We start from the raw sequence: 72,089 nt of genomic DNA on the forward strand, positions 1-72,089 counted from the left end.
GAGACTAGTTAATGTGGGGTCGCTTTCTTAATTGAACGGTAAATTGATTTTGATTTTGATCCAGTCACAGCGCGCCGGCCCTCTCGTCCAATCCTAAATCGCTGTTGCACGCTCCTCTCCCTCTTCTCCATTGCAAAACCACCTCCTCTCCTCTCCATCATCTCCATTCCAAAACCATCGCCTCGCCTCTCCCTCTTCTCCATTGCAAAACCACCTCCTCTCTCCTCGGACGAGGATCCCCTGACGTAGCCCATCCTGCCATTGAGACACTGACACATGGGCCCCACCAAGCGCGGGGCCCACCTGTCAGCGGCCGAAAGGCAGGGAAACCTCTTCTCTCCATCATCTTCATTCCAAAACCACCGTCTCGCCTATCCCTCTTCTCCATTGCAAAACCACCCCCTCTCCTCTCCATCATCTCCATTCCAAAACCACTGTCTCGCCTCTCCCTCTTCTCTATTGCAAGACCACCATCTCTCCTCCCACCTTCCAAAGCTAGCACCAGACCACTCAGAAGGACATCTATGGAGAGGATGCAGCAGCGAATCAGGCAGATCGCCGGCGGCGACCAGGCAAAGTTAGCCAGGCTGAAGGAGATCCTTACTTGGTTTGACAATGAGTGGGAGATTTCGAGGATGGTGAGGGCCATGTGGCAATGTATGCGAAAGAGCGAGACGGTGGCGATGAGGGCGGCGATGTACTCCTCGGCGGCAGTCACGCCACAGTCCTTCGAGGTCATCGAGTATCTCCTCTGTGCGATGGAGCAGACAGATTCGCCCGAGGCGAAAGTCGGACGGAGGTGGTGGGCGTACATGTCGAAGGTCTAGCACCCAGAGGATAATGAATCGATCAAGTACGGTGTGCCGTTCGTGAGGGTGCAGAGCCAGCCGGAGCCACATGAGTATTCGTTCTACCACCACAAGAGGAGGCCGGATGGCACGACATCGCTTCCGCGCCGTTCTCCACGGTTCCCTCGACGCTTCGCACTAACCTAATCTTCCATCTGCTCATGCTTACAATCAGTGTGACAGCTAATAAAAATCATGCTTACAATCAGTCTCCGATTACTATGCCAATCACCCTAAAATAGCTCTAGACCTTTGGGTCAAAGTTGTGACACTGTGTACAAATAAAGAAAAATAGATTGGTGCTTCTTTCAGAAAAGAGTACTCCCTAGAAAACTGCCAATATAAGCTACTAGTATTTTTTTGAAGTCTAAGCTACTAGTATTTGGTTAGAGGATTTGCTGCCGAGAAAGATCTGTCCACAGTGAGCGCCACACATGCCACTGGTTGTTGTGGATGCCAATGCTTAGATGGAGCAGGGTTGGTGTCGGTAATTTTTACTTGGCACCTCGCACTCTGCATATATGCCGGTTCCATTCGTACATTTGTGCAGTTCCACCAAAATGCAGGTGAATAACCCTATTTGCACAGATAATGAAAAAGTGTGATTACATTATAGTGGCACTAGTGGATGAAACATACAATAATAAATAGAAGAAAATATTGCGATAGTATCATAGTATGCCATGCTGCGAGGGCAAGATGGGCCCTTCGACGCCTCATATGGTACGCCTCATACTGGAAATCGAGTAATCGACCCAAGTCCCCGATACACCTTCTGCCAGTGATGAACATCAGTGTATAGCGGTAGTACAAGGAGGGGCCTTGAGACATTCAAATCTCTATTTTTGTGCAGATCAACTAAAATTAAGCACCCCAGTTTGCAAAAACGCTTAAACATTAACAATGGGACTAGTTGATGAAACATATACTAACAAAGAGAAGCACTTCCTTTATCTACATTGGAAATGAAATGATAGGGAGGACACTCTCTCTATTTTAACTGTATTATTACTTCATTTTACCAGTGGCACTAGGGTCGAGTAGGTGGCAAACGAGGTGTACCGTGCGTCGCAAGGATGGAGGCCGGGGGTGCTTAGACTGGGATGCTGAAGCTGGCTCTATCTTCCCTCCTGATGTTTCTGTGGTAGCATTTGGGTTGTAATCCAAACTTGGTCGAGCTGGTGCTGCGTCCCCCTACCTGCCTAGCTTATGTGGCGAACTTGTCTCCTGCTAGTACTCAGTCCGGTCTAATAGTAGTTGCATAACTTCCCGTTTACACTGAGATGTTGTCGGATAATGGTTCTCTATGGTAGGGTTTCTTTAATGAAATCCGAGGAAACCCCCTCTTTCAATTATAAAAAAATCTGTGGCACTAGCGGTGCCAAAACATTGCCTCAAATTAATAGTGCCACTAGATTAAGGTGCAAAATAATAACATTACTGCTTTATCATGGCAGTGCCAAAACAGTAGCACAAGAGCAGACTCAACATGCAGGATCTTTGGCAAACGAGCAGACCAAAACTCCACATACCTCGTGATGGGAACCATATCTGCATTCAACGCCATCGTAGAAGGGATGACACCAGTCACCAACATGGATGATTCAATTCATGGGACCTTTTGGTGCAGTTCACCTAAAATGAAGCAATGTCCCATGAGCTAGCAGCTTCTTCTTCATTTTTTTTAAGAAAAGGGCTTCAGCCCCAGTTCCATTTCCATCAGAAAACGAAACCCACAGAGCATCATCTTCATTAGTTGCAATAAAATTGAGCAACATCAAGGTTGGTTGTGAAGCTCCTGGAATGTTCAACTATAATTTGGATATCATTTGTGCAGTTCAACTAAGATCAAGCATGAAATGTATGTCTCTGTTTGCACAAAAAGGTGGAAAGGAGGGTGGAAAACAAGTGATGAAACATACATCAAATGAAAAGAAGCATGTTACTTATCTGAATGGCAATCCTACAAGGACATTAGCAATTTAAAAGCAGCAACATTGCTAGACATTAGTGTGGGCATTAGGATTAACTATGACAACCGTTAAATACGACATTACTTTAATGGTGCCATTGCTTCATTTTACCAGCAACATTACATTAACAACTGCTACAGAGTTGGTATTTGGGCACGGGAGAGTAGGCAGACCAGGACAGTTGCATTTCTAATGAAAAAAGCAACTTATCTTAATGGGAAATTTAGCAGGACATGAAAAAAAGTGCCATTGATTCATATTACTCGAGGCATTACATTGAAAACAACATTGGTTTCACGTGTCCTTACTTTTAACAGTGCGACTGCTACATTTTACCAGTGGCATACATAAGAGTGGCTCGGGGCAACAAACATCAGAACATGATATCTTTCCTTTTTCAACCAATAGATCGGGTTTATATTGAGTTTTGTACTGCGTTTCCCTTTATTTCCATATTAGACCAACAGACTAGTTGGATAGCCAGTCTCTGCTACTTTTCGCCCCCATTATTTCCCCTTTCGACCAAGTCCTAGGTTCAGGTAACAGATCTTCCCCCACCCCCACCCCCTTTCTTCCTTGTTTGAACCAAGTAGTACTAGATTCGAGTGCATGAACTACTTTTACCTCTTAACAGTCAAAATTTAGGTGGCTTTCGAATAGCCGATCGATCCTATCTACGAGGGGGCTGGGAAATAGTAAAAGATACAAATGCAGCGACGTCAGGAGCTCAGGAAGTAGAGCAAGGCCGGTTTCGAAGGAAGTTATACCCGAGGGTCGCCGGGATGTCGATAGGTGGGCGGCGGGAGGCCGGATCTGCCCACACTACGGCAGCGAGGAAGAAGGGGTCGGAGGCCCTCCCTAGCCAGCGGTGCTTGGGAGAGAACGGCAAGGCACGCTGATCGGGACACACCGTCAGTGGGTAAGAGCCGTCGCCGAGGACGACCGCGTGAACGTTGCACCTTCTCACCTTCCCCGGCAGAGAGGATCCGGCTGGATCTGTGACCAGCGGTGAGCAGAGAGAGAGAGTGTGGCCACCGCTGTCGTGTTTAGATCTGAAGAGGACAAGACAGTGTGAAGAGAGCAACACTAGCAAGCAAGCGCGGAGGCTCCTGCCTATATAGTGGAGTACTAGTTTTCTTTTGTCTACCGGAGCCGGCTTGACCTCGTCAATGACTGTCGAGAAGTCTTCATGCACGTGCCCCGGAGGCGCAGTTGTCGTCATTTTGCTCTGAAGCACCGGATTATAACATATAACACGAAAAAATGCCACATGACAAGAAACCATAACTCACTGCCCAAAGGAGACAACATGTGTGTGCAAACGCAATATGACCCGCATTCCATTCGGAGAGCGGCGTGCCAGACCGACCGACCGTCTGGGGTGCCACGCGAACGCGACAGGCGTGCTGTATACTCTGTACATGTGTACCGCCATTTTCTTGAGGCTTTGCTCCATGGCGCAATCCATGGATACAATATTAGTATATTGTACTATTTAAAAGTCGAGGGCGGGGCTTTTCCCGCGCAGTAGGCGGGGTAGTTCCGCCTAGTCGGTTCGACAGAGATGCGAGAAGATGAGGGGGTAGGCTACTACAAACGTAGGGCTGTGTGATTTGATAGCGAGTTACTGCTGGACAGGTGGGGCCCCGTGATTTGACTTACCATTTTATCATTTTAACTGCGGCGCTACGACCGGCGTGAGTCTCCCGATTCCTGACCACCTCCATGGTATACAAGTGCCTCTCCCAATGCTCCACCATGTAGAGGCTGGCTCTTGCATGAGAGCCCACTCCTCCACTTTTTCCTTGCCTCTTTCCTCCACATATGCAAAAATGCCATGTAAGCGGGCTTATACCCCACTATTGTACTTGCTCGTACAGGTGCTTTTGATGTGGCAAGTTAATTACTCCCACCATCTAGGTCTGCAAATCATCTTACGAAAACCAAATAATCCCAAAACACTTAGGCGCGGTGCATACATCGTTTCTTGTTTCTTGACATATCAACCAATAAGAGATGTGGGGTGTGCATGCTTTTAATGACTTGAGACTACCATTTCATTGTAAGAGGTCACTCCTTGGCAAATGCAATAAATACTACGAAGAAAGAGATAGAGAGAAGTAAAAAAACACTCTTATAGCTAACCTTGTTGTATAAGTGATGACTATGTATGACATGCCAACATCAGATAGCCTAACGCACCGTGTTAAATCTCCAAGGGCGCGAGCGAGGCGACGGTTGTGGTAGGCGCCACCATGATACGGGCTGCTGGCAGCCCTTGGATCTGAGATCGAACGGTCGCATGCTAAGTTGCTGAAAATTTGCAGAATAACCCTCCAGGATAGGATATTCACCCATAGGTCTAGAATCACTCCATGCAACCGTTTCATCTCAGATCCAAGGGCTCTCGGAAGCCCGTATTGTGGGAGAATGGAAACCTTCGTATCACCTGTAATTTTCACGACGCTTGACATGGCATTGAAAGCCATTTAATTGGGCGTCGAGTAGACATGACATCTAATTGGGCCCCCATAGTACTGTGCATGAATCCATTTATCCCCCAGGCAAGCCACTACCCTGCCGTTCGCACGCCCCACTCAGCAATTTTACAAAAACCGCTGGCAGCTCTAACTCGTACTCGACCCCGGACGTCCTTTAACATTACGGCAGTTCGCTCCTAGTCGTCTCGTCCTTTCACATTACGGCAGTTCCACTAATCCTAACCCTCCTCCCAAATCCATGGCGTCCCAAATCTCCATGATCGGCGGTGAGTACAAGGTTAGACCATCACCGGCGATTAGTTCGACGTCATCTACACCCATTCTTCTGCAATGGTGAAATGATGCCTTGCTCGCTTCAGACGCATGTTCGAAAACTCAAAGGATGAGTGGGTCGCTGGGCTAGATGTTGAGTACACCACGGTCCTGCAAAGCAAGAAGACTCTAAAGGAGGCACAGAAGAAGAAGCCCACCGTGATCCAGGTTTGCGTGCATGACTTGTGCTTGGTCTACCACATATGCCATGCTGACGTTGAGTGCCAGGATTTTAAGAACTTCCTCAAGGACGACCGAGTCAAATTCGTTACAGTAGACTTTAGGAATGACGGGGATGTCCTGGATCGGATAGGCCTCGTTGTAGGCAACCCCTTTGATCTCCAGAAGAAAGGGCTGGTGCCCTCTCGTCATCAGCCTTCAATGCTGACCCTGGCAGGAGCCATGGTCCATCCTTCATACGGTACACTGAAGAAACCTCTGTTCAAGTTTCATCATGCATGGGAGTGGAATGTACTAGATATAGACCACATCCACTACACTACAATGGATGTCTACCTTTGTTTCAATATCTACAAGGGTTGGATGAAGAGCAAGAGCCAAGTGTGCGGTTCAAGCAATGAAGTATCGCCCAAGAGGAAGAGGGACAAGGACGAAGTCGAGCACGTGGACGAGGAGTCCGAGTAAGGTGGCATTGTTGTTGCTCATGATGGTTCTAATGCAGTGTCTACCGGATTAGTTGCTTAGTTTAATTTTAGGTGTGCTTAGTTGAATTCTAGGTGTGCTTAGTTTTATTTGAGGGGTGTGTTGTGCTGAGCCCCCAGCAGAACTTGTTATGTTCCTTCTCGTTACTTTAACTCTTCAGTGCGTACATACTAGTATTTCTTACAGTTCATCTTTTAGTTGGTATAGTACTACCACTCGTTTCTTCACATTATATACGTACAATATATATGGCCAACATCATATAGCCAGCAATTTAGTTGTCAAAGAATTTCAGGGTGCTTAGTTTTATTTGAGGGGTGTGTTGTGCTGGACACCATTATTGTGACTCAAATCTCTTTGGCCATTTTATAATGACATAAATACCGATGGACCAACATGCCAGCTCACCCTCTATCTCACTATAGTAAAATAAAGTGTGGGGCCTACTTGATCCCAACAGCGTTCTTATTTTCCTGTAAAATTATTCGCTTGGTTAGTCCTGACAAGCAGGGCCACACTTATCATTGTGAGAATCGGCTTATTTTTGTCATATAACATGGTCAACGGGTTTGATGTGAAAATAACAATGTCTAATGGCATTTTTGAGCAAACATCTAACTTAACGATGGCATTTTTGAGATATCTAATTGCATTTTTGAGCAGGCATCTCACGAATCGATGGCATTTTTTAGTAGTTCTAACTTCTAATGGCAAAACTGAGTAGTGATACACAGCTAGTGGCATAAATAATAAGAACCCAAGAATTAAATAGGTATGCTAATTTCTTTAATATAATTTAGCACCGCATTTAAGCACATACTAGATTTTTTTAATAGTACTATATGCATAATTTGGCGACGAGCGCTCTCTATATGTACCACCTTTTTTCTTTAATTTCATCTTGTTAGTTTTGCTCCATGGCGCAATCCGTCGATACAACTACTGTACAAAAGTATACATTTTTTAAAAGGCTAGAGGGCGGGGCAATCTAGCTTGGTCGGTTTCAAGAGAGGCGAGGGCCTTTGTGATTTGACGGCTCATTACTGCTGGAAGGCGGGGCCTTGTGATTTGACTGCTTGTATAATTGTGCCGACGACCTGAGGAGGAGCAAAGAACCGTGCGGTATACTCAAGTTTCCACTGGAGTAGTACGACGGAGGAGCACGAAACACGGCAGCCCAGTGCCATATGGCGATAAAAAATGATCTAATTTGCTAGTCATCTCATTGTTAGCATTGTTCTATTCATGTCTCGCAAAGAACGTGACACGTGCGGTGAAACACCCGGAGCAAAAGAAGAAACACAGGAGCAAAAGAAGAAGGAAGATTATCACCCCCAAAAAAGAAGGAAGACGCACACACAAGTCTAGGGCGCTGCTCTCTCCTACATGAAGGGTTGCTGACCGTGGAGTCGTAACTGCTTCTTCATCGCCTCCACGACCTCCATCTCCTTGCGCGTCTCCTCCGCCATCTTCTTGTTGGGGAACGTAGTAATTTCAAAAAAATTCCTACGCACACGCAAGATCATGGTGATGCATAGCAACGAGAGGGGAGAGTGTTGTCCACGTACCCTCGTAGACCGACAGCGGAAGCGTTATCACAACGCGGTTGATGTAGTCGTACGTCTTCACGATCCGACCGATCAAGTACCGAACGCACGGCACCTCCAAGTTCTGCACACGTTCAGCTCGATGACGTCCCTCGAACTCCGATCCAGCCGAGTGTTGAGGGAGAGTTTCGTCAGCACGACGGCGTGGTGACGATGATGATGTTCTACCGACGCAGGGCTTCGCCTAAGCTCCGCAACGATATTATCGAGGTGTAATTTGGTGGAGGGGGGCACCGCACACGGCTAAGAGATCAATAGATCAATTGTTGTGTCTATGGGGTGCCCCCTTGCCCCCGTATATAAAGGAGCAAGGGGGAGGCAGCCGGCCAAGGGGAGAGGCGCGCCAAAGGGGGGAGTCCTACTCCCACCGGGAGTAGGACTCCTCCTTTCCTTGTGGGAGTAGGAGAAGGGAAGGGGGAAGGAGAAAGAAGGAAGGGGGCGCCCCCTCCCTAGTCCAATTCGGACTAGCCCATGGGGAGGGGTGCGGCCACCCTTTGGGGTCTTTCTCTCCTTTCCCGTATGGCCCATTAAGGCCCAATACGAATTCCCGTAACTCTCCGGTACTCCGAAAAATACCCGAATTACTCGGAACCTTTCCGAAGTCCGAATATAGTCGTCCAATATATCGATCTTTACATCTCGACCATTTCGAGACTCCTCGTCATGTCCCCGATCTCATCCGGGACTCCGAACTCCTTCGGTACATCAAAACTCAATAAAACTGTCATCGTAACGTTAAGCGTGCAGACCCTTCGGGTTCGAGAACTATGTAGACATGACCGAGACACCTCTCCAGTCAATAACCAATAGCGGGACCTGGATGCCCATATTGGCTCCCACATATTCTACGAAGATCTTTATCGGTCAGACCGCATAACAACATACGTTGTTCCCTTTGTCATCGGTATGTTACTTGCCCGAGATTCGATCGTCGGTATCTCGATACCTAGTTCAATCTCGTTACCGGCAAGTCTCTTTACTCGTTCCGTAATACATCATCCCGCAACTAACTCATTAGTCACAATGCTTGCAAGGCTTATAGTGATGTGCATTACCGAGTGGGCCCAGAGATACCTCTCCGACAATCGGAGTGACAAATCCTAATCTCGAAATACGCCAACCCAACAAGTACCTTTGGAGACACCTGTAGAGCACCTTTATAATCACCCATTTACGTTGTGACGTTTGGTAGCACACAAAGTGTTCTTCCGGTAAACGGGAGTTGCATAATCTCATAGTCAGAGGAACATGTATAAGTCATGAAGAAAGCAATAGCAACATACTAAACGATCGGGTGCTAAGCTAACGGAATGGATCAAGTCAATCACGTCATTCTCCTAATGAGGTGATCTCGTTAATCAAATGACAACTCATGTCTATGGCTAGGAAACATAACCATCTTTGATTAACGAGCTAGTCAAGTAGAGGCATACTAGTGACACTCTGTTTGTCTATGTATTCACACATGTATTATGTTTCCAGTTAATACAATTCTAGCATGAATAATAAACATTTATCATGATATAAGGAAATATATAATACTTTATTATTGCCTCTAGGGCATATTTCCTTCAGTCTCCCACTTGCACTAGAGTCAATAATCTAGTTCACATCGCCATGTGATTTAACATCAATAATTCACATCACCATGTGATTAACACCCATAGTTCACATCACTATGTGACCAACACTCAAAGGGTTTACTAGAGTCAATAATCTAGTTCACATCGCTATGTGATTAACACCCAAAGAGTACTAAGGTGTGATCATGTTTTGATTGTGAGATAATTTTAGTCAACGGGTCTGTCACATTCAGATCCGTAAGGATTTTGCAAATTTCTACGTCTACAATGCTCTGCACGGAGCTACTCTAGCTAATTGCTCCCACTTTCAATATGTATCTAGACCGAGACTTAGAGTCATCTAGATTTAGTGTCAAAACTTGCATCGACGTAACCCTTTACGACGAACCTTTTGTCACTTCCATAATCGAGAAACATATCCTTATTCCACTAAGGATAATTTTGACCGCTGTCCAGTGATCTACTCCTAGATCACTATTGTACTCCCTTGCCAAAATCAGTGTAGGGTATACAATAGATCTGGTACACAGCATGGTATACTTTATAGAACCTATGGCCAAGGCATAGGGAATGACTTTCATTCTCTTTCTATCTTTTGCCGTGGTCGGGCTTTGAGTCTTCACTCAATTTCACACCTTGTAACACAGGCAAGAACTCTTTCTTTGACTGTTCTATTTTCAACTACTTCAAAATCTTGTTAAGGTATGTACTCATTGAAAAAACTTATCAAGCGTCTTGATCTATCTCTATAGATCTTGATGCTCAATATGTAAGCAGCTTCACCGAGGTCTTTCTTTTGAAAAACTCCTTTCATACACTCCTTTATGCTTTGCAGAATAATTCTACATTATTTCCGATCAACAATATGTCATTCACATATACTTATCAGAAATGCTGTAGTGCTCCCACTCACTTTCTTGTAGATACAGGCTTCACCGCAAGTCTGTATAACACTATATCCTTTGATCAACTTATCAAAGTGTATATTCCAACTCCGAGATGCTTGCACCAGTCCATAGATGGATCGCTGGAGCTTGCATATTTTGTTAGCACCTTTAGGATTGACAAAACCTTCTGGTTGCATCATATACAACTCTTCCTTAATAAATCCATTAAGGAATGCAGTTTTGTTTATCCATTTGCCAGATTTCATAAAGTGCGGCAATTGCTAACATGATTCGGACAGACTTAAACATAGATAGGAGTGAGAAACTCTCATCGTAGTCAACATTTTGAACTTGTCGAAAACCTTTTTCCGACAATTCTAGCTTTGTAGATAGTAACACTACTATCAGCGTCCGTCTTCCTCTTGAAGATCCATTTAATCTCAATGGCTCGCCTATCATTGGGCAAGTCAATCAAAGTCCATACTTTGTTCTCATACATGGATCTCATCTCAGATTTCATGGCCTCAAGCCATTTTGCGGAATCTGGGCTCATCATCGCTTCCTCATAGTTCGTAGGTTCGTCATGGTCAAATAACATGACCTCCAGAATAGGATTACCGTACCACTCTGGTGTGGATCTCACTCTGGTTTACCTACGAGGTTTGGTAGTAACTTGATCTGAAGTTACATGATCATCATCATTAACTTCCTCACTAATTGGTGTAGGAGTCACAGGAACAGATTTCTGTGATGAACTACTTTCCAATAAGGGAGCAGGTACAGTTACCTCATCAAGTTCTACTTTCCTCCCACTCACTTCTTTCGAGAGAAACTCCTTCTGTAGAAAGGATTCATACTTAGCAACGAATGTCTTGCCTTCGGATCTGTGATAGAAGGTGTACCCAACTGTCTCCCCTGGGTATCCTATGAAGACACATTTCTCCGATTTGGGTTTGAGCTTATCAGGATGAAACTTTTTCACATAAGCATCGCAACCCCAAACTTTAAGAAACGACAACTTTGGTTTCTTGCTAAACCACAGTTCATAAGGCGTCGTCTCAACGGATTTTGATGGTGCCCTATTTAACGTGAATGTAGCTGTCTCTAATGCATAACCCCAAAACGATAGTGGTAAATTGGTAAGAGACATCATAGATTGCACTATATCCAATAAAGTACGGTTATGACGTTCGGACACACCATTACACCGTGGTGTTCCAGGTGGCGTGAGTAGTGAAACTATTTCACATTGTTTTAACTGAAGGCCAAACTCGTAACTCAAATACTCTTCTCTACGATCAGATCGTAGAAACTTTATTTTTCTTGTTACGATGATTTTCCACTTCACTCTGAAATTATATGAACTTTTCAAATGTTTCAGACTTATGTTTCATTAAGTAGAGGCGGCTTAGAATCGGGACTTCAAAGACGTTTTAAACGTCATGGACCATATGAGATGATCCCAGAGCAATGGATCCCCTCTAAAACACATGTGGTTTCGCTCAAAGGCGGCAGTGCTGCGGGTCGCAGCAAGAGGGCAGCCCACGGGATCCTGGGATCTAAGGGATTATCCATGGCGGGATCCGGTGGGCGAGGCGGGGAGGCGAGCCTAGGCGCTGGGAGAGCCCTACGAGGCTAAGATAAAGATAGTACTACTCCACTCCATCCATATTTAAATACGAAGGCCACCAACAGTAGCCCTGGCAAAAATTGATCATGCTGCCTACGTCCTGGTTTATTGGCCCCCTTTTTTTGTGCCACTTTTTATGACATGCATAAATATTATGTTAGAGCATGGTTAATAGTATAGCCAACCACTTGCTATAAGCCAGTGCCATATCATCTACAACCCATCTTATAGTCAACATGTACAATAGTAGATCAAAAGAGTGTACTACTTTTTTATTATGTGGTCCACCTTTCATTCTCACAAAGTGCCTAGGAGCACGTGCTAGAGCTGGCTCTTCACGAAGAGCCCGCTTACCTTCTCTCTCCTCTTCTCTTTCCTCCAACTAAGCAGAAATATACTAGTTTATTCCTTATAGCCCACTGACTCAACTCTATTGTACTTGCTCTTACTTACAAATATGGTCAAAAATTGGCACAAAATACGAAGGAGACCAATCGAAGTACTAGCAACCCATGATTTAACTACTCGCATGCGCGTAGTGTGGTAGTAATGTCTTTCTTCCGCCCTCACGTCCACTCAATTTGCATGCGCTGTATTAATTGACCATCAATAAAGTGAAGGACTTTACACGCGTCAAATTATCACATGGGGTGGATCTTCGTACAAAAATGCGTCCCCTCATGTACCCGCGTGTGCGTGTGTGGCATGCGTGCACATCTTCGCTTCGTGCATGTACCACCAGTGTGGCTCAGAGAGGACGAGTACATTCTTCTGGAACAAGCAGCATGTCACTGTGATCAATCCACACAAGGAGGTCGCGACAACGACTCCACATGTGCCACGTGGCTTCATGAACCGTAAGAGAGACACTATGTAGCGTGCCATTGGAATCCTAATTTACGTGTTTTGCACATACTCGAAGTACTAGTAAGGTACACGTGCACGCACTAGATTTGGCAACCAAATTATGAATAAATACCACACTATAGCATGTAAGCTCTGAGTCATATATGCCTGATGTAGACCTTTGTTTAATTCTTATAGTTCATCTCATTCAAATAAATTAGTTTTTCTAAAAAAGCTAGGGCCTCTTTGATTTGTAGGATTTCCAAAACGCGGGAATAGGAAAAACATGGGATTAGAGTGGAGTGTCATCTTGAATCCTACATGATTGTACGAGTGTTTGATTGTGCATAGAAAAAACGCAGGATTCTTTCAAAGAGGTTTGAGTGGATGGGATGTTTCCTATGAAATCTAGTGCAAATGATTCCTATGAAAAAATTCCTATGGTTTACAATCCTACGAATCAAACAACCAAGATAGGAAAAATTCCTAAGGATTAGAATCCTCCAAAATTCCTTTGAGAATCCTTTGAATCAAAGAAGCCCTTAATCTATTTTATGATTCGTGGAATTGTGCATTGTAAAGCATAAAGTAAAAACAAATAATGGAAATTCAACTAGAAAAAAAGTTTGGGCAGTTATGACACGGAAGATTCTAGAACAAAGGAGAAGCACTTGTGTTTTGAGGTTTGTGCATTATGCTTAAGTTCAACCATGGAGTCTGCTAGATTGTACATGTGACAAAATCCGGTGGGGGGCTAGTAGATGGTGTGAGGGGCCAAGTGGAGGGAGACTATGAAGGAGTGCACAAGTGCGAGATCGATATTTAAAGAGAGGGGGCGAGAACGTGCGTCGTTGCCCGCAGTGGCGGAGCCATGAAAAATAAATGAGCTAGGGGGCCAAGCATTGCTAATCCTTTACGAGGAGGGCCAATTCATCAACTTAAACCATTTTACCAGCAATTGTCTAATGATCACATTCATATTAGCCTCGATATATAGTGATGTTAGGGGGGGCAGGGCCCTTGCTGCCCCTTGTCTTCGCCACTGTGCGCGCGTCTGAGAGATGAAGCGGAAGGCATGGACGGTGAGAGGGGGACGTTGGATATATAATTAATGTGTGTGTATTAGCTATGTAATCCTATATAGAGAGGTATAGATTGATCGATGTGGACGTGGGAAAGAGGGTGAGACCTCACTAGATATATAGATTGATCGGTTTGTGTGGGAAACTGTGAAAGACCTAGCTATATATACACACACATAGAGGAACATCGATCATTGCGCATGCACGTGAGAGATAAAGAATGTCCAATATGATGGAGAGGGGGAGGTGTGTGTGTGTGCATGCACGGGAGACCGACCGGAAGAAAAAGATTGCATGTGTGCGATGGATAATGCCGACTCGTACTGTGTGTGCATGCATGCACAGGAGAAAGTTAGTGGTACAATTATAAAAGAGAAGACAACTATGTGGGTGTAAAAGACTAGGTGAGGTCATAATCAATGTAAAGTTGAATTCAAATATTTGAATAAGAGATCATGATGTTTGAAACCCATGCATACATGAATATAACTGAGATATGCACGGTGTGGTTTGGAAACGAGCATGTTGTACTGTGTACACATTGAACAAGGTCAGACTAATTTGAATTTTAGATATCGATGGCAGACATCGTTTGGCCACATTGCATCTGTGCATGGACACACTATTCTAATTGGAGATGACGGGTGGCTTTCGCATCACATATCTATATCTATACCCCTATATATATTATATATTATATTTTTATATAGTGTGCGGATAACTTTAACTTTGAAAGATGGTCGGTGGATGAGGTCAATCCGATGGTGCATAGATGGAAAATTTGAGCACTACTGGCCGTTGGATATCATCTAGATTCCACCAGATTTTGCCACATGTACAATCTAGAAGACTCCATGGTTGAACTTAAGCATAATGCACAAACCTCAAAACACAAGCACTTCTTCTTTGTTCTAGAATCTTCCGTATCATAATTGCCCAAATGTTTTTCTACATGAGTTGCCATTATTTGTTTTTACTTTATGCCTTACAACGCACAATTCCATGAATCTTAAAATAGATTAGTTTTCTTATAAAAACTAGATGATTTTGAATGAAATGAACTATAAGAATTAAACGAACATCTACATCATGCATATATGACTCAAAGCTTACATGCTATAATGTCGTATTTATTCATAATTTGGTTGCCAAATCTCATGCGTGCAATGCACGTGTACCTTACTAGTCTAAATGGTGTTTGTGTGTGTGTTGTGCTTGTTAAACACATTGTACGTAGTATATCATCCATGGTTTAGATTCCGAACATCTAGCTAGAGCATACATGTACTATGATTTGAATTCAACATAAAATGGATACATATATTTGAATTTGAGATCGTATGTACATGTAGTTCGTATTTATATAGGAATTTACTTCTCCTATATTCATGTCTTGTGTTGTGAAGATAATATTTAGATGGTTGTATAACTAACCCGAGTACAATCCCATTCAAACAGGGAAAATGTACTCAAATTTAGTCCATATGCTAGACAACACACATTGTTTTTTTATTGTTGAGGGAAGTGCAAATTGTTTTGGTACTATACACGTTATGTTTGTTGTCCCGATTTTTTTAGTTTTTTTGTTGTATTTGAATGCATTTCTAGTAATATAGTAAACGGGACATGACTCTCTCTAGTGATGAGGTGCGAATTGTCTTCTTTTTTTGTACACGTTAAGCTTGTTCTCCCGAAATTTCAAGCCGCGCCTTGTTATGCCAAAATTTCAAGCTAGCGTCTCTGTCTATCGTGCTGCGAAACTCCCGCATCTTCAACCCGCGCCTTGTTACCCCGAAATATTTAAGATATATCTTTGTCTCGTTGTGCTCCGACAACTCCCTCCATCTCAACCCGCGGCTTGCTATTCCAAAATTACAACGCGCGCGAAAACTCCCACCTCCTGTGAAATCCCGACACGCGAAATGCCCGTGATACCCCTGAACCGAAAGAACCTCCTAGCTCAAATCGGTGGGGGTACTTTCGTAACTTACCCCACATTTCGGACAAGCGCGTCCCTAAGCCATGGTTCCCCACTCCCATCCCATCCGCCCACACATTCGTACACCGAGGCCGCGAAAACCCGCGAAGCCCCACACCCTCCTTCGTCCGCCACCCAGCCAGAGCCTCTTCCCCGACAACGTCGTCCACAGCAACACCTCGACGTCCCTCATCCACCGTACCGGATGAGGATCCGTCGTCGATCTCGTCGTCCCGCCGGTTCAGCCACCCCGTCCTCCATCTCCAAGGAGCTGCCCCGACGTTCCCCTCGTCTTTCGTGCCACCTCCATTCCCACACCGCCATCTTCACCTGCACCACCGGAAGAGCATCATCATCATCATTTCCTCGGATGAAGCTGAGGCCTAATCGGCGCCACCAAAGAGGTTGTACACTAATCACCACATTTTCTTCTTGATTCGATCTCACGGTGCTGCCGGCGCTCGGTCCCGAGCCGACACGGCGCGGCTCCATCCACGGCGGCGTCGCCAGCCACTTCCTTCACGGCGTCGCTCCCTCGGCGGCGACGTCCACATCAGTAGGAGTTGCTGCTGCTTTAGCTCTCGCTCGCGCTGCTGCTCTGCTCTTGCTCTTGGTCCCCTACTTGGTCTGCTCTTGCTATTGCTCTTGCTCTTGCTCCTGCTCGCGATGCTGCTCTCGCTCTTGCTCTTGCTTGCGATGCTGCTCCGATTTAGCTACACTTTAGTCGACTGAATCGACTTTCGGGGCAGTCAATTTTCAGGGGGGGCTCGCCGGAGTTAAGGAAGAACCAGCCGCAGCGGGGAGGGGGGCTCACCGGAGAGGTACCCCACTATCTTTCCTAGGGTTTAGGGTGGGGCGGTGGTCGCTAGCGGTGGTGGGGCGGTGGCGTGGGGATCGTAGGAGAAAAAACTCGGCACGGGGGGACCTAGAGGGATGGTCGGGGCGGCGGCGGACCGGCGGTGGGGAGTGGTTTCGGGGCGGGCGGGGCGGCGCACCGCCCGCCGCGGGCGGCGGGGGGCGGCTGTTTGGCCGGTGGTGGCTGGCAGCTCAGGGTAGCCTCATCTGATGCTGCTACACGACCAGTTGCCCCGGCTCTCGCACGCGCTACTGCTGCTGCTACTGCTTTTCTGCTACTAGTGCGTTCAGTTTCGACAGTAAAATTCAGTTTCGACAGTTAAGTTCAGTTTTGATAGTTAAATTTAGTTTCGACAGTTAAGTTCAGAGATGAGCAGCTGATGTATTTTACATCTAGCACTTTGTGGTTATGTATTTTATGTCATCTATTAGAGATGCTATTAGAATTCCACTCAGTTTAACGTTGTCTCTCTTGTCCTGCTTCAACCTCGGCGTCGTACAACTCACTAGGAAATTCTTTATCATGGGGTTGTCTACGAAATTTAAAGAAATTAAAATCATGAGACATATCCCCTAAACCGACAGTAGCAATATCTTTCTCGCAGTCCATCTTAGCATTAACAGTATTCAAGAAAGGTCTACCAAAGATAATGGGACAAAAGTCATCTTGTGGGGAAGCAAGAACAAGAAAATCAGTAGGGTATTTTATTTTCCCACACAAGACTTCAACATCTCTAACAATCCCAATTGGTGATATAGTATCTGTATGGCAAGCTTAATAGTGACGTCAATATCTTCTATCTCAGCAGGTGCAACACCATTCATAATTTCTTTATATAAGGGAAAAGGAATTGCACTCACACTAGCACCCACATCACATAAGCCATGATAACAATGATCTCCTATTTTAACAGAAACAACATGCATTCCAACAACAGGTCTATGTTTATCTTTAATATCGGGTTTAGCAATCCTAGCAGCTTCATCAAAGAAATAAATAACATGTCCATCAATATTATCAACCAAGAGATCTTTAACCATAGAAATACTAGGTTCAACTTTAATTTGTTCAGGGGGTGTAGGTGTTCTAGTATAACTCTTACGAACCACAGTTGAAGCTTTAGAATAATCCTTTATTATAATAGGAAAAGGTGGTTTCTCAATATAAGCAGCAGGAACAATAGGATCAACATTATAAGTAATAGTTTCTTATTCAACTTTAATAGTTTCTACTAGTTTAACTTCAATGGGAGGATGATATTTAAACCACTTCTCCTTAGGGAGATCAACATGAGTAGAAAATGATTCACAAAAAGAAGCTACTATCTCAGAGTCAAGTCCATATTTAGTGCTAAAATCATGAAAAGCATCGGTATCCATAAAAGATTTAACACAATCAAACTTAAGGTTTATACCTGACTCATTACCTTCGTCGAGTCCCCAATCTTCAGAGTTGCATTTAATTCTTTCCAATAAATCCCACTTGAATTCAATTGTCTTCTTCATAAAAGAACCAGTACAAGAAGTATCGAGCATGGATCGATCATTATAAGAAAGCAGAGCATAAAAATTCTGAATAATAATTTCTCTTGAGAGCTCATGATTGGGGCATGAATATAACATTGACTTAAGCCTCCCCCAAGCTTGAGCAATAATTTCTCCTTCCCGAGGCCAAAAATTATATATATAATTCCGATCACGATGAACCAAGTGCATAGGATAAAACTTTTGATGAAATTCCAATTTCAATCGGTTTTAGTTCCATGATCTAATATCATCATGTAGCCTATACCATGTCAATGCCTTTCTCTTCAAAGATAAAGGGATGACCTTCTTCTTGACCACATCCTCGGGCAAACCTGCAAGGTTAAATAATCCACAAACTTCATCCACATAGATTAGGTGCATATCAGGATGTAATGTTCCATCTCCTCCATAAGGATTAGCTAGCAGTTTCTCTATCATACCCGAGGGGATTCGAAAATAAATATTTTCAGTAGGTGCAGTAGGTTGAGGAGCAACTTCTTGCTCTACCGGTCAAGGTGAAGATACCCCGAACAAGCCCCTCAAAGGATTATTTTCCATAGTAACAAGTGACAGTAAATTTCAGCACACTATATAAATGTTTCCTTACCAAATTCCACTTAACAAAGGCGCCCTACTCCTGGCAACGGCGCCAAAAAAGAGTCTTGATGACCCACAAGCATAGGGGATCTATCGTAGTCCTTTCGATAAGTGAGAGTGTCGAACCCAACGAGGAGCAGAAGGAAATGACAAGCGGTTTTCAGCAAGGTATTCTCTGCAGGCACTGAAATTATCGGTGACACATAGTTGTGTGATAAGATAATTCATAACGAGTAACAAAAGTAACTAAGGTGCGGCAAGGTGGCCCAATCCTTTTTGTAGCAAACGACAAGCCTGGACAAACTCTTATAAAGCAAAGCGCTCCCGAAGACACATGGGAATTACTGTCAAGTTACTTTTCATCATGCTCATATGATTCACGTTCGTTACTTTGATAATTTGATATGTGGGTGGACCGGTTCTTGGGTTCCGCCCTTCCTTGGACAAGCCTCCCACTTATGATTAACCCCTCTCGCAAGCATCAGCAACTACGAAAGAAGAATTAAGATAAATCTACCCATAGCATGAAACATATGGATCCAAGTCAGCCCCTTACGAAGCAACGCATAAACTAGGGTTTAAGCTTCTGTCACTCTAGCAACCCATCATCTACTTATTACTTCCCAATGCCTTCCCCTAGGCCCAAATCATGCTGAAGTGTCATGTAGTCGACGTCACATAACACCACTAGAGGAAAGACAACATACATCTCATCAAAATATCGAACGAATACCAAATTCACACGATTACTTATAACAAGACTTCTCCCATGTCCTCAGGAACAAATGTAACTACTCACAAAGCATATTCATGTTCATAATCAGAGGAGTATTAATTATCATTAAGGATCTGAACATATGATCTTCCACCGAATAAACCAACTAGCATCAACTACAAGGACTAATCAACACTACTAGCAACCCACAAGTACCTATCTAAGGTTTTGAGACAAAGATCGGATACACGAGATGAACTAGGGTTTGAGAGGAGGTAGTGCTGGTGAAGATGTTGATGGAGATTCACCCCCTCTCGATGAGAGGATCGTTCGTGATGACAATGGCTTCGATTTCCCCTCCTGGAGGGAAGTTTCCCTGGCAGAACAGCTCCGCGGGAGCCCTAGATTGGTTCTACCTAGGTTCCGCCTCGAGACAGCGGCGCTTCGTCCCGAAAGCTTTCCTTCTGATTTTTCCAGGTCAAAACACACCATATAGCAGAAGCTGGGCATCGGGGGCCTGCCAGGTGGCCCACAAGGCAGGGGGGGCGCCGAGGGGGTAGGGCGCGCCCTCCACCCTTGTGGATGGCAGGTGGCCCCCCTCTGGTGCTTTCTTCGCCCAATATTTTTTATATATTCCAAAACAATTCTTCGTAAAGTTTCAGGACTTTTGGATTTGTGCAGAATAGGTCTCTAATATTTGCTGGAGTTGTGCAAAACAATTCTTCATGTAAACCTTGTAAAATGAGAGAGAAAAGGCATAAGTATTGTGATATAATGTGTAATAAGAGCCCATAATGCAATAAATATTAATATATAAGCATGATGCAAAATGGACGTATCACAAGGCCAGAAACTGAGCCACGTCTCGTGGAGATTTGACCATTGCTGCGGTGTCACCATCGAGGACCCCCCCTCTTTCTATGGATACCATGAAAATCGTTTTTTGGAATGTCCGCGGCCTTAATAGTCGCGCGAAGCGTACGGCCGTCTGAAGTGCGCTCTCCGCTTCCCCACCTTGTATCGTCTGTTTAGAGGAAACTAAACTGTCTTTGGTCTCGTTGGATCTCGTGCTTGAGACGTTAGACCCCCGCTTCCAGTATTTCTATTTCCTCCCCGCGGACGGCACCTGCGGTGGCATCCTCATTGCATGGCAGCGTGCCCTTGCCACCCTCTCCAACCCCTCCATTGGCGACCACCACGTCACGCTTCTAGTGTCCCCGCTCACTGGCGATCAACACTGGTGGCTAACGGGAGTTTATGTCCCGCAAGGCGACACCGAGAAAATTGACTTCCTCAATGAGCTGTAAGATCTTTGTGACACTATCGCCGGCCCTTGGCTGCTTGGGGGAGATTTCAATATGATCCTTAGCGTTGATGACAAGAATAACAATCGGCTCAATCGTCGCACCATGAATCAATTCCGGTACTTTGGCGGACATGGAGCTTCATGACTTGTACCTACATGGCCGGCGATATACCTGGTCGAACGAGCAAGACACCCCGACACTGGTGCGTAACGACCGCATGCTTTGCACCCCATCCTGGGAGACGGCGCACTCCGCATGCTCGCTGCATTGCTTGGCCCCCACGATATCTGAGCATTGCCCCTGGTCATGGACTGCACCCCACGCTCACGGGCCCCCAGGCGCTTTTACTTCGAACGCTTCTGGCCCAAACTCGTGGGTTTCCAATCCGTGGTGACGGAAGCTTGGGGCTCGGTGCCCCCAGACTCGGACCCGTTCCGGCGCATCTACGCTCGCCTCAAAGCCATGGTCAAGCATCTTCAAAGTTTGAGCGCTAAAAAACTGGGCCACATATCGCTCCAGTTGTTGGTCGCACGCGAGCTCATCGCGCGCCTGGATGCCGCGCAGGACCTCCGATCCCTATCCCCGGCGGAAACATGGCTTCGAACGGAGCTCAAGCGAGCTCACTTGGGTCTTGAATCCCTAGAGTGATCAATCCAGTGCCAGCGCACCAGATTCGCTTGGCTTCGAGATGGAGAGACGAACTCTGCCTTCCACAAGATCCATGCCTCGCACAGGCAGCAGAAGAACTTCATCGATGAGCTGCGTGTTGGCGACGAAGCGATCCGCAACAAGGAGGGCCTTGCCCGCATGGCCTTCGAGTACTTCTCGGCCATCCTTGGCGCAACCGATGAGCGCCCCTTCACTCTAAACCTCAGCCACATTGATAGCCGCAGCTTCAACCTCTCTGAGCTAGAGAGACCTTTCTCCAAGGAAGAGCTCCGGAACGCCATTAAGCAACTCCGCACGGGCAAATCGCCAGGCCCGGAGGGATTCTCATCGGAGTTCTTACGCTCGTGTTGGACGATCATCAAAGATGACTTCTGCGAGGCCTTCGACAAGCTGTTTATTGGCAACGGGCGCGGCTTCCAGAAGGTCAACGAAGCCCTCATAGTTCTTCTGCCCAAGAAGGCTGACGCCTCTACGTTCTTTGACTACCGGCCAATCAGCCTCATTCACCTCGTCGCCAAGCTGTTTGCCAAGGTGCTTTCGCTATGCCTCGCATCTAGGCTTGCGAGCTTGTCTCCACGAACCAGAGTGCGTTTGTGGCCGGATGCTCTGTGCACGACAACTTCCTGCTGGTGCAACAGACAGCTCGATACCTCCACCAGATTCGTGCCCCGCGAGCTATGCTCAAGCTGGACATTGCTAGAGCTTTCGAATCCGTCTCTTGGGCCTTCTTGCTCGAGACCCTACAACACCTCGGCTCTGGGCCACGATGGTGTGAGTGGATCTCCATTCTTCTCTCCACGGCCAAGTCTCAGGTCCTCATCAATGGGAGGCCAGGCCCACCAGTCCTCCATGCGAAGGGGCTGCGCCAGGGCGATCCCGTCTCCCCCATGGTGTTCATCCTGGTCATCGATGCGTTGAACACTCTCATGCAGCAGGCGATCAGTGTGGGGGTCCTTTATTGGCTTACCACTAGGCGGATTGCTTTGAGAATTTCCCTATTTGCGAACGACGTCATCATGTTCTGCCACCCGGACGAGGGCGAGCTGACCACCATCAAGGCCATCCTCCACACTTTTGGGGCGGCGTCCAGTCTCCACACCAACTATGCCAAATGCTCGGTCACTCCCATTCAGTGCTCCATCGAGCCAACAGCTATGATGGGTGCAACTCCTTCCCGATCAAATACCTTGGACTGCCGCTCTCGATCCGCAAGATCCATTCTTCGGCCCTCATGCCCTTGCTGGACAACCTAGCAAGGAAACTATCCTCCTGGCGCGCCTCACTTCTCACCCGAGGCGAGAGATTGGCTCTAGTTCGGCACGTCCTCATGGCGATGCCAGTCCACATCATGCTGGCCATGGCGCTCTGCCCCACCATCTTGAAGCTGGCGAACCGCCTCATTTGGGACTTTCTATGGCATGGTAACAAAGATGCGAAGTCGGGTAGAAGCCCCGTCAACTGGCAAAGGGTCTGCCGTCCGCGGCACCTTGGGGGCCTTGGCATCCGCGACTTGCAGTGTGCCGGCATCACTCTGCGTGCACGCTGGCTATGGCTTCAGGCCACCGATCCGACGAGGCCCTAGAGTCATCTTCACCTGCCCGCTGCCTCTGATGTGCGACAGATCTTCCGCGCCTCGACCTCCTGGACACTCGGAGATGGTAACAAGTGTCATTTTTGGACTGACCCTTGGCTTGACGGCTCCTCCATCGCCGAGATTGCTCCCGCCCTCGTCGCCCTCGTTCCTAAACGTCGCCGTAGTCGCATGCTTGTCTCAGAGGCCATCCCAGGTAGGGCCTGGATCGGAAACATCCAGGGGGGCCTGGGGGTCGATTCCACCATCCAATATGTGGATGTGTAACGGCGCCTTCGTGGCATCTCGCTTCAGAGCTCACCGGACACCATCCGCTGGAGGTGGACCGAGAGCGGCACCTACTTCGCCAAGTCATGCTATCTCGCGCTCTTCCATGGATCCATAGCTTCCCCAACCTGGAGCCTCACTTGGAAGCCTTGGGCACCAGAGGGGATCAAGATCTTCGTCTGGCTTGCCGGTCTTGATCGTTGCTGGACCTCTGCACGTCTTGCCCGCCACGGCCTACCGCACACCGCCACTTGTGCCCTCTGCGACTAGGAAGAGGAGACGAAGCACCACCTGCTCATGGGATGTGTCGTGACCCGCACCGTGTGGTACGATATCCTATCCTGGTGCCGCCTCACTACGCCTCCACCGGACGACACCATGGACTTCTACGACTGGTGGGCTACGGCCCTCCACGACTCCTCGGCGGGCCAGCGCAAAGGCCTTGCCTCTCTTGTTGCGTTGACTGCGTGGACCATATGGAGGCATCGCAACGCTTGTATCTTCGACGGCGCAACTCCTTCCACCACCCTCCTGATTCATGACATCAAGGAGGAAGCTCGCACGTGGGTCAACGCTGCTGCTTGAGGGCTTAGTTCGATCATTGGTGTAATCTGACTTTGTTTCCCCTTCCTCTGCTCAATGCGACCTCATAAGCGCCTACCAGTGTACGTTTCATGAGGTCCGCCACTGTTTGTTCTCTCCTTCTATCAATGAAATGATATGCTCCGCGCGTATTCGCGAAAAAAAATAACTAGACCGTCTGCCCGAGCGTTTGAGCCTGGTTTAGGACGCCCGGCCGTAGATGCTTTTATATTCCTACTGTATCGACCACATGTAGCTCCCCGTTAACAAAAACAACCTGCCCTGATACTATATATAACTCGCTAGCCCGCGTTTGCTCTAAACATTCAATACCTCCAAATCAAAGCTAAATTCACCCCGCATACCTAAATGGCACTGCTCGGAAATCTAACAGCAAGCCCCACGGCCGCCATCATTCGTAAGATGCGGCAGGCGCAGCGCGCCGACGGCCCAGCGTCCGTGCTGGCTATCGGAACGGCGAACCCGGCGAACTGCGTGCGCCAGGACGAGTACGCGGACTACTACTTCCGGGTCACCTAAAAGCAGCACCTCACCAAGCTCAAATCCAAGCTCAACAGAGTCTGTATGCGACATCTTCAATTACTCTGTTAGTCCCACTGTAAATCCGTGAGACTGATGCATGCTCGCGCGTTTGCTGCCATCCCATGCATGGCTGCGTGCGTGTTTGATCAGGTGACAGGTCGGCCATCAAAAAGCGCTACTTCCACCACAGGGAGGAGTTGCTGCAGCATCACCCGGAGTTCATCGACCGCACGTTGCCATCCCTAGATGCCCGGATGGACATCGCAGCCACCGCCGTTCCGGACCTCGCGGCAGCGGCAGCGGGCAAGGCCATCGCGGAGTGGGGCCGCCCAGCCGCCGACATCACCCACCTCGTCGTCAGCACCTACTCCGGCGCCCACATGCCAGGCGTCGACCTCCGCCTGGCCTCCCTCCTCGGCCTCGACCCGTCCGTCCGCCGCACCATGCTCTACCTCAACGGCTGCTCCAGCGGGTCCGCCGCGCTCCGCGTCGCCAAGGACATAGCCGAGAACAACCGCGGTGCCCGCGTCCTTGTCGCCTGCGCCGAGCTCACCCTCATCTTGTTCCGCGCGCCCGACGAGGCCCACGTCGACACGATCATCATGCAGGCTCTCTTCGGCGACGGCGCGGCCGCCGTGATAGTCGGAGCCGAACCCGACGCCTCCGCCGAGCGCCCGATTTTCGAGATGGTGGCCGCCTCGCAGAGCGTGATACCTGAGAGTACGCACGGCGCGGTCGGGCGACTTCGGGAAGACGGGCTCGTCTTCAACCCTTCCTTCGAGATGCCGGCGCTGATCCGGGAAAACATCGAGCAGTGCATGGCCGACGCAGTCGGACCGCTTGGGTTGAGCGGTGGCTGGAACGACCTTTTCTGGGCGGTGCATCCCGGCGGGCGGGCAATCTTGGACAGCGTGGAGGCGGGACTCCGGTTGGAGCCAAAGAAGCTGACGGCAAGCCGACATGTACTCAGTGAGTACGGAAACATGTCCGGGCCGACAGTGATCTTCGTCCTCGACGAGATCCGCCGCCGTCGTGAGCATGTGGTGGGTCGCCACGGTCTGGGTGTATTGCTTGGGCTCGGACCGGGTGTCTCGGTTGAGACGATGGTGTTGCGTGCCACTTGGTAGCTACTCCCTTCGTCCGGTCTTATTAGTCCCTTGTATTTTCAATTTTGAACCGAATATGAAAACAATTTTATTTAATAAATAAGTACTGTAAATTTGACCATAATATGTAAAATTGAATTATTTTTATGTACGCTCTACTCTCTTCCTTTCAGTTCAAAGGGTCCAGCCCAAAAATCCCTTCAACCAACCCATATGATGAGTGGTGTAGAACAGATTATGTACTTTTACAAAACTACTCTTGTATTATGGGCTGAGGGAGTATCCAATGAGTACGCGTGAAAAATCATACTATTTGTCGACACATTAATCTACATTAACTGCAATGCATGCATACATGGCTACTACTCCTAAATGAGTAGGAGCAATTATACATGCATTTGTGTGTTTCCATCTAGTCATTGCATTCAGTGATTTAACGTGCCTTAAAATCTAAACATATGGTGGAGAAAACCAAAAATGAGGCTAATAAATTGACAAAAAAAAATCAAGATTGGACCTTTGAACTGAAAATGAAGGAGGATAGTCTTGTTTAGAAAAAATAAAGATAGCCTCTAGCCCTCGGCATCTTCAAATGTATACAGTATTATCCGATTTTTTTATTGATATTAATTAGTACTGCAGCAATTAGAAAATTGATAATGGGTGGGCCAAAATTTGAAAAATAGGAAGGACGCTATGTACAACGGCGTCCAGGCTGGACGCTATTGTGAATGACGTCGATAGTTGGGCGCTATTATAAACTACGTCCAGTTATGTGGTTCGGTCAGGTGCTCTTATTTAACTATACTGAGAGTATTTCCTTTAATAGATTTAATATGTGAGTTTTGGATATTTTGTGATGGTTGTAAGGCATCGATAACTAATCACTGAAACACCCATTTGTACCATTCTAGCACAGTTTGATTTTGCCAAATTAGACGTAAAATTGTCTTACAACACTTGAATGTATGTATTTCTAACTCATTAGCTACCAAAACTGTTGCAAGCAAGTCTAATTGTGCATTCTACACATGTGACTTAATTGCTTCTTGGGCTGCCTTGAGGGCGAAAGCCTCCAGCGATTCAACCATGGACAGTGTGCTCCGGTACACTCCTTTGCAACTAAGAAAACAACTCAAGTGGTGAGCTAGTCAGGAGACCTCCCCTCTTTCCCCTCTCCCATATGGGTTGCTCCCTCGAGCTACCGGAGGCTAACCCTAGCCATCGTCATTGGAGTTCCCCCTCCCCCTATCCCTCCTCCCTAGTCGTTGCCAGAGGGCAAGTTCGCCCCGTCAGCGTAGGCGGCGGCGGGGATGTTTTCTGTTCCATGCACAGGAGGTCGGGCGCGGGCCAGTTCGGGCAGGCATGGACGCCACGTTGGACAATGGGCGCGGCGGTGCAACGAAGCAGCCACAAACCGCATCGTGGCAGCTAGCGAGCGGCGCAGGCTGCAGGGCACGGCGGCGCGGGCTGCTGGGCATGGCGGCGCGGGCTACAGACGGCGACCCCTGCCATGGGCATGCATGCGTCATGGTGTCCGGTGTTCGGCGACCAATGGTGGTCTCGGAGGCAGAGAGTGCATGCCAGAGGGTAATCATTGTATGGCTTGCGCAAGGCCGGCGGTGGCGGCAGCCATGGACGTCGTTACCTTCCTGAAGGCGGTGTTGTGGCTACTCCCCTCCTTTGTTTGCTCCAGGTGAAAACCCTGATCTTTTTGGATCAGCGGTGGCGGTGCTCCAGTGTCGTACCCTTCCAAAAGGCACTGTGTTGGAGTCCACGGTTCGTCGGGCGCAACATCGTTTCTTTGTGACGCCTCTATCACCGTCGAGCACTCCGACCGCTTCTCGCGGAACTCTCTTTGTATTCTTGTTGCGAGCTTGGAGTGGGTTGTGGTGGCATCGCTATTTTTTTGCATTGTTGTGTCCTGTCCCGGGTGTATGTGGTGTGGTGCGAGTTGTATGATAGTTGATTTATCTATAAAGCGGGGTGTGAGCCTTTTTTGATAGAAAACAACTTGAGTTCACGGCAACATGCACAGATATTCACGTAGAAATTCACAACACATCCACTCACACGGTTGCACATGCCTAGTGTAGGAGAGCGAGAAGGGTGGAGAGAGGGCTCATGATGATGTGTTGTAGTCAGTGTTGTTAGAGATGACTCCGAGCATAATAGGGAAGAGGTAGGGGCGGTCCTTCCTGAGGAGGATATGACTGTCGGAGTTGGACAGCTGGGCCCCGGCGGCAAGGGGGTTCAGCGGATCACCAACGCAAGCGAGGCACGGCAATGGGAATTGGCAAAGAGGGATAACAGCAAGCGAAAGGAGGGTGGTGCGTTGCTGGAGCGCCATTTTGGGCGGGCTAGAGGTGACGGAATCTAACTTTGGTCCTGTGGAGGTGGCTGAGGGTACAAGTCAAAGGCTGGAGGTAGCCAGGCGGGGTCTGGTCGAACCAAACAGTGGACCCTATTTATAAGAGCGTCCAGCCTTGGACGTTGTTGATGCTGGCGTCCAGCCTTGGACGCTATTATTCCTAGCGTCCTTCCTAATGTTTATTAGTTTCAGAATTACTGAAATATTAATTATCAATAATAAAAAATTCGTCAGTGTTATTGTATTAAAGTTGGTGCACGCGAACAAGGCTAAAATCACCGAGTAGCAGAGTGAAAGACATAGACAACTATGTAACAAGCTATGTATGAAATACCTACAACTAAGAGCATCTACAGCCGGACTTGGCAAATCCAACCCTTCAAATGCGCGACGCGAACAGTGACCGGTCACGTCTTAAAAAATGCATTCGACATTCGGATACCTCAAATTAGAAACTCCAAATCCATATTATTACATACAATTAGCGATCTTTAACCAGACTTCGTCTGGACGCCGTGGCCATGTCCTGCGGCCGGCTGCGCTCCCCAGAATGTTGGCTCGGTCGCCGGCAAGGTAGAGTAGGGCATGGGACACGAGCCGGCTCACGGGACTCAAGGCGCCGCCGTCTCCCATGCCATACTCTTCCTCGTCGAAACCTGGAACCCGTTAGGTGCCGGTGGACGTCAGATCAATGACGGATCCGTACGGAGACGAGCCGCCGATGTCCACCATGATGCGGTTGCGTCGCCCGGACTGATGCGCCATACGGGGCGCCGGAGAATGCGACTCCACCTCACTGACGTCCACCGTCACGAGGGCTACCGCCGTTTCCCGCGCCCGGTGCCTTGCACGGCGGGCACATTGTGCCATGGCCTCATCGGACGAGGCCCATGGTGTGTCCCGATGCTCGCCGCGCCAACGGAGGGGTTGCATGTTCGCCAGCGTGTTCGGATGCTAGACGGACCGCACGGCCTCCGACGACGAAGCTATGGCTGGCCTAGCGTCGGATCAATGCGCCATTTGGGCAGACGCAATGGATTCCTGGAGGATGGAGTTTGAGCGCAGTCGTGCACGAGCCTCCTCCCAGGTGCGGCGGAGCGCAAGCCGGACGACCATCTCCTCCTCGGGGCCGCGAGGGATGAGGTCGAGCGGGTCGACGAATCTGGAGGTGAAGGAATCGGATCCGCTACCCGCCATGCCGGAGACGGTCGGAAGGATCCGGAGACGAGCTTGGGTAGCGGAGGGGAGGGGAGGGGAAGGGAGTGAAGTGGCTATGGTTTGGTCCGGCGAGCGGATGGGGAGGAATTTATTTGGGGTCGGATGGGCCAGCGTGGGCTGGATCCGACGTGACGGGCGTGCCCGTGCACGCCCTGGAGCCCCCGATACGCCCCATATTTGGGCTGGATATGAGGGGTGCCGGTCAGCCCCGGTGTTTGAGGCTCGTTTGGGTCAAAAACATGACCGGGCGGCCCGTCTGGACATATGAGGCGGGTTTGAGGCGTCCGACTATAGATACTCTAAGTTGATTTTCTTCATATTAATGCCTTCAAGAAGTTATAACACCCTTATGTCGTCACCGTGTTCAACCAAATACAATCAAGACAAGAAAATCATCGTGAATGCCAAAACCAACTAATCAAGGTCATGGAGACAACACCTCCAGAGGACTTCCTCTCGTTTCCTCCCCTACCTCTAGGCGGTTAGGGAAACTTTTCCCTCGAGGTTTTACCCGAATGCGCGTGGACTCGCCTCCACTCTGCCTGCCACTCCAACTGCCGACGGTGGGGAGAGGGATCCTAGTGCCTCCATTCCGGTTAGTAGTTTAGGTTAGGGTTTTTTAGTCCTGGTAGGTGCGGTGCTCGGGTAGATGGCGACATTTCAAGTTTGTCGTCCGAGATTTGATCCCCATCGAGTTTGTCCATTTGGACGTAGTCGGCGGAGCTCTGGTGTAAAATCCTACCATCTCTTTGGGGTGGTGAGATTAGAGTTTCTTGTCATGTGGCAAGACTCAGTGCTAGTTGCTGCAAATCTATGCAACAGTTCAACGACGACGACTGCGACTCCAGAGCGTTGGTCCTTAGGGGCACGTGCATGAAGACTTCCCGACTGTCATCGGCATGGTCAAGTCGGCTGGGGAGCGGCGACAAGGATATGTCAACGGCTACTTCTCGCGGCAGTAGTGGTCGCTCGGCGTCTCAGAATCCTGATGTAGTTTTTATTATGTTTGAAATACTATATACTCTTGGTGAATTTTTATAATGGATTTGATCATTTCCGCAAAAAAAGAGATAACATTTTCGACAGGGCAACAACCCAAGTTCATCGTTCTGTGACAGGCTAATTAATGATAGACGGAACAAGAGTTTTCACCCCCCGAACATGAAGCGGCGTTCCAAGCACCATCCTGCAAACAGATCTTCCAAATGTTGCACTAACTAGTACTCCGCACAGAACCACCGTTGTCTCCACCTGAGAAAGCCGCAATCCTCTCATGATACTCCTCACAACCATGCACTTAAGAAGCAAGTGCACCACCGTGCATCCTAGCCGACTGCCTCCCTGGGATTATTGTCTCGTTGTCGCCACCGGTGACGAGATAAGACAGGTGGCACTAGCTGGTTAGGGATGTCTTCTCGGCGCTATCACCAACCTGGCTGTCGAGGAGCCGCCAAACTCATGTTGTTGATCTGATCGATGCAACCGAAGCTCGAGTCATCAATGCCCATACCACGTATGCGATGAACCACGCCGAGCACACGACACCTTGTAGCCAACACATAGTCGGCAAGCTTTAAATCTAGCGCAGCCCCCTTCCCAACCCGGATCGATCCCGTCGCCGCCATCTGCAACTAAGGTCGTCGTCCTAGCCTCGAAGGTCCACCTTCGACGGCCAGATTCAGGCGAGCATGCTCAAATACTCCGCCACCAGCCACCACGGGCAGCCACCGCACTACCCTTGCAACCACGGCGTTCGTCGCCGAAGCCGCTCGGAGCTAGTGACCTGGAGGGTGAGTCCCGCCATACACGCTTGCCATGTAGGTTCTGCATGTCGTGTTGGCCAGGTGGCTAGGGGAGTCCCCTCTGAGTGTGGAGACGTGCCCACCGCCGCCGTCTATTGGACGGACTTTGCCTGTCGGCCCCGTCCCGCGGTGACGAAAAGAGAGAAAGAGGAGAGAATAGACCAGGGCAGCAGGAGCTAGGACTTCGTCATGGCCATGCCCTAGAGCGATGTGGGTGTCCATTTATGTTGTACAGACTTTTGTTAAGACACGGTAATTGTTGTTACAACATACTTCTTCCGTTTCTTTTTACTCTGCATATAGTTTTGTCTTAAGTTGAACCTAAAGAAAATTGACTAAGATTATAAATGCAGCATGGAATTAAGTTTCGTATTGTATATCTTTAATATTGCATATGTTGATTATTTTTAATATATATTTGTTCAAATTTTATAAAATTTGACTTAGATAATTTTATATGCGGGGTTAAACAAATTGGAGTGTGTACGTCTTGGCAGGGTTGGAGCAGACACATCACAAACTCGTTGGTCATGTGGAAAATGCATTTAGGTATGGTGTTTACAAAAGGGCGGCCGGTCCATATTGGAGGAATGCCCCTATCGGCCGGGTCGTGGTCATCCTGTACGCGCTGTTTCTCCAAAGAAGAATTTGTCCTCTCCAATCTGTTCGTTGCGTCCTGCTCCACGGCTCTGTTAGCTACCACTCCCCATCGAATGAGTGAGCAAGCACGCACCAGCCCAGGCACAATGGTGGCCTCCTCGGTCGTCGCGCTGCGAGAAGGGATTGGATCGACAACACGGCTGCTTCCGTTCAATTGCAGTTTTTTTGTCAAAGTCTTTGAAGTATTTCATCGAGCAGAAATTGATACCGCAAAGAAGGTGATTTTAAGAGATTTCATTTTAATTCTTAGTCATAGGAGTTATTTTGTATTTTGTATTTTTTAAATCTTAGGTCCAAATCAGTGTACCTGCAATTGTTATGAGTATGAATAAAGTTACAAGTGTTTCTAAAAAATGATGGCCTCGTCTGTCGTGGAATTGTCACGGCAGATGTCCTTGAGTTAGGACTTAGTCGTGGAGCCATCGCAACTAGGAAGCTTGAAGGGGTTATGCGGGACAAGGAATACGAGGGTTTATACTGGTTCGGCCCCTTACGGTGAAGGTAAAAGCCTACGTCCAGTTGGGGTGATATTGATTAGGGTTACGATCGCCAGGAGTTAAACCACTAAGCCCGGCTCTCGGTGAGATTGTTGTTGCCCTTAAACCGCTGCCGGGTCGTCCCTTTATATAGGGAGGCTGACGCCCAGCAGCCCTTAGAGTCCCGGCCGGCTTATAAGAGTATCCGGCTCGGACTCTAAACTATACTTGCCTTACGCTACAAGTTCTACTATAATAATGATTATAACTACGGGCCTTAAGCCATATCCGGGTCTCAGCCCATCTCTGGCCCATCGTCTTGAAACTTGGCTCCGGGCTTCTGGCAACGACCGTACGAGTAACCCGGCCCCTCCTGGCGGGTGACTCTAAGGTCTATATCCTCAACATTAGGCCCCAGATTGATTTGAGCCGGCTCATGTCAATCTTCAACTCTTCTGACAGAAAAAATCTCCGGCTTATCATTCATGTGAAAGCCATAACCCGGAGTGACGTCATCCTCTGGACTCCGGATAATCCGCCGTGACGTCATTCTCCATTAAGTCCATTTTTTACTCCGCCAGATCCGCAACGGATCTTTGCTTTTACTGCCATTCCGAAAATCGAGGCGTCGTGGGGGGGAGATAACCACGCCGTGGTCTCCTTGAATCTCGCGCCCACTTATGACCTCGCCTTATAAATAGGCCGGCCCAACAGGCTCTTCTCACGCTCTCTTCTTCCTCCTCGCGCCGTCGCTCCTCTGCCCGAGCTCTGCCACTGCCGCTGCTGTCGCGCCCTTGATCTTCATCAACCCGGCCGCTGCATCACCCTGACTCGGACCAGATAACGGCGGCGACTTCCGCTCTTCCCCAACTCCGGTGAGTCTCCTCTGCCTTGCTAGAACAGATCTGTGGTAGAGTTCAAATAGTTCATCCGTGTTCTTCGCCATGGTCCGCAGGCTTCAGTAGTTCTTGTAGTTGCCACCCTTGTTTGATCTTGGATATGTGTAGACTTACTGCAGTAGTTGTTTATTACTCATTTCACCTGAAAAACGCACTTCTTTCCACTGCATAAGATCCCCTTCGAGCTCAAGAACTCCCCTGCGTCCGCATTTTAGGTCTAGAAAATTTTCTTTGCTCCGACCATTTTGATCCAAAAAAGTTACGGTAGTATGCGAAACCTGTTTTACCACACTTAGTAAAAACTGCAACCATTGAATCTTGGCGGCTTACATTTCCGGCTTAAAGAAAACACGCGCCGTAGAACTTTCCGGTTTAAAGAGAACCATGCACTGTAGAATCCTCCGGCTTAACTGTAGTAAAGCCGTAAATAACCAATTTACTCTGAATCCCCCTGCGGCTTAAATAACCCACCGTATCTGAATATATATCATTAGTCCCCTTCATAAGCCGCCATCTTAGTTTGAACGATAGATCTCCGGCTTATAATTAACCCGGACACTTTTCTCTTTATCATAGACCACCAACCTTCACCATGCCTCCCAAGGCTCCCATCACTTGCAACTGGATGAAGTCCAACGTCACCGACGAGACCCTGGCCAATTTCGTTAAGTCCGGATATTTGCCTAAGAAGGAAAGCATGTCCTACCGTGCCCCTGACCCGTCAGAAGAGAGACCACAACCAAGGGACGAGGAGGTAGTGATCTTCGCAGACCATATGAGCCGGGGCTTCGCACCGCCCGGCTCAAAGTTTTTCAGGGACGTGCTCAACTTCTTTGACTTACGGCCTCAGGATATAGGACCCAACTCCGTATCCAACATCTGCAACTTCCAAGTCTTTTGCGAAGTGTACCTTGGAGAAGAGCCCAGTTTACTGCTTTTCGGAGAGCTGTTCTACTTAAACCGCCAAAACGAGTGTGCCAACGGGCCAAGTCTGGAATTAGGCGGCATCTCCATCCAGCGGCGTAGGGACTGTCTGTTCCCTTACGCAGAGCCGCCAAGCCACCCCAAGGACTGGAATATGACTTGGTTCTACTGCCAAGATACGTCCCCGGCTGACGAGAACCCGCTGCCCGGCTTTCGCCCAACCCGTCTAGAGCCGACTCATCCGCTGTCGGACAAACTGACTGCAGCGGAACGCCAACCTCTGCTTCCAACTATCAATAAGATCAAGGCCCTGCTAGGCAACGGTCTGAACGGAATTGATCTGGTCCGGGTCTGGATCTCATGGCGGGTGATCCCATTGAGCCGCCGCCCCGGCTTAATGTGTGAGTACACCGGGCGAAAGGATGACCCGCAGAGGCACAGTCGCAATGATCTTCCAGAATACATTGCAGAGGAAGAGACCAAGGCTCTTCTAAACGAGAGCCTAGCAGACTGCGGAAGAACCGGGCTAGCCCCCTTCTGCAAGACCAATCCAGCCCCAGCGGTAAGCCGCTGACTTTAACTTTTATCTTCGTCTGCATATAACCTTCAACTGAACCGTTTTAAGAATCAATCATTGTATCTTTCAGGCTGATGATAAGTTCTGGCGGGTCAAATATGACCATGAAGCGGCCAAGAAGGCCAGAAAGGCGAAGAAAGCCGCCAAGAAAGCCGCCCCTCGCAAGAAGGGAAGCCGACCCACTGCTTCGGAGCTAATGCAATTAAGCGACAGCTCCGAGTCAGAGGTAACCCTTAAACCTTTAAATTCTTGCTATATTTGTTGTTTGTTGCTGTCCGCCTTATCAACACTTTGCTTATTGACAGGATGACACCGGCGCCAGTAACCCGGTGGTTGAAGAGGTAATGTCACTTTCCTCCGACTCGGAGCCTTTGCCACAGCTGAAAGTCCGAAGAGTAACCCGGAAAGTAAGCTTTTCACATCCATTAGCTCATCAAGACCCTCAATTTCTTTTGAAGCAGCAGGTTCACGAAAGCTGGCGTCACCCGGGCCCGCAAGGACACCGACCTCTCCGCCGGGTTACCCGACGCAACAAGGAAGCGTCGCACTGAGGTTTTTTCTCACCTGTACCCTTTTCATCCATTGGCGGGTGTTATCCGTCAGCCACTCAACTCTTCTGACTCCAATTATCAGGAGACCTCCCCCTCTTCGGGTGACTCCATGCAGTCAAATCTGCCGGCCTTCAAGACTTCGCCCGGGTAACAACAATCTTCTTACATTATCTTTGTCTGTACTTACTCTTTGTGCGCCTAACACTTCTGTCTTTTCAGTGCCCAGGCAAAGCTCACCAAAAGAGCAAAGAAGACCAGGTCAGCCGGAGTGCCAGACTTGCCTGACCCGGAGGTGACGGCTCAAGAGCCGCCAGCTGCCTCCGCCCCTGAAGCCACCACTCCAATGGACACGGCGCCTGAGGCCCCTGCCCCGACTACCAAGACAACGACCGAAGCGTCGGTTAACCCGGAGGCCTCCGGCTCAGCCCCACCAGCAGACGACCCGGACGTGGTAATCACCCGGACGGAATTCGTTGAGCCGGGGAGACCGACCGCGTTGGCCAAATGCTCCGTGAAGGGGGAGTCACTGCAGCCCCACCGGGTGAACCTGGACCTCTCCGGCTACACCGACTTGAGCATTGGAGAGCTCGTCTCTGGCTACATCAGCCAAGTCCACAAGAGCCGGGACGCCGAGGTTGCCATGGTCAACCAGATCCAACAAAAATCCGAGGTACCCTTCTGCTGTCTTCTTACTTTACTGCATAGTTACCTTTGCCATGCTAGCCCCCAAGTCGATGACTTATACTTGAATATGTTGTAGACTTAGATTCCGGCTTACTCATCTGAGCCGGCAGTATGTAGATAGATGCGTTCAATATGCATTAGCCCCCAAGTGCCAAGTGTCTTCGCTTGGAAAACGCTTGGGACTTATATAATAACTGTCAATTAACCCGGAAATATATGCAGGCTGTTGGCAAGAAACTAGAGGCGGATCTTGCGGATCTCAAGAGCCGGCTGAAGATGCAGGAGATGGAGACTCGGAAGGCAAACGCCAAGTTTGTATCCAGCATCGCCACTCACGAAAAATTGAAGACCGAGTTTGATGCTGAAAGGAAAGCCTGGGTCGAAGAGAAGGCCGCACTAGTGACCCGGGCAGAACAGGCGGAGAAGGCTCTCGCTGAGAAGACCGCCGAGCTCTCCGGCCTAAAACGCCAGGTTTCCCAAATGGTGGCTGCTATCTTCGGTAAGTCGCCTCACCGGCTTTCATCAAGTCTGTATATGTCATGATTCATCCTTGTTACCGGCTTATCTGATCTTGTTAAGCAGGTCCCAGGAGTGCCAACCTCAACCAGAGCGTGGTCACCAAGTTAAAGGCCGTGTATACCCTGGTGGAACAGCTCTACACCGGGTCACAGCGTGCCTTAGCTGTGGTGGCCCTATCCAACGAGGTGCCAACTCATCTGGCCGAAGTCCTGCGCCGGCTCGCTGTTCTGCCGCAGCGGATCCAGGAGCTACGATGGGCCTCCGCGAGAGCCGGAGCAATTGCCGCGCTGAGCCGGGCCAAAGCATTCCTGCCGGAGCTAGACCCGGCAGACATCGCCCTGGGCTACCCAAGCCTGAAGGAAGACGGCTCAGCCTTCGACCAGAAGGACTTCGCGGCATGTGTGAAGGCTGTACGCCCGGTGGCCACCCTCATCGGGAACGACACCGACTTAACCAAGTACCAGCCGGGTTATGATGCGGAGAATCAGAGGATTCCAACCCCTCGCTATGAAGCCCTCAATCTGATCCCTCCGGCTCGTCAGCACACCTTCGCCCCGGAGATTGACCCGGCCCGGTTAATTGACGAAGAAGCCCAGTTCGAAGCTCTCAGTGGCATCAACTGGAAATCATCAACCTTCGAGGTCTTGGGATCAGCCGGAGGAGAAGACAGGAATGAGCCGGGGACTTCAACTCAGCGGGCATCATAAGTTAGCTGGCGGCTTATCAAACATTGTTCCATCTTTTAGACTTGAAGAATTATTGTAATAGAGTAGGTGCAACAGTTTATCTCTGCCATGCCATCGTGCACGTTTTTGAATGCGAAAGCCCTTTGAATTTATCTCTTTGATGTTTTTCCGGGTCATAATTATCCCTTTGTTCTTCTCAACCTCAAAAGGTGCCTTTAAGTATCTGCATAGAAAAGGCAAATCACAAGTCTCGAGGCGGCTTACCGCCCTGAGAATCAGGTGTTTTGAGATAAATCACCCGGAATATGAAAAAAAACTGGTCCTTAATTATACTCTGAACATAGCCAAAATGACACACTTAACAGCCTGTAAGCATCTTCCGGCTTAAATAACCCGGGCAGTAAGGTTGACACCTTAACTCTGATTTACTTGCTTTAATGACACCCATGATGTGCAACTAACACTATAAACCAAAGTTAAACCGGCAAGTGAGACCCGGCCATGCACACCTCAGAATAAACTTGTGAAAAAGCAGAAGAACTTAGGGGCTTCCGGTTCGAATACGACCAGAGACCCGGCCCCAAGGGGTTAAGCTAAGATTCGGATACGATCATATAGCCCCCAGTGGGTGTGGCGATGCCAATCAAGAGGGTACCGACAGCTATGTTCTCTTTGGTTCAAATACGACCCATGTTTGAACAGGAAGCCCCCAAGTGATTCTTAAAATTGTTTAACGACGCTGATTCGAATACGATCCACGTCGGTTCTCAGAGGGGTTAAACTGTGATTCAAATATGACCAAAGGCAACTTCCCAATGAGCTCGGCACTTTGCCAATCAAGTGGGTATCGACAGCTATGTTCTCTTTGGTTCGAATACGACCCATGTTTGAACAGGAAGCCCCCAAGTGACTTTACTGCTTACGGCTAGATTCGAATACGATCATAAGCCGGATCCTCCTTTAAGTCAGCATGTAAAAAACAACACACGCATATTTGGAGGAGAAAAAGGGACAGATGTCCTGCTTTATTGCTTATCATAATATATACATGGCCGAGATAAATATGTTACACCACGAGAGCCGGTAACTCAAGTGTAGTAAGGCCGAAGCTGAGCTATGTTCCACGGCCGACGGGTCTCTTCCTCAGATTTACGCGAATCTTTATGCTCCCGAATATCAATGAGGTAATAAGACCCGTTGTGCAAGTTCTTGCTGACCACAAAGGGCCCTTCCCAAGGTGGGGATAACTTGTGTGCATCTGTTTGATCCTGGATGAGCCGGAGCACAAGGTCGCCTTCCTGGAAGACCCGGGATTTGACCCGGCGGCTATGATAACGGCACAGGTCTTGTTGGTAAATCGCTGAACGGGCTGCTGCCACATCACGCTGTTCGTCCAACAAATCCAGAGCATCTTGACGCGCCTGTTCATTATCCGTCTCAACATAAGCCGCCACGCGAGGTGAATCGTGACGGATGTCACTGGGGAGGACTGCTTCTGCTCCATAAACCATGAAGAAAGGCGTGAAGCCTGTAGACCTATTAGGAGTAGTGTTGATGCTCCATAAGACGGAAGGCAACTCCTCCACCCAACAACCCGGCGTCCGTTGTAAAGGGACCAAAAGCCGGGGCTTGATACCCTTCAGAATTTCCTGGTTAGCTCTCTCAGCCTGACCATTGGATTGAGGATGAGCCACTGAAGAAACATCAAGTCGGATATGCTCTCGTTGACAAAATTCTTCCATGGTGCCTTTGGAGAGATTGGTGCCATTGTCAGTTATAATGCTGTGCGGAAAACCAAAGAGGAAAATCACCTTTTTCATAAATTGAACCACCGTGGCTGCATCGCACTTGCTAACTGGCTCAGCTTCCACCCACTTTGTGAATTTGTCAACTGCCACCAAAAGGTGGGTCTTCTTATCCTTGGACCGTTTAAAAGGCCCAACCATATCAATCCCCCAGACCGCAAAGGGCCAAGTGATTGGGATCATCCTCAACTCCTAAGCCGGCATATGAGCCCGTCGTGAGAACCTTTGGCAACCATCACATTTACTAACCAAGTCCTCTGCATCAGCGTGAGCCGTCAGCCAATAAAAACCATGACGGAAAGCCTTGGCTACAAGAGATTTTGAGCCGGCATGATGACCACAATCCCCTTCATGGATCTCCCGCAAGATCTCTTGGCCTTCCTCAGGGGAGATACAACGTTGAAATGCCCCCGAAACACTGCGATGATGTAACTCGCCATCGATGACGATCATTGACTTAGCCCGCCGGGTTATTTGCCTGGCCAAAGTTTCATCCTCAGGCAACTCTCCCCGGGTTATATAAGCCAGATATGGCATTGTCCAGTCTGGTATGACATGAAGAGCCGCCACCAGTCGTGCCTCCGGGTCAGGGATAGCCAAGTCCTCCTCTGTAGGCAACTTAACCGAGGGGTTATACAGGACATCCAGGAAAGTGTTAGGCGGCACCGGCTTTCGCTGAGAGCCTAGCCGGCTTAAAGCATCAGCCGCCTCGTTCTTCCTGCGATCAATGTGCTCCACTTGGTATCCCTGGAAATGCCCAGCAATGGCATCAACCTCGCGGCGATAAGCCGCCATGAGATGATCCTTAGAATCCCAGGTGCCTGATACTTGTTGAGCCACCAAGTCTGAGTCACCAAAGCACCTTACCCGGCTTAAGCTCATCTCCTTAGCTACCCGAAGACCGTGGAGCAAAGCCTCGTATTCAGCCGCATTGTTAGTGCAAGGAAACATCAACTGCAGCACATAATGGAACTTGTCACCCTTAGGGGAAGCCAATACAACACCAGCCCCCGAGCCCTCCAGCTGTCTGGACCCATCAAAGTGAATAGTCCAATAAGTGTTATCCGGCTTTTGCTCAGGCACTTGTGACTCCGTCCAATCATTGATGAAATCCACCAAAGCCTGAGATTTAACAGCAGTGCGTGGCACATATTTGAGGCCATGAGGTCCAAGTTCTATAGCCCACTTAGCAATTCTCCCTGTAGCCTCTCTGTTTTGGATAATATCACCAAGAGGGGCAGAACTGACCACAGTGATGGGATGACCCTGAAAATAATGCTTGAGCTTCCGGCTCGCCATGAACACACCATATACGAGCTTCTGCCAATGCGGGTATCGCTGCTTGGACTCAATGAGCACCTCGCTGACATAATAAACCGGCCGCTGAACCGGATGCTCCTTACCCGCCTCCTTGCGCTCCACCACAATAGCCACGCTGACGGCTCGTGCGTTTGCCGCCACATACAGTAGCAAGGGCTCCTTATCAACCGGAGCAGCAAGGACGGGGGGCTCTGCCAGTTGCTTTTTCAAATCCTCAAAAGCGGTATTAACTGCATCATTCCAGACAAAGTTATCAGTTTTCTTCATCAACTGATATAAGGGCATAGCCTTCTCACCCAAATGGCTTATAAACCGTCTTAAAGCAGCGATGCGACCCGCCAAACGCTGAACATCATTTATACACGCCGGCTTAGCTAGGGAGGTGATGGCCTTGATCTTCTCCGGGTTAGCCTCAATGCCTCTGTCAGAAACCAAGAAACCCAATAGTTTGCCTGTAGGAACACCAAAAACACACTTGGCCGGGTTAAGCATCATCTTGTAGACCCGGAGATTATCGAAGGTTTCCCTTAAGTCATCTATCAGGGTTTCCTCCTTGATGGATTTAACCACAATATCGTCCACGTAAGCGTGAACATTGCGCCTGATCTGTTTATGAAGACAATTCTGTACACAACGCTGGTAAGTCGCCTGTGCACACTTGAGTCCAAAGGGCATAGACACATAGCAGAAGGCTCCAAAGGGAGTGATGAACGCCATCTTCTCCTGGTCCTTAACTGCCATCTTAATCTGATGATACCCGGAATAAGCATCCAAGAAGCTTAAGCGTGCACAACCTGCCGTAGCATCAATGATTTGATCAATACGGGGGAGAGCAAAAGGATCAGCCGGACACGCCTTGTTCAAATCCGTGTAGTCCACACACATCCGCCAGGTGCCGTTCTTCTTGAGTACGAGCACCGGGTTAGCCAACCATTCTGGGTGAAAAACTTCAACAATAAACCCGGCCGCCAAGAGCCGGGCCACTTCTTCACCAATGGCTTTCCGCCTCTCCTCATTAAACCGTCGAAGGAACTGTCTGACCGGCTTAAATTTTGGATCAACATTGAGAGTATGCTCAGCGAGTTCTCTAGGTACACCTGGCATGTCAGAAGGCTTCCACGCAAAGATGTCCCTATTCTCACGGATGAACTCGATGAGCGCGCTTTCCTATTTTGGATCCAGATTGGCACTGATACTAAACTGCTGAGATGAATCTCCTGGAACAAAATCAACAAGCTTAGTTTCATCAGCCGACTTAAATTTCATCGCCGGCTCAGTCTCCGTAGTCGGCTTCTTTAGAGAGGTCATGTCTGTTGGGTCAACATTGTCTTTGTAAAACTTCAACTCCTCTGTTGCACAAACAGACTCTGCATAAGCTGCATCACCTTCCTCACACTCGAGAGCCACTTTCCGGCTGCCGTGAACCGTAATGGTCCCATTGTGACCCGGCATCTTGAGCTGTAAGTACACATAACACGGTCGTGCCATGAACTTGGCGTAAGCCGGCCGTCCAAATATAGCATGGTATGGACTTCTTATCTTGACCACCTCAAAGGTCAATTTCTCCACCCTGTAGTTGTTCTCATCACCAAAAGCCACTTCTAATTCGATCTTGCCGACTGGATAAGCCGACTTACCAGGTACCACACCATGGAAGATAGTGTTTGACTGGCTGAGGTTCTTATCAACCAGCCCCATACGGCGAAAAGTCTCATAATAGAGGATGTTGATGCTGCTACCTCCATCCATGAGTACCTTTGTGAACTTATAACCACCCACCTGAGGAGCTACCACTAAAGCCAAGTGGCCCGGGTTATCCACCCGGGGAGGGTGATCCTCCCTACTCCACACTATAGGCTGCTCAGACCACCGCAAGTAGCGTGGAACCGCCGGCTCAACAGCATTAACAACCCTCTTGTGAAGCTTCTGATCTCGTTTGCACAAACTAGTGGTGAACACATGATACTGTCCACCGCTAAGCTGCTTTGGGTTGGTCTGATAACCCCCTGCTGCTGTTGATGACCCTGACCAGACTGTTGATTAAAGCCCCCTTGACCGTTCTGAGGACCGGAATTTGAGCCGCCGCCCGGGCCATGAAAGCCGCCGGCGCCTGAGCCGCCGCCCGGGCCATTGTAGCTCTTAAAGGCCTTCATGATCGCGCAATCCTTCCACAGATGAGTAACTGGCTTCTCTCTAGAGCCATGCCTTGGACAAGGTTCATTTAACAGCTGCTCCAGCATTGGACCTGACCCGCCGCCTCGGGGAGGGGGCCTCCCCTTGCGTCGCTGGTTATTACCTTGGGAGTTGGCGTTGGCTACAAACTCTAGGCTGCCATCGGCCTTACGCTTGCCTCCTCCTTGGTTCCCCGGGTTAAACTGAGGACCCTTGCCGTTGCCATTCTTCTTTCCCTTCCCTGCCCTTTCATCATCTGAAGGGGGATCCTTGGTACCATCGGAATCAGCGTACTTGACAAGAGCCGCCATTAGGGTACCCATATCGGTGCAGTCGCGCTTGAGCCGCCCGAGCTTCATCTTAAGGGGCACAAAGCGACAGTTCTGTTCCAACATTAAGACTGCAGAGCCGGCATCCATCTTATCTGATGAATGTATGATCTCCTTGACCCAGCGAACCCAATGGGTCGTGGACTCACCCTCCTGCTGCTTACAGTTAGTCAAATCCACAATTGACATAGATTGCCTACAGGTGTCTTTGAAGTTTTGAATGAACCGGGCTTTCAGCTCAGCCCAAGACCCAATGGAATTTGGTGGTAGCCCTTTCAACCACGTGCGGGCAGTTCCATCTAACATCATGGTGAAATATTTGGCCATAGCCGCCTCGCTGACCTCTAGCAATTCCATAGCCATCTCATAACTCTCAATCCAGGCTGCCGGCTGTAAGTCAGCTATGTAATTAGGCACCTTCCTAGGGCCCTTGAAGTCCTTAGGTAGACGTTCATTACGGATAGCTGGCACCAAACAAGGGACACCCCCGGTCCTGGTAGGGATACCCACATCAACGGAAGTCGTCGGATAAGCCGGGGGGGTCTGGTAAGCCGTTAATTGAGGCACCTGCTCCGCCTCTTGTCGCGCTTGGTCTGCTGCGTAGAAGGCTCCATTATGAGCCGAGCCATGGCCAGGGGGCGGGTCATGGCGTCGGACATTACTTGAACCGGTTGCTGAGACCATGTGCCGGCTGTAACTCGGGCTCTGGCCTGGACGAGGGGTCGAGTGGATCCTGTCCCGGCTGTAGGAGTACGCCTCTTGCTGTGCCAGTGCCGTCTGCAGGAGTTCCCTGACCCGGCGGGTTTCGATGGCCGCCGGAGAGTCGCCGTCAATGGGGAGAGCCGCCAGTCGTGCTGCCGCAGCCACCATGTTCTCCAGCGGGATATCATAATGACCCGGGGGTATTGGCACATACTGAGGCGGGGCAGGGGGCACCTGGGGAGGCCCCATCACTCGTGGCTGAATAAGGGGTCCAGACCCGGGCGCAATGACCCCTGGCGGGTTACTAGACCCTGCACCCGGCGTGTTGAAGAGATTGCGTGGATCGTAAATCGGTGGCAGTCGAGACTGGGCCTTCTGATGCCTCCTTCTCATGACCTCGTTGGCCGCGTTCTGATCCATCGTGAGTTGGAAGGACTGCGCCTGAATCAGCTGAGTCCGGGCGTCGAGACCCGCCCGCTCCGCAGCCAGCCTGATCCCTTCCGCTGGAAGATCCTCTTTAGCTTTTATCAAATCCAATTTTAACTGTGCCACCTCCGCGTCATGCTGAGCTTGATTCGCCGGGTCAACCGCGGTGGTTAACAGGGACGTCATCTTGTCTGTGAGATCCATCAGCACCTGAGCGGGAGAAGGCACCGGGTTTCCCGATCCAGCAGCGGGGTTCTGAACAGGCTGCGCACCAGCCATAAAAACTCCAACCTGACTTGGCGGCTCAAAAGGGTCCGGAATACTGTCGCCGTCGGAACAACCCATGAGCCTGCCATCTTGAAGTTGGTACAACGAGTTTGATTCATCGGTGGCCGACTCGCCGTCAGAGCCGGCGGCCGCCTCGTCACCAGATCCAGATGGATCAGAGGGCCCTCCATGGATGCATCCCACAAAGGTGCACCTTAAGGCAGGCCGGGCCCGAGCGGGTTGTGCACGCTGAGCCGTTTCGATGAGATCGGCGCAGAGGTCCGGCTCGGGGCCCGGCTCACCAATCTTGCCAATGAAGACATGAATTCCGCCAAAGGGGACCCGGTACCCATACTCAATTGAGCCGGTGTCGGGGCCCCAGTCCGCATCGTCGATGTAGAGCTTGCCGCGACGACTCTTGGTCATCCGGCCCACAGCGTTGTTGGTAATCGTAGCATAATTTAAAAAAAAATTCCTACGCTCACCAAGATGCATCTATGGAGTGTACTACCAACGAAGGGAAAGGAGTGCATCTACATACCCTTGTAGATCGTGAGCGGAAGCGTTCCAATGAACCTGGATGACGGAGTCGTACTCGCCGTGATCCAAATCACCGATGACCGAGTGCCGAACGGACGGCACCTCCGCGTTCAACACACGTACGATGCAGCGACGTCTCCTCCTTCTTGATCCAGCAAGGGGGAAGGAGAGGTTGATGGAGATCCAGCAGCACGACGGCGTGGTGGTGGATGTAGCGGTTCTCCGGCAGGGCTTCGCATGGCTTCTGCGAGAGAGAGAGAGAGAGGTGTTGCAGGGGAGGAGGGAGGCGCCCAAGGCTGTTGTGTGCTGCCCTCCCTCCCCCCCCTTTATATAGGCTCCCTGGGGGGCGCCGGCCCCAAGAGATGGGATCTCAAGGGGGGGCGGCGGCCACAAGGGGGGAAGGGGTTGCCTTGCCCCCCAAGGCAAGGGGGAACTCCCCCCTAGGGTTCCCAACCCTAGGCGCATGGGGGGAGGCCCAAGGGGGGCACCCCAGCCCACTATGGGCTGGTTCCCTTCCACTTTCAGCCCACGGGGCCCTCCGGGATAGGTGGCTCCACCCGGTGGACCCCCGGGACCCTTCCGGTGGTCCCGGTACAATACCGGTAACCCCCGAAACTTTCCCGGTGGCCGAAACTGGACTTCCTATATATAATTCTTCACCTCCGGACCATTCCGGAACCTCTCGTGACGTCCGGGATCTCATCCGGGACTCCGAACAACTTTCGGGTTTCCGCATACATATATCTCTACAACCCTAGCATCACTGAACCTTAAGTGTGTAGACCCTACGGGTTCGGGAGACATGCAGACATGACCGAGACGCCTCTCCGGTCAATAACCAACAGTGGGATCTGGATACCCATGTTGGCTCCCACATGTTCCACGATGATCTCATCGGATGAACCACGGTGTCGAGGATTCAATCAATCCATACGCAATTCCCTTTGTCAATCGGTATGTTACTTGCCCGAGATTCGATCGTCGGTATCCCAATACCTTGTTCAATCTCGTTACCGGCAAGTCTCTTTACTCGTACCGCAATGCATGATCCCGTGACTAACGCCTAGTCACATTGAGCTCATTATGATGATGCATTACCGAGTGGGCCCAGAGATACCTCTCCGTCACACGGAGTGACAAATCCCAGTCTCGATCCGTGCCAACCCAACAGACACTTTCGGAGATACCCGTAATGCACCTTTATAGTCACCCAGTTACGTTGTGACGTTTGGCACACCCAAAGCACTCCTACGGTATCCGGGAGTTGCACGATCTCATGGTCTAAGGAAAAGATACTTGACATTGGAAAAGCTCTAGCAAACGAAACTACACGATCTTTTATGCTATGCTTAAGATTGGGTCTTGTCCATCACATCATTCTCCTAATGATGTGATCCCGCTATCAATGACATCCAATGTCCATAGTCAGGAAACCATGACTATCTGTTGATCAACGAGCTAGTCAACTAGAGGCTTACTAGGGACACTTTGTGGTCTATGTATTCACACATGTATTACGATTTCCGGACAATACAATTATAGCATGAATAATAGACAATTACCATGAACAAAGAAATATAATAATAACCATTTATTATTGCCTCTAGGGCATATTTCCAACAGTCTCCCACTTGCACTAGAGTCAATAATCTAGTTACATTGTGATGAATCGAACACCCATTGCGTCCTGGTGTTGATCATGTTTTGCCCTAGGGAGAGGTTTAGTCAACGGATCTGCTACATTCAGGTCCGTGTGTACTTTACAAATATCTATGTCTCCATTTTGAACACTTTCACGAATGGAGTTGAAGCGACGCTTGATATGCCTGGTCTTCCTGTGAAACCTGGGCTCCTTCGCAAGGGCAATAGCTCCAGTGTTGTCACAGAAGAGAGTCATTGGGCCCGACACATTGGGAATCACCCCTAGGTCGGTAATGAACTCCTTCATCCAGACTGCTTCCTGTGCTGCCTCCGAGGCTGCCATGTACTCTGCTTCACATGTAGATCCCGCCACGACGCTTTGCTTGCAACTGCACCAGCTTACTGCTCCTCCATTCAAAATATACACGTATCCGGTCTGTGACTTCGAGTCATCCAGATCTGTGTCGAAGCTAGAGTCGACGTAACCCTTTACGACGAGCTCTTCGTCACCTCCATAAACGAGAAACATATCCTTAGTCCTCTTCAGGTACTTCAGGATATTCTTGACCGCTGTCCAGTGTTCCTTGCCGGGATTACTTTGGTACCTTCCTACCAAACTTACGGCAAGGTTTACATCAGGTCTGGTACACAGCATGGCATACATAATAGACCCTATGGCCGAGGCATAGGGGATGACACTCATCTCTTCTATATCTTCTGCCGTGGTCGGGCATTGAGCCGTGCTCAATTGCACACCTTGCAATACAGGCAAGAACCCCTTCTTGGACTGATCCATATTGAACTTCTTCAATATCTTGTCAAGGTATGTACTCTGTGAAAGACCAATGAGGCATCTTGATCTATCCCTATAGATCTTGATGCCTAATATATAAGCAGCTTCTCCAAGGTCCTTCATTGAAAAACACTTATTCAAATAGGCCTTTATACTTTCCAAGAATTCTATATCATTTCCCATCAATAGTATGTCATCCACATATAATATGAGAAATGCTACAGAGCTCCCACTCACTTTCTTGTAAACACAGGCTTCTCCATAAGTCTGTGTAAACCCAAACGCTTTGATCATCTCATCAAAGCGAATGTTCCAACTCCGAGATGCTTGCACCAGCCCATAAATTGAGCGCTGGAGCTTGCATACTTTGTTAGCATTCTTAGGATCGACAAAACCTTCCGGCTGTATCATATACAACTCTTCCTTAAGGAAGCCATTAAGGAATGCCGTTTTGACGTCCATCTGCCATATCTCATAATCATAGTATGCGGCAATTGCTAACATGATTCGGACAGACTTCAGCTTCGCTACGGGTGAGAAAGTCTCATCGTAGTCAACCCCTTGAACTTGTCGATAACCCTTAGCGACAAGTCGAGCTTTGTAGATGGTCACATTACCATCCGCGTCCGTCTTCTTCTTAAAGATCCATTTGTTTTCTATGGCTCGCCGCTCATCGGGCAAGTCAGTCAAAGTCCATACTTTGTTTTCATACATGGATTCTATCTCGGATTTCATGGCTTCTAGCCATTTGTCGGAATCCGGGCCCGCCATCGCTTCTTCATAGTTCGAAGGTTCATCGTTGTCTAACAACATGATTTCCAGGACAGGGTTGCCGTACCACTCTCGTGCGGAACGTGTCCTTGTGGACCTACGAAGTTCAGTAACTTGATCTGAAGTTTCATGATCATCATCATTAACTTCCTCCCCAGTCGGTGTAGGCACCACAGGAACATTTTCCCGCGCTGCGCTACTTTCCGGTTCGGAAGGGGTGACTATCACCTCATCAAGTTCCACTTTCCTCCCACTCAATTCTTTCGAGAGAAACTCCTTCTCTAGAAAGGACCCGTTCTTGGCAACGAAGATCTTGGCTTCGGATCTGAGGTAGAAGGTATACCCAATAGTTTCCTTAGGGTATCCTATGAAGACGCATTTTTCCGATTTGGGTTCGAGCTTTTCAGGTTGAAGTTTCTTGACATAAGCATCGCATCCCCAAACTTTTAGAAACGACAGCTTAGGTTTCTTCCCAAACCATAATTCATACGGTGTCGTCTCAACGGATTTAGACGGTGCCCTATTTAAAGTGAATGCGGCAGTCTCTAAAGCATAACCCCAAAATGAGAGCGGTAAATCGGTAAGAGACATCATAGATCGCACCATATCCAATAGAGTGCGATTACGACGTTCGGACACACCATTTCTCTGAGGTGTTCCAGGCGGCGTGAGTTGTGAAACTATTCCACATTTCCTTAAGTGTGCACCAAACTCGTGACTTAAATATTCTCCACCACGATCTGATCGTAGGAATTTTATTCTCCTGTCACGTTGATTCTCAACTTCACTCTGAAATTCCTTGAACTTTTCAAAGGTTTCAGACTTGTGTTTCATTAGGTAGACATACCCATATCTACTTAAATCATCAGTGAGAGTGAGAACATAATGATATCCTCCGCGAGCCTCAACACTCATTGGACCGCACACATCGGTATGTATGATTTCCAATAGGTTGGTTGCTCGCTGCATTGTCCCGGAGAATGGAGTCTTGGTCATCTTACCCATGAGGCATGGTTCGCACGTGTCAAATGATTCGTAATCAAGAGACTCCAAAAGTCCATCTGCATGAAGCTTCTTCATGCGCTTGACACCAATGTGACCAAGGCGGCAGTGCCACAAGTATGTGGGACTATCGTTATCAACTTTACATCTTTTGGTATTCACACTATGAACATGTGTAACATCACGTTCGAGATTCATCAAAAATAAACCATTGACCAGCGGGGCATGACCATAAAACATATCTCTCAAATAAATAGAACAACCATTATTCTAAGATTTAAATGAGTAGCCATCTCGAATTAAACGAGATCCAGATACAATGTTCATGCTCAAAGCTGGCACTAAATAACAATTATTAAGGTTTAAAACTAATCCCGTGGGTAGATGCAGAGGTAGCGTGCCGACGACGATCACATCGACCTTGGAACCATTCCCGACGCGCATCGTCACCTCGTCCTTCGCCAGTCTCCGTTTATTCCGTAGTTCCTGTTTTGAGTTACAAATATGAGCAACCGCACCGGTATCAAATACCCAGGAGCTACTACGAGTACTGGTAAGGTACACATCAATTACTTGTATATCACATATACCTTGGGTGTTGCCGGCCTTCTTCTTGTCCGCTAAATATTTGGGGCAGTTCCGCTTCCAGTGACCACTTCCCTTGCAATAAAAGCACTCAGTCTCGGGCTTGGGTCCATTCTTTGACTTCTTCCCGGTAACTGGTTTACCGGGCGCGGCAACTCCCTTGCCGTCCTTCTTGAAGTTCTTCTTACCCTTGCCCTTCTTGAACTTAGTGGTTTTATTCACCATCAACACTTGATGTTCTTTTCTGATCTCCCCTTCCGCTGATTTCAGCATTGAATATACCTCGGGAATGGTCTTTTCCATCCCCTGCATATTGTAGTTCATCATAAAGCTCTTGTAGCTTGGTGGAAGCGACTGGAGGATTCTGTCAATGACCGCGTCATCCGGGAGATTAACTCCCAGCTGAGACAAGCGGTTGTGCAACCCAGACATTCTGAGTATGTGCTCACTAACAGAACTGTTCTCCTCCATTTTACAGCTGAAGAACTTGTCGGAGACTTCATATCTCTCGACCCGGGCATGAGCTTGAAAAACCAGTTTCAGCTCCTCGAACATCTCATATGCTCCATGTTTCTCAAAACGCTTTTGGAGACCCGGTTCTAAGCTGTAAAGCATGCCGCACTGAACGAGGGAGTAATCATCAGCACGCTGCTGCCAAGCGTTCATAACGTCTTGGTTCTCAGGGATTGGTGCTTCACCTAGCGGTGCTTCTAAGACATAATCTTTCTTGGCTACTATGAGGATGAGCCTCAGGTTCTGGACCCAGTCCGTATAATTACTGCCATCATCTTTCAGCTTGGTTTTCTCTAGGAACGCGTTGAAATTGAGGACAACGTTGGCCATTTGATCTACAAGACATAGTGTAAAGATTTAGACTAAGTTCATGATAATTGAGTTCATCTAATCAAATTATTTAATGAACTCCCACTCAGATAGACATCCCTCTAGTCATCTAAGTGAAACATGATCCGAGTCAACTAGGCCGTGTCCGATCATCACGTGAGACGGACTAGTCAAGATCGGTGAACATCTCCATGTTGATCGTATCTTCTATACGACTCATGCTCGACCTTTCGGTCCTCCGTGTTCCGAGGCCATGTCTGTACATGCTAGGCTCGTCAAGTCAACCTAAGTGTATTGCGTGTGTTCCGAGGCCATGTCTGTACATGCTAGGCTCGTCAACACCCGTTGTATTCGAACGTTAGAATCTATCACACCCGATCATCACGTGGTGCTTCGAAACAACGAACCTTCGCAACGGTGCACAGTTAGGGTGAACACTTTCTTGAAATTATTATAAGGGATCATCCTATTTGCTACCGTCGTTCTAAGCAAATAAGATGCAAAAACATGATAAACATCACATGCAATCAAATAGTGACATGATATGGCCAATATCATCATGCTCCTTTGATCTCCATCTTCGGGGCACCATGATCATCTTTGTCACCGGCATGACACCATGATCTCCATCATCATGATCTCCATCATTGTGTCTTCATGAAGTCGTCACGCCAACGATTACTTCTACTTGTATGGCTAACGCGTTTAGCAACAAAGTAAAGTAAATTACATGGCGTTATTCAATGACACGCAGGTCATGCAAAATAATAAAGACAACTCCTATGGCTCCTGCCGGTTGTCATACTCATCGACATGCAAGTCGTGATTCCTATTACAAGAATATGATCAATCTCATACATCACATATATCATTCATCACATCTTCTGGCCATATCACATCACATAGCACTTGCTGCAAAAACAAGTTAGACGTCCTCTAATTGTTGTTGCAAGTTTTTACGTGGTTTCTAGGTTTCTAGCAAGAACGTTTCTTACCTACGTATGACCACAACGTGATTTGCCAATTTCTATTTACCCTTCATAAGGACCCTTTTCATCGAATCCGTTCCGACTAAAGTAGGAGAGACAGACACCCGCTAGCCACCTTATGCAACTAGTGCATGTCAGTCGGTGGAACCTGTCTCACGTAAGCGTACGTGTAAGGTCGGTCCGGGCCGCTTCATCCTACAATGCCGCCGAAACAAGAAAAGACTAGTAGTGGCAAGAAGAATTGGCAAACTCAATGCCCACAACTTCTTTGTGTTCTACTCGTGCATAGTAACTACGCATAGACCTGGCTCATGATGCCACTGTTGGTAATCGTAGCATAATTTAAAAAAAAATTCCTACGCTCACCAAGATGCATCTATGGAGTGTACTAGCAACGAAGGGAAAGGAGTGCATCTACATACCCTTGTAGATCGCGAGCGGAAGCGTTCCAATGAACGTGGATGACGGAGTCGTACTCGCCGTGATCCAAATCACCGATGACCGAGTGCCGAACGGACGGCACCTCCGCGTTCAACACACGTACGATGCAGCGACGTCTCCTCCTTCTTGATCCAGCAAGGGGGAAGGAGAGGTTGATGGAGATCCAGCAGCACGACGGTGTGGTGGTGGATGTAGTGGTTCTCCGGCAGGGCTTCGCCAAGCTTCTGCGAGAGAGAGAGAGGTGTTGCAGGGGAGGAGGGAGGCGCCCAAGGCTGTTGTGTGCTGCCCTCCCTCCCCCCCTTTATATAGGCTCCCTGGGGGGCGCCGGCCCCAAGAGATGGGATCTCAAGGGGGGGGGGGGCGGCGGCCACAAGGGGGGAAGGGGTTGCCTTGCCCCCAAAGGCAAGGGGGAACTCCCCCCCCTAGGGTTCCCAACCCTAGGCGCATGGGGGGAGGCCCAAGGGGGGCGCCCCAGCCCACTATGGGCTGGTTCCCTTCCACTTTCAGCCCACGGGGCCCTCCGGGATAGGTGGCCCCACCCGGTGGACCCCCGGGACCCTTCCGGTGGTCCCGGTACAATACCGGTAACCCCCGAAACTTTCCCGGTGGCCGAAACCGGACTTCCTATATATAATTCTTCACCTCCGGACCATTCCGGAACCTCTCGTGACGTCCGGGATCTCATCCTGGACTCGGAACAACTTTCGGGTTTCCGCATACATATATCTCTACAACCCTAGCGTCACTGAACCTTAAGTGTGTAGACCCTACGGGTTCGGGAGACATGCAGACATGACCGAGACGCCTCTCCGGTCAATAACCAACAGCGGGATCTGGATACCCATGTTGGCTCCCACATGTTCCACGATGATCTCATCAGATGAACCACGGTGTTGAGGATTCAATCAATCCGTATGCAATTCCCTTTGTCAATCGGTATGTTACTTGCCCGAGATTCGATCGTCGGTATCCCAATACCTTGTTCAATCTCGTTACCGGCAAGTCTCTTTACTCGTACCGCAATGCATGATCCCGTGACTAACGCCTTAGTCACATTGAGCTCATTATGATGATGCATTACCGAGTGGGCCCAGAGATACCTCTCCGTCACACGGAGTGACAAATCCCACTCTCGATCCGTGCCAACCCAACAGACACTTTCGGAGATACCCGTAATGCACCTTTATAGTCACCCAGTTACGTTGTGACGTTTGGCACACCCAAAGCACTCCTACGGTATCCGGGAGTTGCACGATCTCATGGTCTAAGGAAAAGATACTTGACATTGGAAAAGCTCTAGCAAACGAAACTACACGATCTTTTATGCTATGCTTAAGATTGGGTCTTGTCCATCACATCATTCTCCTAATGATGTGATCCCGCTATCAATGACATCCAATGTCCATAGTCAGGAAACCATGACTATCTGTTGATCAACGAGCTAGTCAACTAGAGGCTTACTAGGGACACTTTGTGGTCTATGTATTCACACATGTATTACGATTTCCGGACAATACAATTATAGCATGAATAATAGACAATTACCATGAACAAAGAAATATAATAATAACCATTTATTATTGCCTCTAGGGCATATTTCCAACAAGCGTATCCCTTGAGCCCTTCGAAGCTGCCCTTCAAGAACTCAAATCCACCGTGCACTGGCCCCACGGTGGGCGCCAACTGTCGTGGAATTGTCACGGCAGATGTCCTTGAGCTAGGACTTAGTCGTGGAGCCATCGCAACTAGGAAGCTTGAAGGGGTTATGCGGGACAAGGAATATGAGGGTTTATACTGGTTCGGCCCCTTACGGTGAAGGTAAAAGCCTACGTCCAGTTGGGGTGATATTGATTAGGGTTACGATCGCCAGGAGTTAAACCACTAAGCTCGGCTCTCGATGAGATTGTTGTCGCCCTTAAACCGCTGCCGGGTCGTCCCTTTATATAGGGAGGCTGACGCCCAGCAGCCCTTAGAGTCCCGGCCGGCTTATAAGAGTATCCGGCTCGGACTCTAAACTATACTTGCCTTACGCTACAAGTTCTACTATAATAATGATTATAACTACGGGCCTTAAGCCATATCCGGGTCTCAGCCCATCTCTGGCCCATCGTCTTGAAACTTGGCTCCGGGCTTCTGGCAACGACCGTACGAGTAACCCGGCCCCTCCTGGCGGGTGACTCTAAGGTCTATATCCTCAACATCGTCCGTCGTCGCGCTGCGAGAAGGGATTGGATTCAGAAAGCACTATGAATGATGTTGCCGACGGCTCACCGAGGGAAAGGGTGATAATTAGTCACCTCGTTTATTTTTCGCAAGAAATAATCAGTAAGTCAGTAAGTTATCTCACCCAAAAGTAATTAAGAAAGAGCGATGTTGTGACAAGCTATGCGGATCCGGCTTGCCTGCTCCCTCTCCATGCTCCCATCCGTGCTCCCACTTCATCCTACGGTTGTTCTTTTCCCTTTTTCTTTTCTAATCTAATCATCTCCCCCCTGTTTTCAGGGGGTGGGGCCGGGCTTTATTTTCTTCTAATCAAATCAAGCCACATATGCGGGAGCATGGATGGAAGCATGGGAAGGGAGTAGGCAAGTCTCGTCCAAGCTATGCTAGCTTACAGCATTTCTAGCCGATTCTATAAAATATACTCCCTCCATTCCTTTATCTAAGATGTATTATTTTCAGCACAGTGATCAAGGCACATAATTATGCACTAGATAGGACAAAATTACCCTTCTCTAATTTGTAGATTAGCAGCAAGTAAATCATTTAGGCTAGGAAAGGAAGAGATACACACAATCAGGAGAGAGATAGTTTCCTTTTCTTTCTCTACAAGGAGAGATACATGCAATCAGGTGAGAGATACTTTCCTTTTTCTAGAGGGCCAAGATTGGAATTACGAGAAATTAGAACAAATGCACCTTATATTATGAAATTTTATCAAAAAATAAATACACCTTATAGAAAGGAACGGAGGGTGTAGTTGAAGAAAATCGTCGACCAAAGCTTAATGGGGTAATTTTTCTCCTCCAAGTTTTGTATGTTTCTAGCCAATCTCATAAATTTAGCCAAGTAAAAAAAACAAATTTGAATATGGCAAACACAAATTCGATTGGAAGAAACATACTTAACGAAATTTAACGCCTAGCCATAATATTTCACACTGCCATCAATAGACACATAGTCTACTAAATTGACGGAAACTAAAACTTACTAATCTAGTCGTTATCTGTATCATGCACCAGCAACATCCAGACCGCTATGGATATCCCACTGATCATCGGGTCAGGCCCTGTGTCGTTGTCTGGGTTGTCCCGGAAGATTCTTCTAAATTCGGTCCTGAAGCCGTCGTTGTTGTCATTGTCGCCTCCACTTCGTCTGCCTCTGTTGCCGCCTCCACTTATGATGCCTTTGTTACCGCCGTTGTCCTCGTCGTCGCTTGACAGCATGATGACCTCCCCCCCACCCCCACCCCCAAGCCCCTAGATGCTCATACAGGCGACGCTACGCCTCCACTTGCTCTAGGTAGAGGCGGCGGAGCTCTGCCAATGTACGCCTGCTACTTCTTGAGTTTGCGTTGGTTTTCCTTTAAAAAGGAAAGGGTGATGCAACAAAGTAGAGATAAGTATTTCCCTCACTTAAGAACCGAGGTATCAATCCAGTAGGAGAAACACGCAAGTCCCTAATATATGCACCTATACAAACAATCAAACACTTGCACCCAACACGATAAATGGGTTGTCAATCCCTTCATGGTCACTTGCAAAAGTGAGATCTGATAGAGATAGATATAAAAGATTACTAAAACGTAAAACAAAGTAAAAGTAAATAAATTGCAGCAAGGTATTTTTGATATATAGATCTGAAAATTTATGAAGGAAAATAGATTCGGGGGCCATAGGTTTCACTAGAGGCTTCTCTCTTGAAGACAAATAATACGGTGGGTGAACAAATTACTGTCGAGCAATTGATAGAAAAGCACAAAGTTATGACAATATCCAAGCCAAGGATTATGAATATAGGAATCTCGTCCGTGTCAAGTAGACCGACTCCTGCCTGCATCTACTACTATTACTCCACACATCGACCGCTATCCAGCATGCATCTAGAGTATTAAGTTCATAAAGAACGGAGTAACGCCTTAAGTAAGATGACATTATGTAGAGGGTTAAACTCAAGCAATATGATGAAAACCCCATCTTTTTACCCTTTATGGCAACAATACAAATACGTGCCTCGCTACCCCTACTTTGTCACTGGGTGAGGACGCTGCAAGATTGAACCAAAAACTAAGCACCTCTTCCATTGCAAGAAAAAGCAATCTAGTTGGGCAAACCAAACCGATAATTCAATGAGAAAAACAAAGCTATTAAATCATGCATATAAGAATTCAGAGAAGATTCAAATAATATTCATATATAAGCTGATCATAAATCCACAATTCATCGATCTCGACAAACACACGCAAAAGAAGATTACATCAAAAAGATCTTCAAGAACATCGAGGAGAACATGGTATTGAGAATAAAAGAGAGAGAGAGAGAAGAAGCCATCTAGCTACTAGCTATGGACCCGTAGGTCTGTGGTAAACTACTCACGCTTCATCGGAGGGGCAATAGAGTTGATGTAGATGCCCTCTGTGATCGAATCCTCCACCGGCAGGATGCCGGAAAAGGCCCCAAGATGGGATCTCACGGGAACAGAAGGTTACGGCGGAGGAAAAGTATTTTGGCGAACGCTTCTGTTGATATTGGAATATTTGTGAATTTATAGAGTTGAGAGGGAGGTCGGTGGACTTCCGGGGGGGCCCACAAGCCAGCCCCCCCCCCCTAGGGCGCGCCATGAGGGCTTGTGGTGCCCCCGGGACTCTTCTGACTTCATCTCCAAGTTCCATGGGTGTCTTCTGGTCCAAGAAAAATCATCGTAAAGGTTTATTCCGTTTGGACTCCGTTTGATATTCTTATTCTGTAAAACTCAAAAACAAGGAAAAAAACAGAAACTGGCACTGGGCTCCAGGTTAATAGCTTAGTCCCAAAAATAATATAAAATAGCATATTAATGCATATAAAATATCCAAAACAAATAATATAATAGCATGGAACAATCAAAAATTAAAGATAAGTTGGAGACGTATCAAGCATCCCCAAGCGTAATTCCTACTCGTCCTCGAGTAGATAAATGATAAAAACGGAATTTTTGATGTGGAATACTACCTAACATATTTATCCATGTAATTTTCTTTATTGTGGCATGAATGTTCAGATCCATAAGATTCAAAACAAAAGTTTAATATTGACATAAAAACAATAATACTTCAAGCATACTAATAAAACAATCATGTCTTCTCAAAATAACATGGCCAAAGAAAGTTATCCCTACAAAATCATATAGTCTGGCTATGCTCCATCTTCATCACACAAAGTATTAAATCATGCACAAACCCAGTGACAAGACAAGCAATTATTTCATACTTTTGATGTTCTCAAACTTTTTCAACTTCACGCAATATATGAGCGGGAGCCATGGATATAGCACTATAGGTGGAATATAATATGGTGGTTGTGGAGAAAATAAAAAGAAGGAGATAGTCTCATATCAACTAGGCGTATCAACGGGCTATGGAGATACCCATCAATAGATATCAATGTGAGTGAGTAGGGATTGCCATGCAACGGATGCACTAGTCCTATAAGTTTATGAAAGCTCAAAAAGAAACTAAGTGGGTGTGCATCCAACTCGCTTGCTCACGAAGACCTAGGGCAATTTGAAGAAGCCCATCATTGGAATATACAAGTCAAGTTATATAACGAAAAATTCCCACTAGTATATGAAAGTGACAATAGCAGACTCTCTATCATGAAGATCATGGTGCTATTTTGAAGCACGAGTGTGGAAAACGGATAGTAACATTGTCCCTTCTCTCTTAATTTTTTTGGTGGGCTTCTTTGGCTTCTTTTATTTTTTTTAAGTACGGAGACTCATCCCAACTTGTGAGGGAATCTTAGCTTCCATCATCCTTTCCTCACATGGGACAATGCTCTAATAATGATGATCATCACACTTCTATTTACTTTACAACTCAAGAATTACGACTCGATACTTAGAACAAAAATATAACTATATGAATGCCTCCGGTGGTGTACCGGGATGTGCAATGATCTAGTGTAGCAAATGATATCAAAAAAGGGACAAGCCATGAAAACATCATGCTAGCTATCTTACGATCATGCAAAGGAATATGACAATGATGGAGCGTGTCATAATAAAACGGAACGGTGGAAGTTGCATGGCAACATATCTCGGAATGGCTATGGAAATGTCATAATAGGTAGGTATGGTGGCTGTTTAGAGGAAGGTATATGGTGGGTGTAATGCACCGACGAAAGTTGTGCGGTACTAGAGAGGCTAGCAACGGTAGAAGGGTGAGAGTGTGTATAATCCATGGACTCAACATTAGTCATAAAGAACTCACATAATTATTACAAAAATCTATTAGTTATTGAAACAAAGTACTATGTGCATGCTCCTATGGGGTAGATTGGTAGGGAAAGACCATCGCTCGTCCCTGGCTGCCACCCATAAGGAAGACAATCAATAAATTAATCATGCTCCGACTTCATCACATAACGATTCACCATACGTGCATGCTACGGGAATTACAAACTTCAACACAAGTATTTCTACCAATCCACAATTACTCACTAGCATGACTTTAATATCACCATCTTTATATGTCAAAACAATAATAAGGAATCAAACTTCACATAGTATTCAATGCACTTTATATGAAAGTTTTTATTATATCCCTCTTGGATGCCCATCATATTAGGACTAAATTCATAACCAAAGCAAATTACCATGCTGTTTAGAAAGACTCTCAAAAAAATATAAGTGAAGCATGAGAGTTCAACTATTTCTATAAAATAAAGCCATCACCATGCTCTAAAAAGATATAAGTGAAGTACTAGAGAAAAATTGCCTAGCTCAAAAGATATAAGTGAAGCACATAGAGTATTCTAATAAATTCACGATTCATGTGTGTCCCTCTCAAAAGGTGTGTACAGCAAGGATGATTGTGGCAAACTAAAAAGCAAAGACTCATATCTTACAAGACACTTCAAGCAAAACACATATCATGTAGTGAATAAAAATATAGCCTCAAGTAAATTTACCGATAGACGAAGACGAAAGAGGGGATGCCATCCGGGGCATCCCCAAGCTTAGATGCTTGGTTGTCCTTGAATATTACCTTGGGGTTCCTTGGGAATCCCCAAGCTTAGCCTCTTGCCACTCCTTATTCTGTAGTCCATTAAATCTTTACCCAAAACTTGAAAACTTCACAACACAAAACTCAACAAGAAAACTCATGAGATCCGTTAGTATAAGAAAATAAATCACCACTTTTTGGTGCTGTTGTGAACTCATTCTTTATTTATATTGGTGTAATATCTACTGTATTCCATGGTTCACACCCCCCAATACTACCCATAGATTCATTAAAATAAGCAAACAACACAAAGAAAACAGAATCTGTCAAAAACAGAACCGTCTGTAGCAATATGAAAACTTCGTATACTTCTGTAACTCCAAAAATTCTGAAAATTTGGGAAAACCTGGGCAATTTGTATATCAATCTTTTGTAAAAAAATCAGATCAAAAGCACGCTTCTGTGATTTTTTAAAATTGTTTTACTGGACGCAAAAGTTTCTGTTTTTTAGCAAGATCAAATCAGCTATCACCGTAGGCCATCCCAAAGGTCTTACTTGGATCAAACACTAAATTAAAACACCAAAACACATCTAACCAGAGACTACATGACAAATTTATTCAAAAACAAAAACAAAAAATCAAGAACAAAAAAAAAATTGGGTTGCCTCCCAACAAGTGCTATTGTTTAACGCCCCTACCTAGGCATAAAGAATAGATCTAGGTATTGTCATCTTTGATATGCAATTCCTCAATTACACCTTTGGGCCTTATAGGAGGTTTTTTAATACTATCTATAATTACACTCCTTGGTAAGATATCAACAAATTCATTCGTAACAAAAGGTTCCCTCACGATATTGATAAAACGAGGGTGAATACTTATCATCTTAAGATCTTCATTTCCCCCACTAAAGATCCACCTATATTCTTAGGAACATAAATAAACTTAGCAGCCTTGGTGGAAGGAAAATTTTGGGTAGTTTTAACGGAAGCAAAAGCGGAACCCAAGTTAGTAACAATATTCTCCAACTTATCAATCCTAGTGGAACCTTGATCAAACTTCTCATTAACTATGGGTTCTTTTTCCTTTAGATTCTACAAAGTAACTCCTACCTTTGATCCATATTGACTAATATGATTATGAATCTTTTTATCCATGTTTTCAATAAGATCTATGGTAGCAATTTTATTCTCAATAATATCATGCCTTCACATCACATGTTCCAAAGTTAAAACAGTTGCATTAACCATAAGAGGTGGTGAGCCTACCAAATCTATCATAGCATTATAAGCATCCAAAGTGTGGCTTCCCAAGAAATTTCCCCCGGTAATGGTATCTTGAACATATCTATTCCAAGGAGTAAGACCGTGATACGTCTCCAACGTATCAATAATTTTTTATTGTTCCATGCTATTATATTATCTATCTTGGATGTTTTATATGCATTTGTATGTTATTTTATACGATTTTTGGGACTAACCTATTAACCTAGAGCCCAGTGCCAGTTTCTGTTTTTTCCTTGTTTTTGAGTTTTGTAGAAAAGGAATATCAAACGGAGTCCAAATGAGCTGAAAATTTACGGTGATTTTTTATGGACCAGAAGAAACCCCGAAGCAAAAGAGTTGGGCCAGAAGAGCCACGAGGCCTCCACAAGGGTGGAGGGAGCGCCCTCCGACGTTGTGCGCTCCTCGTGGACACCCTGACGTGAAACCGACACCAAAAATTCCTATAAATATAGAAACCCCCGAAAAGAAACCTAGGTCGGGAGTTCCGCCGCCGCAAGCCTCTGTAGCCACCAAAAACCAATCAGGGCCCTCTTCTGGCACCCTGCCAGAGGGGAAATCATCACCGGTGGACATCTTCATCATCCCGGCGGTCTCCATGACGAGGAGGGAGTCATCCTCGGGGCTAAGGGTTTGTACCATTAGCTATGTGTTTGATCTCTCTCTCTCTCTCGTGTTCTTGATTTGGCACGATCTTGATGTACCGCGAGCTGTGCTATTATAGTTGGATCTTATGATGTTTCTCCCCTCTACTTTCTTGTAATGGATTGAGTTTTCCCTTTGAAGTTATCTTATCGGATTGAGTATTTAAGGATTTGAGAACACTTGATGTATGTCTTGCATGTGCTTATCTGTGGTGACAATGGGATATTCACGCGATCCACTTGATGTATGTTTTGGTGATCAACTTGCGGGTTCTGTGACCTTGTGAACTTATGCATAGGGGTTGGCACACGTTTTCGTCTTCACTCTGCGGTAGAAACTTTGGGGAACTCTTCGAAGTTCTTTGTGTTGGTTTGAATAGATGAATCTGGGATTGTGTGATGCATATCGTATAATCAAACCAGCGGATACTTGTGGTGACATTGGAGTATCATCTGACATTAGGGTTTTGGTTGATGTGTATATTAATGTGTTATTTTAGTATAAACTCTAGGGCTGTTTGTGACACTTATAGGAATAGCCCAATAGATGGATCAGAAAGAATAACTTTGAGGTGGTTTCATACCCTACAATAATCTCTTCGTTTGTTCTCCGCTATTAGTGACTTTGGAGTGACTCTTTGTTGCACGTTGAGGGATTGTTATATGATCTAATTATGTTATCATTGTTGAGAGAACTTGCACTAGTGAAAGTATGAACCCTAGGCCTTGTTTCTAAGCACTGCAATACCATTTTCGCTCACTTTTACTACTAGTTACCTTGTCGTTTTCATATTTTCAGATTACAAAAACCTATATCTACCATCCATATTGCACTTGTATCACCATCTCTTCGCCGAACTAGTGCACCTATACAATTTACCATTGTATTGGGTGTGTTGGGGACACAAGAGACTCTTTGTTATTTGGTTGCAGGGTTGTTTGAGAGAGAACATCTTCATCCTACGCCTCCCACGGATTGATAAAACCTTAGGTCATCCACTTGAGTGAAATTTTCTACTATCCTACAAAACTCTGCACTTGGAGGCCGAATAGTGTCTACAAGGATAAAATTGCATAGTAGACATCACACTCACATAAAAATTGCGAAGGAGAAAGGTTGTAGATGGCTTACGAGTAGATCTATTTTGAGCATTGCAAATTCTATACCAAGCATCATTTAAATTTTCTCCCTCCATTTGCTTAAAATTAAGAACCTCACTCTCGGGAGTACTAGCAATGGTAGGGGGGATAAGCCATGAGAACAAATAAAACAATCTAGCACACGAGCAAACAAAAAGCAAATGAAAAGACGAATGGAAGGGCGAATAAAAAGGCAAATCTTTTTGTATTTTTTTGAAAACGTTTTAGAAGTGGGGGAGAGGAAAACAAGAGGAAAATGGCAAATTATGTAATGAAAGAGATGAGAGTTTATGATGGGTACTTGGTAGGCTTGATGTAGATCTCCCCGGCAACGGCACCAGAAATTCTTCCTGCTACTTTTTGAGCTTGCGTTGGTTTTTCCCTTGAAGAGGAAATGGTGATGCAGCAAAGTAGAGATAAGTATTTCCGTCAGTTAAGAACCAAGGTATCAATCTAGTAGGAGAAACACGCAAGTCCCCAATAGATGCACCTACACAAACAATCAAACACTTGCACCCAACGCGATAAAGGGGTTGTCAATCCCTTCACAATCACTTTTCCAAACTCTTTTGCCCCTGTTTTGGACTCTAATTTGCATGATTTGAATGGAACTAACCCGGACTGACACTGTTTTCAGCAGAATTGCCTTGGTGTTATTTTTGTGCAGAAATAAAAGTTCTCAGAATGACCTGAAAATTTACGAAGAATATTTTTGGAATAAATAAAAAATATTGGCGAAAGAATCAACCAGAGGGAACCCATGATACGTCTCCAACGTATCTATAATTTTTGATTGCTCCATGCTATCATATATTCTGTTTTGGATGTTTTATGGGCTTTATTATACACTTTTATATTATTTTTGGGACTAACCTACTAACCCAAGGCCCAGTGCAAATTGCTATTTTTGTGCCTATTTCAGTGTTTCGCAGAAAAGGAATACCAAACGGAGTCCAAACGGAGAAACCTTCGGGAGCGTGATTTTTGGAACAAACGTGATCTAGAGGACTTGGAGTGGACGTAAAGAAACCAACGAGGAGGCCACGAGGTAGGGAGGCGCGCCTGCCCCCCTGGGCGCCCCCCCACCCTCATGGGCCCCTCGTGGCTCCACCGACCTACTTCTTCCTCCTATATATACCCATGTACACCGAAACCATCGAGGAGCACCATGAAACCCTATTTCCACCGCCGCAACCTTCTGTATCCGTGAGATCCCATCTTGGGGACTTTTCCGGCGCTCCACCGAAGGGGGGATCGATCAAGGAGGGCTTCTACATCAACACCATAGCCTCTCCGATGATGTGTGACTAGTTTACCTCGGACCTTCGGGTCCATAGTTATTAGCTAGATGGCTTATTCTCTCTCTTTGGATCTCAATACAAAGTTCTCCTCGATCTTCTTGGAGATCTATTCGATGTAACTCTTTTTGCGGTGTGTTTGTCGAGATCCGATGAATTGTGGGTTTATGATCAAGATTATCTATGAACAATATTTGAATCTTCTCTAAATTCTTTTATGTATGATTGGTTATCTTTGCAAGTCTCTTCGAATTATCGGTTTGGTTTGGCCTACTAGATTGATCTTTCTTGCAATGGCAGAAGTGCTTAGCTTTGGGTTCAATCATGCGGTGCTGGATCCCAGTGACAGAAGGGGAAACGACACGTATTGTATTGTTGCCATCGAGGATAAAAAGATGGGGTTTATATCATATTGCTTGAGTTTATCCCTCTACATCATGTCATCTTGCCTAATGTGTTACTCTGTTCTTATGAACTTAATACTCTAGATGCATGCTGGATAGCGGTCGATGTGTGGAGTAATAGTAGTAGATGCAGGCAGGAGTCGGTCTACTTGTCACGGACGTGATGCCTATATACATGATCATGCCTAGATATTCTCACAATTATGCACTTTTCTATCAATTGCTCGACAGTAATTTGTTCACCCACCGTAATACTTATGCTATCTTGAGAGAAGCCACTAGTGAAACCTAAGGCCCCCGGGTCTATTCTCCATCATGTTAATCTCCCGTCAACTAGCTATTTCTTGCACCATTTATTTTGCAATCTTTACTTTCAATCTTTATCATAAAAATACCAAAAATATTATCTTATCATCTCTATCAGATCTCACTTTTGCAAGTGGCCGTGAAGGGATTGACAACCCCTTTATCGGGTTGGTTGCAAGGTTCTTATTTGTTTGTGTAGGTACGAGGGACTTGCGTGTGGCCTCCTACTGGATTGATACCTTGGTTCTCAAAAACTGAGGGAAATACTTACGCTACTTTGCTGCATCACCCTTTCCTCTTCAAGGGAAAACCAACGCATTCTCAAGAGGTAGCAAGAAGGATTTCTGGCACCGTTGCCGGGGAGTCCACGCACAAGTCAAGACATACCAAGTACCCATCACAAACTCTTATCCCTCGCATTACATTATTTCCCATTTGCCTCTCGTTTTCCTCTCCCCCACTTCACTCTTGCCATTTTATTGGCCCTCTCTTTCTGTTCGCCTCTTTTTCGCTTGCTTCTTGTTGCCTGTTTGCCCTAATGGCTCTGCCTAAAAACATTGATCCTTACCTTAAAAGGTTGGAAGAAATTGAAAACAACGCCAGAAGCTTTATGACTTTGCAATTAGAGCATGATAATTTCTTTAAAAACGAGCTTAAAGAACAAAAAATATTTATGGAGTACATGAATAAAGAGCTTGATGATATGTCTAAGGAATTTTATGGCTTGAGATCTCAGTTTTCTCATCTTGAAAAATTAATAGCCCAAATCTGGGATAAGCAAGCCACCTTAGTCAATAAGATGGCCGCTAAACCGGAAGATTTAGAAGATAATAAGGATGAAGATCTAAAAGTGATTGATGTGTCTCCTATTAAATCTTTGTTTTGCAATATGAATCTTGATAATGATGGGCCTGGAGATGACTCAACTTTAGTTAAAAGGCGTCCCAATGATTCGGAGTTTTTAGATCTTGATGCAAAAATTGGTAAAAGTGGGATTGAAGAGGTCAAAACTTTACATAGCAATGAACCCACTATTTTGGATTTCAAGGAATTTAATTATGATAATTTTTCTTTAATAGATTGTATTTCCTTGTTGCAATCCGTGCTAAATTCTCTGCATTCTTATAGCCAAAATAAGGCTTTTACCAAACATATCGTTGATGCTTTAATGCAATCTTGTGAAGAAAAGCTTGAATTGGAAGTTTCTATCCCTAGAAAACTTTATGATGAGTGGGAACCTACTATTAAAATTAAAATTAAAGATCATGAATGCTATGCTTTGTGTGATTTGGGTGCTAGTGTTTCCACAATTCCAAAAACTTTGTGTGATATGTTGGGTTTCCATGAATTTGATGATTGTTCTCTAAACTTGCACCTTGCGGATTCCACCATTAAGAAACCTATGGGAAGAATTAATGATGTTCTTATTGTTGCAAATAGGAATTATGTGCCCGTAGATTTCATTGTCCTTGATATAGATTGCAATCCTTCATGTCCTATTATTCTTGGTAGACCTTTCCTTAGAATGATTGGTGCAATTATTGATATGAAGGAAGGGAATATTAGATTCCAATTTCCGTTAAGGAAAGGCATGGAACACTTTCCTAGAAAGAAAATTAAATTACCTTATGAATCTATTATGAGAGACACTTATTGATTGCATGCCAAAGATGATGATACCTAGATCTATCCTTGTTTTTATGCCTAGCTAGGGGCGTTAAACGATAGCGTTTGTTGGGAGGCAACCCAATTTTATTTTTGTTTCTTGCTTTTTGGTTATTAGAAATAAATCTTTCATATAGCCTCTGGTTAGAGTTTTTTCATGTTTTAATTAGTGTTTGTGCCAAGTAGAACCTTTGGGAAGACTTGGGTGAAGTCTTTTTGATCTTGCTGCAAAGAACAGAAACTTTAGCGCTCACGAGATAAGCTACAACTTTTTACTGGAGAGTGCTATTTAGTTGATTCTTTTTGCAGATGATTGATAGATAAATTACTCAAGTCCAGACATTTATTTTATAATTTTTGGAGTTCCATAAGTATGCGTTTGATACATATTACTTTAGACTGTTCTGTTTTTGGCAGATGTTTTTCGTGTGTTGTTTGCTTATTTTGATGAATCTATGGCTAGTATCAGAGGTTATGAACCATAGAGAAGTTGGAATACAGTAGGTTTAACACCAATATAAATAAAGAATGAGTTCATTACAGTACCTTGAAGTGGTGTTTTCTTTTCTTTCGCTAACGGAGCTCACGAGATTTTCTGTTAAGTTTTGTGTTGTGAAGTTTTCAAGTTTTGGGTAAAGATTTGATGGATTATGGAACTAGGAGTGGAAAAATCCTAAGCTTGGGGATGCCCAAGGCACCCCAAGGTAAAATCCAAGGACAACCAAAAAGCCTAAGCTTGGGGATGCCCCGGAAGGCATCCCCTCTTTTGTCTTCGTCCATTGGTAACTTTTACTTGGAGCTATATTTTTATTCACCACATGATATGTGTTTTTTGCTTGGAGCGTCTTGTATGATTTGAGTCTTTGCTTTTTAGTTCACCGCAATCATCCTTGTTGTACACACCTTCTGGGATAGACACACATTATTCGGAATTTATTAGAATACTCTTTGTGCTTCACTTATATCTTTTGAGCTAAACAATTTTGCTCTAGTGCTTCACTTATATCTTTTAGAGCACGGTGGTGGTTTTATTTTGTAGAAATTATTGATCTCTCATGCTTCACTTATATTATTTTGAGAGTCTTTTAGAACAGCATGGTAATTTGCTTTGGCTATAAAATTAGTCCTAATATGATAGGCATCCAAGATGGATATAATAAAAACTTTCATATAAGTGCATTGAATACTAAGAGAAGTTTGATACTTGATGATTGTTTTGAGATATGGAGATAGTGATATTAAAGTTGTGCTAGTTGAGTAGTTGTAAATTTGAGAAATACTTGTGTTGAAGTTTGCAAGTCCCATAGCATGCACGTATGGTAAATGTTGTGTAACAAATTTGAAACATGAGGTGTTCTTTGATTGTCATCCTTATGAGTGGCGGTCGGGGACGAGCGATGGTCTTTTCCTACCAATCATACCCCTAGGAGCATACGCTAGTGCTTGGTTTTTGATGACTTGTAGATTTTTGCAATAAGTATGTGAGTTCTTTATGACTAATGTTGAGTCCATGGATTATACGCACTCTCAACCTTCCATCATTGCTAGCCTCTTCGGTACCGTACATTGCCCTTTCTCACCTTGAGAGTTGGTGCAAACTTCGCCGGTGCATCCTGATGTCTACTACGCAACCTTCTCCTTGTAGACGTTGTTGGGCCTCCAAGTGCAGAGGTTTGTAGGACAGTAGAAAATTTCCCTCAAGTGGATGACCTAAGGTTTATCAATCCGTGGGAGGCGTAGGATGAAGATGGTCTCTCTCAAACAACCTTGCAACCAAATAACAAAGAGTCTCTTGTGTCCCCAACACATCCAATACAATGGTAAATTGTATAGGTGCACTAGTTCGGTGAAGAGATCGTGATACAAGTGCAATATGGATGGTAGATATAGGGTTTTTTAATCTGAAAATATAAAAACAGCAAGGTAACTAATGATAAAAGTGAGCGTAAACGGTATTGCAATGCGTTGAAACAAGGCCTAGGGTTCATACTTTCACTAGTGAAAGTTCTCTCAACAATAATAACATAATCGGATCATATAACTATCCCTCGACATGCAACAAAGAGTCACTCCAAAGTCACTAATAGCGGAGAACAAACGAAGACATTATGGTAGGGTACGAAACCACCTCAAAGTTATCCTTTTTGATCGATCTATTCAAGAGTCCGTAGTAAAATAACATGAAGCTATTCTTTCCGTTCGATCTATCATAGAGTTCATACTAGAATAACACCTTAAGACACAAATCAACCAAAACCCTAATGTCACCTAGATACTCCAATGTCACCTCAAGTATCTGTGGGTATGATTATACGATATGCATCACACAATCTCAGATTCATCTATTCAACCAACACAGAGAATTTCAAAGAGTGCCCCAAAGTTTCTATCGGAGAGTCAAGATGAAAACGTGTGCCAACCCCTATGCATAAGTTAACGAACGGAACCCACAAGTTGATCACCAAAACATACATCAAGTGGATCACGTGAATATCCCATTGTCACCACAGATAAGCACGACAAGACATACATCAAGTGTTCTCAAATCCATAAAGACTCAATCCGATAAGATAACTTCAAAGGGAAAACTCAATCCATTACAAGAGAGTAGAGGGGGAGAAACATCATAAGATCCAACTATAATAGCAAAGCTTGTGATACATCAAGATCGTGCCAAATCAAGAACACGAGAGAGAGAGAGAGATCAAACACATAGCTACTGGTACATACCCTCCGCCCCGAGGGTGAACTACTCCCTCCTCGTCATGGAGAGCGCCGGGATGATGAAGATGGCCACCGGTGAGGGATCCCCCCTCCGGCAGGGTGCCGGAACAGGGTCCCGATTGGTTTTTGGTGGCTACATAGGCTTGCGGCGGCGGAACTCCCGATCTATTCTGTTCCCCGATGTTTTTAGGGTATATGGACATATATAGGCGAAAGAAGTCGGTCAGGGGAGCCGCGAGGGGCCCACGAGGGTGGGGGCGCGCCTAGGGGGGCAGGCGCGCCTCCCTGCCTCGTGGCCACCTCGAAGCTTCCTTGACTTCAACTCCAAGTCTCCTGGATCACATTCGTACCAAAAGTCACGCTCCTGAAGGTTTCATTCCGTTTGGACTCCGTTTGATATTCCTTTTCTGCGAAACACTGAAACAAGGGAAAAACAGGAACTGGCACTGGGCTCTGGGTTAATAGGTTAGTCCCAAAAATAATATAAAAGTGTTTAATAAAGCCCATAAACATCCAAAACAGATAATATAATAGCATGAATACTTCATAAATTATAGATACATTGGAGACGTATCAGCATCCCCATGCTTAATTCCTGCTCGTCCTCGAGTAGGTAAATGATAAAAGAAAGAATTTATGAAGTGTGAATGCTAGCAGGTGCACAAGTTTGATCAATGATAATTTCAATCACCTTTTCTAGCATCATTATATATCATAACAGTAGCTCAACTCATAAAGCTTCTCATGACCAAGTAACACGCTATTCACATGTTAAAGTATAGATCATAAACTTTCTTGAAAACTAACAAACCGTGTTATCAGTCATCAAACAATTACAATTCATCTTATTTTCAGGAAGAGTCTATGTCAGATCTTTGATTTAGCAAACTCCATATACTCAACTATCATTTAGTCTTTCACAATTGCTAACACTCACGTGATATTTATGAGTTCAAAGTTTTAATCAGACACAGAGAAAGATAGGGGCTTATAGATTCGCCTCCCAACCTTTTACCTCAAGGGTAATGTCAACAATAATAGCTCATGATGCCTTACATCCAATTGGATATATATATCAGAATCTTTCCAACACAATGTGCTTGCCAAAGGATAAAATGTAAAAAGGAAAGGTGAAGATCACCATGACTCTTGCATAAGGTAAAAGACAATAATAAAAGATAGGCCCTTCGCAGAGGGAAGCAGAGGTTGCCATGCGCTTTTATAGTTGGATGCACAAAATCTTAATGTGAGGGAACGTCACTTTATATTGCCACTTGTGATAGGGACCTTTATTATGCAGTCTGTCGATTTTATTGCTTCCATATCACAAGATCGTATAAAGCTTATTTTCTCCACACTAAAAGATCATACATATTTAGAGAGCAATTTTTATTGCATGCACCGATGACAACTTACTTGAAGGATCTTACTCAATCCATAGGTAGGTATGGTGGACTCTCATGGCAATACTGGTTTAAGGGATGTCTGGAAGCACAAGTAGTATCTCTACTTGGTGCAAAGAATTTGGCTAGCATGAGGAGGAAAGGCAAGCTCAACGTGTTGGGCGATCCATGACAATATGCTTTATTTCGGATATAAGAAAACATAACCCATTACGTTGTCTTCCTTGTCCAACATCAACCTTTTAGCATGTCATATTTTAATGAGTGCTCACAATCATAAAAGATGTCCATGATAGTATATTTATATGTGGAATCTCTCTTCCCTCAATATTTTTTCATGAATTGTTCAAGTGACCAATACAATGTTTGCTAACCTTCAATAAATTTACCACCTCTACTTCTTATATGTGAAGTCATTACTCCCCATGGGATAAGCATATGAAACATATATAATTTCAGATTTATGATATTCAAATCATTCAACTATTTACTCATAGGATATAAGTGAAGCACACGAGTAAATGACAAACTACTCCAAAAATATATAAGTGAAGATCAATGAGTAGCACTACAAAAAAGACACTTCCGTGATGATACGTGTTTGTCACAGTAGGTCACGTTTTCTATCATGCATGTACATCCATGACAAATTTATGACAGAATCAAGATAGTCATTCCTGTGCTGTCGTAGAAGTGTTCCATGACATTACCAAAATTATCATCACGGAAGTGTCCACTTCCATGACGATAAATCGCGCGTCACAGAAGTTCTTTCGTCAAGGGTGACCGACACGTGGCATCAACCGTAACGGAACGTCGTTAAGCTATCGGGTCCAGTTTTGGATCCGATAACCCATTAACAGCCCGGACCAATGGGGATTTTCCACGTGTAAAACTCTGATTGGCTGACGGAAACACGTGTTAGCTCCGCGTTGGCACTGGTGTCACTCATCCAATGGGCGAGATGCGCCTATGATATGCTGACACGTGGACCGGCCCAAAAGTGGCCCATAAAGTTTAAATGGGCCGGCCCAACTAAAGGCCCACAAGATTTTGCGGTCCATAATGGGCCAGCCCAGCAAATGGCCCACGAGATTTTTCATATCATAATGGGCCGACCCAGCTAAAGGCCCGCGAGATTTTGCGGACCATAATGGGCCGGCCCAGATAAAGGCCCAACATTCTCAGTTAAGGCCCGTGCGGCTAGTGTCAAATCGGCCCGTCAACGGCCTGTCCTAAACTTGTCATCATCGCGGCCCATGATCACTTCTGGCCCGTTAACAGTCCGCTAAGTATATGGGCCGAATTACGGCCCGTTGTATTTCCGGCCTGTTAAAGGTCCTGCTTCATTTGGGCCCATTTACAGGCCATTGAAACTTTCGGCCCATAAACGACCGTGAAGGATTTGGGTCATATTCGGCCATGTCTGACATTCGGCCTGTTAGCGGCCCGCCATAGATTTGGGCCACTTTCGGCCTGTTGTGACTTAGGATCTGTTAACGTCGGACGAAATCCATGGGTCATATGTGGCCCAACGTCACATCAGGCCCATTAACGGCCCATATAAAAATGACGATAATCTGGCCCGACCGAACTTCTGGCCTGTTAAAGGCCCGTGTATTAGGTCCGCGCATTTACGGCCCGTCCAAATTTCGGCCTGTGAAAGATCCGCATCGTAAATGGGCCCAATCTCACTTTCAGTCTTTTAAAGGCCCATGTTTTTATGGGCTCGAGATATTTGCACCTGTAAACGGCCTATTGTTACTGAGGGCCCAAATTATGTTTAGGCCTGTTAAAGGCCCACTACGGGCACAGGCCTACCAGAAAAATATGAAATCTTATGCCGATTTAGGCCCAGATATTTTTAGTGGGCTACATGCAAATTTTGGCCCATAATCATTTTTAGCCCAATTGGAATGGGCCCGACGAATGTTGGCATGTTGGGCTCCTACGAAGCTTTCGGCCGAATACATTACTAAGATAAACCTACACTATACAAAAATAGCGTCGTAATTATTGCAGCCTTTGGCAGCAGCATAAATGCTGTATCACAACAAAAGGCCTGTTGGCATAAAGTTTACAGTCCTTGCAGATAAAAGCACCATCAGATGTATAGAAGCACATATCATCTGACCTGAGTGCTAATGTTTCAGGCTGTAGAATCTGATGGAGCAACATGATCTTCATCTTTTTTCCGCCATTGCTCTTGAACAACGAAGCGAATGTCTGATAGTCTGGTTTCAAAACCATTCATATCTTGACGACATTTGTCAACCACTATTCTTGTTTCCAAAACGACGTCCATTAGGGATTGGACTTTTGTCTGGAGCACAGATATATCACTCTGTCTAGCA

General features: G+C 46.6%; 1 long non-coding RNA gene and 1 pseudogene across 1 annotated transcript; both read left to right on the forward strand.

The window, feature by feature from the left end:
• Window positions 1-23,959: 23,959 nt before the first annotated feature.
• Window positions 23,960-25,820, forward strand: LOC109750004 (bisdemethoxycurcumin synthase-like; annotated as a pseudogene).
• A 4,672-nt stretch (window positions 25,821-30,492) lies between these two features.
• On the forward strand, window positions 30,493-32,074 carry LOC120965840 (uncharacterized). The gene is made up of 2 exons (XR_005758842.1): window positions 30,493-31,312; window positions 31,558-32,074. It is a non-coding gene; the product is annotated as an uncharacterized lncRNA (long non-coding RNA).
• Window positions 32,075-72,089: the final 40,015 nt, after the last annotated feature.

Source organism: Aegilops tauschii, chromosome 6, assembly GCF_002575655.3.
Source record: "Aegilops tauschii subsp. strangulata cultivar AL8/78 chromosome 6, Aet v6.0, whole genome shotgun sequence".
Taxonomy (NCBI): Eukaryota; Viridiplantae; Streptophyta; class Magnoliopsida; order Poales; family Poaceae; genus Aegilops; species Aegilops tauschii.